Below are 72089 nucleotides of genomic sequence, written 5' to 3' on the forward strand. Positions count from 1 at the left end.
GGCACTGGGACAGCACTTCGACCGCTTCGTTGGGGTGGTCCGGGGTGGAAAAGTACAGCTGAGTATCATCAGCGTACAGATGATAACTCACCCCGAAACCACTGATGACCTCACCCAGCAGCTTCATATAGATGTTGAACAGGGTAGGGAAGAGAATCGACCCCTGAGGCACCCCACAAGTGAGGCACCTCGAGGACGACCTCTGCCCCCCTGTCAACTCCGTCTGTGACCGGTCAGAGAGATAGGAGGAGAACCACCGATAAACGGTGCCCCCCACTCCCAATCCCTCCAGGCTTAATACACTGGCTTTAATTTAACCTGCTTCAGTCTTCCTTAATTCCTCGTCCTTTAGATAAAGTAGACAACAGCTCCAGAATTCCTAGTCAGAAGAGCCAATGATCATAATGGTTTGAAATTTTGGGACTTGTAGACTAATTTAGGTTGGTTTAGGACCGTGATAAAGATTTGATTGGATGTTTCCTTTGCAGGAAAAGATGTTTCTCCATTTTAACTGTGACGGAATCCAGTCCCTAGCATTTTTATTTTTTTGCTTTGTTAAACATGAACAGTGTATTTATGTATCTGCCTTGAGTTGGCAATTTAGAAATCCAATTCTCTATATAAATGAAAGAAGTAATATTTCTGTAGCACAGAGCATTTGCAGCACTGGCGATGCTTAGTAGTAAGTCTATTCCTAGAAAGGTGATAGGTCTTATTCACAAATGACACACCAGCACTTTGATAAATACATAACAACTTGAAAAGGAATTTCTTGGGACACCGTTCTGTTATTCATCTGGTCTTAGGTTTCCATTTTCCCTAGTCTTGTGGCTGGTCTCTTAATATTTCATTAATATTCGTAGGACATTCTAAACTGATTACTGATTTTTCCCCTCTTCTCTAACATCCCAAAGGATAAACAAAGGCCACATACTACCATGCAATAAAAATAAGTTTATATATTTTTACTATATTATCTCAGTACCACTATCTGACAATTGAGGGTGAGGGAATACTGTAAAGTCATATTCCATGGCAGGCATAATGCTTATCAGTTTATTTTCCTTTGACCTTCTGCTGTAGAAAATTAATTCACTCAAGCTTTCCTTGCACTTCAAACATTAGGAGTAGGAGAAAAATAATGTTAGTGCTAGTGAATATAATCTCTGCAGGAAAGCTGTGCAATTATTCAGCGGTCTAATCTTATCTCTTGTTTCCTTTCTTTTTTTCTTTTTTTTTTATGGCAAGTCTCCATTTCAGCACATTAGATATATTGGGCTATTGCCCTGCATCTTCCAAGCACAGTAAATAAATGCAGCTAAGTGCCACAAAGAGTGAAAGAGCTTATAATGGGATGTGTGAAGAGACACCCATGCCATTCATCATTCTGCTCTGTCCAATATTGGGGCTCTTTTTATCAGTGGTATCCGTAGTCATGTCATCACTTCTGGTATAAATCTTCTGTCACCGGCTGTCGTTTCTATACCCTATTAAACCCATGCTCTCCTATAATCACCAAGTGACCTTTGGATGCCTTTCATTAACCCCTGACCTTAACCTTGCCAGTGTCTTGTTGGTGGGTAAATCTATGACATGACATTTGCCTATAACCTTACATTTATCTCCATTTATTAATTTGTGCCTTTTCAGTGATTGCTCCCAAGTTGAAACCTGGTAGGAATTTTAGATAAGAGTGTCTTTAATGTCCTTGAACGTAATAAGGTTTGGGCATACAATATATGCACTTCATTCTTACAGAATATCCTAGGTGATGCTAGTAATATTTCTTACCAACACACACATATAACCCTCTGACCCTGGAAGGCTGCTTCATGATGACAAGTGATGTCAATTATTTCTGACCGTAAAAGTAGAACTCTGCTTTCGAAAACAAAAAAAGGCACCGTCTATTAGGAAGCTGTGGTACAATGATCCCTCAGTGAAAAGGACTTGTGCAAGAAGTTTTCTGTTGTGTTTCATTTTAGCTACTTCTCCTTTCTGGGGTTTGATTAATCAATGCTTTTGTTGTAAAATTTTACTTGTATGCCTGTGACACATTTAAATTTTGGAAGTGGAAATCTAATTCTGTACGAAGTGTGAGGCTGCATCCTTTGATAGACATTTTTAAAAATGATATTTGCAGAGGGAATGCTGCTTCATTCCTAAAAGCATATAATTAGATAGGAGCCTCAGAGTTCAGCTCAGCACCTGGTGACTGCATAAAAAAATGTCCATTAACATCATCTTTCTTTAATAAAAAGCTGTAGTTGTTTCAAGGATATTCCTATAATCTCCTTGATTAGATCTTTGCGCCTATGTTTTCTTCTTCCTTCCTTCCTTCCTTCCTTTTCCTTCCTTCCTTCCTTCCTTTCCTCCTCCTCCTCCTCCTCTTCTTCCTCTTCTTCTTGTTCATTGCAGTTTAAGGTGATGGTTAACAGTTGTAAACTCCTTTATGGAACAGGGCCTGTTTGATTTGTGGGACTGTGTCAATCCAATTGCTTTTGCCTGTCCAGTCATCTTGGGGGACCTAGGAAGCATGCCTTACCTGTGGTACAAGCCCTGTGAAACAATGCCCCCTAGAGATCAGGATGGCTCCCACCTGGAAGACATGCAGGAAACTATAAATACCTGGCTACTTCCCAGGCAGGGCAGGGTGATGCTCAAATCCCTTTGGTAAGGGCTTTTTGTGTTTTAAATGTTGTTCTTGATTTTTCATTGATTTTTTTTACTGCTTTTTATACTTCTACTTTTTTAGCTGTAAACCACCATCGCTGTAAACTATGAGTTGCTGGCAGTCAAACAGTCTCCAAATTATAAGCAAATACTTGGAACTATGTAGGTAACGAATAAAGATATAACAGGTGTGCACAAAATATTTTTAAAAAAATATTCCATAGTTGATATAACAAAATATTTAGTTCTTGTAAAATTATTTGTTATTCTGCCTACTACACCAATAACTGTAGTCGGTCTGAGCAATTTTGCTGTATCTGCTAATTATGCAATTCATCTTTTTTTGTTTACATAGTCTGCATTTACTGTTGTTTCATAACATTCAATCTTGATTTCATCACATTTGTTTCTACTGCAGAAAATTAATCTTTCTGCTTTCTTCTTGATAGTGCCAGCTGGCAATGATTCCAAATTCCTGGTCTTCTCCACTTTATGTTCAGTTTCTTTTTTGCATTCCCACGGTGTGGTTTACTTCTCCAATTCTCTAGTTTTCCAATAGTTGACTTTTTTCATTTTTTTAAATTCTGCTGCTACTTTCAGGAATATTTTTTTTTCAAACTTCTCTTCCCTTGTCTGTATGTAATAATTTAATCTGCACTTTTTATTCTTCAGTTGTCTGCTTCACTTTCAATAAACTATTCCTTCCAATATAGGTTAAATATATAGTCAAAAATTTCATGGATGCACTGTTATCTGGTTCCAGATCCTTTAATCTAAATTGTTCAATTTAAGCTATGTCCAGGTTACCATACCAGTGGCCTATTGCCTATATATTTATGGCTTTCATTGTATCCTAACCATTTATCTTTAAATTTAGAACTTTTTGAACTTGTTTGAAATATTCTGAACTTTTCCTAGCTTCTCTCATATAATTGAACTTAACAGTAAATAAGATACTACCAGCATAACTCCTAGTATCATTAAAGCAACAAGCTCCCTCACAACAACAAGCTAACGGTCCATGAGGGGGGACTGTTCTGAGCCTCACAATAATTACTGCTATTTATGTGCCTTTTCTCCTTGAAATACAGCATCTTCTACTGTCCTCCAGCTGTACTGGACTTCCAGAATTTACTGCAAGTGTAAACTCTACTATTCTTTGGGCCAAGCTCATTAAGCTTTCTGGAAGATGGAGCTTAAAAAATCTGAAGGAAAGCAGGATGGGTAATATTACTCTAATATTTACTAAATGGAATATTGTGCAATATCACATTTAATCACTCTACCTTTTCTTTACTGATTACTGTAATTACTGTACAGAAAAAAGTATGGTATAATATAATCTATTTTACTAAGCCTCAGAGGAAAGAATTATTTAAAGATATGTTTTTATTTTTCAGATTGAATTACTGCTATAATTTGCAAGGACTCTTGGCAGTTAGCCAGGATAATGATACATAATTCAAACATCCGCAGAACACAAATCAAAACATCCATGGTATGTAATGATAATTAAAGTTAATAATAAAATCAGTTAAATAAAGTAGCATCAACTGTTATCCTTCAAAGAGCAATCATAACATGAATAGTGTCAACTCAATGAACCCTCTACAGTTCTCCACAGCAGCTCCATCTTCATCATGAAAAGCCATCAACACCGGTTTAACTTTAGCTTCTCAACAAAGGCTGTTCCATAACATCAGAGTCATTATGGAGAAGCAACGTCTCCTGGCCTTAGCCTCGCCTCACCTCACAAAAGTGGGAAACCACCAGTACTTTTTCTGGATATGAGCACTGAATATTAGACAAATCTGGAGAAAATGGAACAGGTTTAGGAATTTATAGGTTAAAATTAGCACTTTGAATTGTACTTGGAAACTTTCTGGCAACCAATGCAGGTGAAATACATTCCAATGGCATTGACTGCCAACTAATAATCAGGCCACTGCATTATATATTAATTGCACTTTCCAAGTGGTCCTCAAAGGCAGCTCCAGGTAAAGCACATTACAGTACTCTAAGTAAGTAGTGAAAAGCGTGCAAGTTACTGTTGCGAAGTAATTTAATCCTTCAAATTGCTGACACTGGCTTTAAATAGTCTAGAATCATGTTTGCTTCAAGGAATCTACTGAACCTTTGAATTATATTATCCCTGTTCTCCACATCCAACGAAGTGCAGAGATTTTGTTCTTCTGTTGGCACCAAAGCAATGAAATAATTCAAACGAAATAATTTTATCATTTAAATAATACAGAACTGCTGCTAATTTTCATTTTTGTCTGCATAAAATTCGTTAACAAGCAGAAAGCTTAATAGTCAGGTCACAATGACAACATAAAAGAATCTGAACGCATGAGAATTAGTTTATAGTGAGCCTTAGGGCACTACAGCTGGGTTCACACTAATCACTGCTTTTTCATAAGCAAAATTTTGTTTTAAATTAATATGTTAATTTCAGAAATTCCAAAGGATACAATAGGTCTCCCTTCCACATTTGTCATTGATCAGAATCTACTCAAAAAACCCCGAAAAGTTATTTTATGATTTGTATATGCTTGGATCATGTTCATTAACAAGTTCATTCTGATATCTTCTCTCATGGTGAGACTGATTTCTTCACATTCTCCAATTCCATTCAGGTACTTCCTGAATGGTCATTCCATTCAGGTACTTCCATAATTTTTTATGTACAACATACCGGTAATCAAAGGATTTATTCAGTAGTTAAATTTATGTTTACATGTATACATAAATATACATTAAACTGAAGCTGAAGCACCAAAATGTGCATAGATATAGGTGCAGAAAGCAGGATTTACAACAATAATGTCTTCCCTGCTGTCGTGTTGGTCTCTAATTTTGTGTACTTTTACCTTTATTGGAAATGTTAAGTGAACTTCTGATAACTAGTGGCTCAACTATAGAGGTAGTCTTATCTTTAGCAAACAGTCCAATAAACAGTCAGGTTCCTCTGTAAAAAGTAATGTGCATCAGTCGAAACACCTAGCAGTGCTCCAGGTGATTTAAGGAGGAATATAGGTAGACGTCAATTTACAAGAGTTCATTTAGTGACCGTTTGAAGTTACAATGGCACTGAAAAAAGTAATTTATGGCCATTTTTCACATGACCATTGCAGCATCCCCATGGTCACATAATCAAAATTCAGAAGTTTGGTATAACTGACTCATATTTATGACAGTTGCAGTGCCCTGGAGTCACGTGATCACCTTTTGCCATCTTGACAAGCAAAATCAATGGGGAAGTCAGATTGACTTAACAACTGTGCTACTAACTTAACAACTGCAATGATTCACTTAAGAACTGCGGCAAGAAAAGTCATAAAATAGGAACAAATTCACTTAACAAATGTCACACTTAGCAAGAGAAATTTTGGGCTCAGTTGTGGTCGAGGACCTTTATGGTACTTTAATACTGCAGCAGGAAAACACACCTGGAGGTCACATTAGTAATAGAAGGAAGGTGAGTTCAGAGCAACAATTGTCCATTCCTTCTGTAGAAAGACAGTTGCTCGTTTGTTATGGTGACAGAAAAACTGCTCCGTATGAATAAGTCTTTTTTTCTTAAAATGATAATAAATAATACTTACCATATAATGAAGGGTTTTTTTTAGAAAGTGAAGAGTTTCTGATTATGTGTCAATTAGCCTAATACAATTTTGCTTGCTTGGATTTTCTCCATTGTGGCACCACTCAGATATATTGGGACATTTAGGATTCCCAAACTGCTCAAGCTACAAGTTACCAAATCATAACCCATACCTGGGAGAAGCAAATCTGGAATGGGCCTTCTCCACTATGCCTTTGGATTATCTTTCCTGGAACCAAGGCATATTTTACACTTTTTTGGGGGGATAGGTAGGGATTTTAGGTGCTCAATTGTGACTTAGAAGGTGACATTTAGACCATCAAGTCCAACCCCTTGTTCTGTATCTGAATGGGGAGGCAAATAATCTTGAGGTCCCTTCCCCTAAGGAGGTACATCTGGCAGGACCCAGAAGAGCCTTCTCCGTGGTGGCTCCATTCTTTTGGAATATCATCCCTTCAGAAATTAGACTGGCCCCCACTATGACAGTCCCAAAGGTGCTTTTTCAAGAGACAAGTGGACTTTCTGTTTTTTTGTTTGAAGACGTTTTGCTTCTCATTCAAGAAGCTTCTCTGACAGGATAGTGGGAAATGGAAGGGAATCTTGTCTATCCTGTCAGAGCTGAAGAAGCCACTGGAAAAAGCACTTTTGGGACAACCATGACTTGGATGACTGAGAATCTCCATAGACATCCCACTATGACACTTTTCATAGGGCTCTGAAAACTTGTTTTGCAAGCAGGCCTGGGGAACCCAGAGTGGGATGGAATCTATCAAAAGGCTTATTTGACTGTATGTTGTCACTGGGATGGGTGGGTGTGGGGGGGTACTTTTTAAATATTATTTTTATAGTTTTTTTATTATTTGTAAGCTGCCTAGTCGTTGAGTGAGTAGGCGGCTATAAAAATTTTCTACATAAATATTCATAATGGCAAGTATATGCAACACTCTTTCTCTATGAGCTGATATGAGAAAACTTTCTATCTTGCTAAACTATCCATTGTAAAACCTGGGTGTTACAGGATCATTAAACTGAAGCTTGCAATATTGCAGGTTCAAGTCCCACCAGGCCCAAGGTTGACTCAGCCTTCCATCCTTTATAAGGTAGGTAAAATGAGGACCCAGATTGTTGGGGGGCAATAAGTTGACTTTGTATATAGTATACAAATGGATGAAGACTATTGCTTGACATAGTGTAAGCCGCCCTGAGTCTTCGGAGAAGGGCGGGATATAAATGCAAAAAAAAAAAAAAAGAAATGTGCCACTGGTGTATTTGCCTGTTTCTCTGACTACATTTTGGTACAAGAACAAGAACTAAGCAAACATTTCAGAATGATTTCCCCAGTTCATTTGGACTGATTTTCCACTCTATTCAAACATTAATTCTAAAACTATTATACAGCCTTTTAAAAAGTGTAATATTATGATTTTTAATTCACAAAAAATGTCCCAACAATCGGTTGCTTTGAAAATGAGCATGGACATGTTCCCTGCCCTATGAATTGTCACAAAGAGCATTTTCAAGAAGAGGGCCGTGAAAATATTTACAGATCCCTCACATCCTGGATATAAACTGTTTCAACTCCTACCCTCAAAATGATGCTATAGAGCACTGCATACCAGAACAACTAGACACAAGAACAGTTTTTTCCTGAACGCCATCACTCTGCTAAACAAATAATTCCCTCAACACTGTCAAACTATTTACTAAATCTGCACTATTAATCTTCTCATCATTCCCATCACCCATCTCCTTCCACTTATGACTGTATGACTGTAACTTTGTTGCTGGTAATCCTTATGATTTATATTGATATTTATTGTTTCCTGATTGCTTATTTGTAGCCTATGACTATCATTAAGTGTTGTATCATTAAGTGTTAAATTTGTACCCTATGACCATCATTAAGTGTTGTAAGTGTTGTACCTTGATGAAGAACTTTTCTTTTATGTACACTGAGAGCATATGCACCAAGACAAATTCCTTGTGTGTCCAATCACACTTGGCCAATAAAAATTCTATTCTATTCTATTCTATTCTATTCTATTCTATTCTATTCTATTCTATTCTATTCTATTCTATTCTAAAGACATTTTTGAAAACCATGAATTGCATTTGGCCTTGGGAGTTATTCAAACATAAATGAAATCAGAATGTCGTCCTTTTTATACTACCTATGATCTAAGAGTTCAAAGTGGAATCTATAGGAGTTGTCTCCCTTCATTTTATTACTGATACCAAAACCTGAAAAAGCTGGGGGCAAAAAAATGAGGCAAAGTCAAATGACTGAAACAAGTCTATTTTATTATAGCATGTTTCTTAAAGTGTGATCTTAGTGGCAGCAGCTGCAAATGCATCAATATTTTTTTAAAAAATAATGATAAACATCAACAAAGTGCAAGTTGATATAGTGGTGAAAGCACTAGGCTAGTAACCTGAAAATCACATGAATGCATTATAGTCCCCTCAGGCATAAAGCCAGCTAAATAAGCTTGAGTCAGACATCTTATTTCAGTCTGGGAAGAAGGCAAGGTTAAATGTTTTCCAGCACCACTCCTTGAGAAGTATCCTCCCCATCTTGTATCGTGATCACATCACTAATTAAGAAGTATTACAAAGATCAGATTCAGAACACCCATCAAGAACTCTGAATGCAGATCAAATGCAGCTTATTGATCATATCAAACATATGCCTAAAAACTGACATCTAAAAATTGTACTACATTAAATACCTCCTAGAAAAAAAGAGAAAACAAGGCCAGCCTTGGAAATCTTGGCACCAAATACTTAAGGAAGATCTTAAGATTATTGATGTCTCTTGGGATGATAGCAATAGCACAGCATTTAGACTTATGTACCGCTTTACAGCCATCTCTAAGCAGTTTACAGAGTCAGCATATAGCCCCCAACAATCTGGGTCCTCATTTTGCGGGCCTCAGAAACAGTTTGAAAATTTGCTACCCAATGTGCTCTGCACAGGACTTGATGATTGATTGATTGGTCAATCATATATAAGATAACAGGTAAAATTATAAACATAATTTGGATACCTGAAAGAGTAAGTAAAAAAGAATATTAGGACAGGGACGGTAGGCACGCCCCTTACAGACCTCTTAGGAATGGGGTGAGATCAACAGTAGACAGTTTAAGCTTAAAGTTTTGGGGATTTGGGGAAGAAGGTAGTGCATTCCAGGCATTGACAACTCTGTTACTGAAATCATATTTTCTGCAATCGAGTCTAGAGCGGTTTACCTTGAGTAAACCGCTCCAAACTTGATTGTCAACTGTAAAACTGCAAGGACTTGTGCCACCAATCTACAGACTAGAGGACACCAAAAAATTAAAAGCAATAACTATAACCTATGCAAATCATAATGTTTAAGCTTTAAGGAACAGTATTGTATAGGAATATTATACTATATTGTATTATATTAAATTATATTAAAATACTGTAATGCTAGATGATACGTGTTATATCGTTATATGAGGACCCAGATTGTTGGGGGCAATATGCTGACTCTGTAAACCGCTTAGAGATGGGCTGTAAAGCACCATGAAGCGGTATATACGGTGAGCCTAAGTGCCATTGCTATACAGTCCACATTTCTTGCTTCCTCTTCTTGTTTTCCTACCCGCGCATACTTCATTATTATTATTTATTTAAAGAGAGTTTATTTCCATGGCCGGGAAGAGAGAGAGGGGAGTGGGAGGAAAAAAAGCTGCTTTTCTGCTAAATGAAACCGCGAGGGAAACCCGCGCACCCATCCGCCCGCCTCCTGCACACACACCCCTCACCCCCACTCTCCGCCCGGCCTCCTTTCCCTTCCCTGCAGCCTCCGCGGCGCGGCGGAAGTGGCTTCCTTCCGAGTCAAGGCATCAAAAGAGAGCCGCTGCCGGGTTAGATAGAGGAGGCGCGGAAGGCGGAGACTGGCCGGCCGGCCCGAAAGGGCGAAGATGGCGGAGAAAGAGTGAGTCGAGCTCGGCGCCCCGGGGATGGGATGTTGGGGCGGAATGAGAAAAAGGAGAGGAGAGGCAGAGAAAAGCGCGCGGGGGGAAAAGGGCGAGGAAGCGCCCGGCAGCGTCGGTATCCCTCGGGGTGGTGGTGGGGGTGGTGTCATATCAGACAGATGCCTACGATACTTGCAATACGACCATCGCTTAGCAATTGGGATGGGGAGAAGAGTCGGGAGACGGTCGGCTCGCCCTGGTTCTCGGCAAGGGACGCCGGAGAGGTTCGTGCCGGAGGAGGAGGAGGAGGAGGTGCCCCGGGAGAGCCAAACCCGCTCGGGCAGACAAGCCGGCGTCATCCCGCAAAGCGAATTGCGTTGTCTCGCCGAAGTTGTCTGGTTAGCGCTGTTCGGAGCTTGTTTTCCAAGGAGATTTCAGGCCAGGTTTTTGCCCTCGGGTGCCTGGTCGCTTGAAGGGTTGAAGGGAGGGGAGGGCTCAAGCGGCCTGGTCTTAAATGGTATTTATTCTTACGCGTCGTTGCAGAAGAAGGCAAGGGCCAGGGGTAGTCTTTAACTGCTTTTTCCCACTTGGACCTCACCAAGGCCTGCCCTGCTTTTCTTTGTGTAAGGTCCCCTCCCCGCAAATGTCGCCTTGATTTCAGGAACGCAGCACAAGTGGTCCTCCTGTTATGGCCCAAATTTTACGGGGCTCACTTTCTTAAGTGAGGTTTGCCCCATGTTTACGACTTTTCTTGCCACCCGTTGTTAAGCGGATCATTGCATTCGTTGAATTGGCAAGGTGGTTGCTAAGGGAATCCGGCTTCCCTGTTGACTTTGCTTGTCCGAAGGGCATAAAAGCTTATGTTTGACCCCAGGTCAATGCAACCATCATAAATATGAATCACTTGCCTTGGCAGCTGAATTTTGATCATGTGGCCATGGGGATGCTGCAACAGTACTGTGAAAGACTATCATAAGTCATTTTAGTCTTTTGCTCCTTACTCCAAAATCATCAATGGACATCTTTGGGGTATATAAAATTTGTTAGGCTTCATCACCTATTCCCTTGGAGACAGTTGACTGTCCTGATTTGAAATGATGCATGGAGGAAGGAAACAGTTCAGGAATAGGAATAGCTATTTCTACCCCTGTATAATTTTCTGCCCGCTGATGGATGGATGGAGAAAAAAATTAGTAAATGCTAGGATCAGTCTCTGTTAAACCTCAGGGCTGACTTATGTTCTCTGTAATAAGACAGAATTATTTCTTCTGTTTATATTTCACTTTTACTCTGAAGAGTTCAATTTGCTTTACAAAACTTATTCCATTGCTTCAGGGTCCTGGAGTGGATTAGGAGAGTAGAGGTAGGACTGCAAGAGAAAGGAAAGTGGCAGCTATCAGGATTTCATTTATGTGATACTGAATTCCTTCTATGTTATTATTATTATTATTTATTAAATTTTTATACCGCCCTTCTCCCGAAGGACTCAGGGCGGTGTACAGCCAAGATAAAACACGAAATATATACAAATTAAAACATTTAAAACCTAGCAAATTACAAAAAGGCTGATAATTAAAATTTAGTTTTAAAATTTTAGAAATATTAATAAAACCCCGAATTAAAATTTAACACTATTATGCCAGTTATGTTGACCTACGTACTAGCTAGACTATCTGCTGAAGGCTACTCTTTGCATTTTACTTTTTGTACACAAATGCCTAAAAGGATTTGGAATTGCTGGGTATAGTGGCCATTGCTTTAATTGTTCAGAAGCTTTGTTTGTTTCTAAAATTGTATTTATGGCTTTTTGAAAAAAAAAAACCTTTCCAAAATAAGTTTTTCCCTCTACCTTACATATTTATTTTAAAGGGTTTTTTCCCCATACATATTAGGCCTGTGCCAAAAAGATGGATTGTGTTTCTCTGCCCAGGTGCTTCACTTCAGTGGAAATATCTTCTGCACATGTGCAAACAGGAATAAAACGATTGCCAATGTCTTCAAAATAACTTTACTGCAAGCTTAAGCATGGGGATGTTTCATTTTATAGAAATGTCTGATGCCTTGTCAAAAGACATAAAGCAAAATGACCCTTTCAGCTTTGTTTATTGTGCTTCAGATATCATCTTTCAACTGTAACCATCTTATGTCACCAATTATTTGACCTTTTTACTTAATGTATAAAATTGCTGAGAAGCAAAAAAACTAACTTTTTGACTAGTAGAACTTAAAACTTTCTATTGGAAAACCTTGTTTGGCTCTCTGCATTTAAAAGCATGCACTATTAAATACCTGTTGTGATAGAATTTACAGCCAGATATGTAGCTGAAACTGCCTTAGGATAAATTATCTGTATTTCCCAGAACTGAGTGGACATTGCCACTAGCATTCTATTTTGGCATATTATGAACATGGTAATTTAATGAATCAGCTGTGGGTGGTTGTATAATAGGTCTGCTCTGCTTTCTTTTACAGATAATCCTTATAAATAGTCTTCATTTATTGACTACTCATTCAGTAACCATTCAAAATTACAACAGTGCGAAAAAAATATTTTTAGGGCCATTTTATGACTATTTGTGACCTCCAAAGCACTCTCAGTCATGTGATTGCCATTGTCATTATGCATGCTCTTGTGCCTGACCTGTGATTTTCCCCCCACTCCTTCTCGTAGAAAAGAGAGGAAGGAATTGCAAGAAAGGGAGTTGTTTGCTGTTCTACACATTAAAAGCAGCATCCTGAGTTGTATAATATTAGAATGCAAAACTGAATCAGTAACTTCATGCAAGATGTCTGATAGTGAAATAAAACTTTATGGCTTAGTGTCATATATGAATTTAGTCAAGGATATCTGTCCTATGTATTGATAGATAAATGTCTCTTCCATCCACCTGGGGTTTTGTTTATGTACTAAAAAATTAGGTTTTTTTTTACCATTTGTGATATGATTGCAGCTCATGTTGCATTTGAACATTTAGTGTTCAGCATTGCAAAGTAAACCTTTATTCTAAGCCATTTAAACTTTTGTAGACCACTAGTTACATAAATATTTTCACAAGAGAGCTTAAAGTAGTTACATCAGCACAGTAGAATTTTTCCTTGTTTTTGTGCAGTCAACCAAATTTTGTGCAAGATTAGTGCACTCTATAAGAATAGCAAATTGATGCTCATATGTATTAGCTAATAATTTTTTTGCAGTGTCAGGATTGTCAAAATGGCATATGGATTATAAATATTCGGGTACTTACACTTATCAAATCTAATATATTTGAATATATTGGTCTCGGTTGTGTCCTACTAATCAGCTAGGGTAATTCTTTATATGGAAGTGAGTCATAATTGAATTTATCACATGGTGAATGCCTGAAATTTGAAGTCTGGTGTTTTATTTTGTTTTTGTGTGAATTATGTTATAAGCCCATAACTGTTGCAAGCCGATTACAACAAGAGTACCTGTTATAACAAGCAAAAAATAATGCTACACCCAAATTTGAAGATTGCATGTTTCCACATTGGATCTTAAATGAAGAATTTAACTTTTCAAGTTCAATTAATTTTACAACCCATGTTTTTTTTTTAACTAAGAATGTAATCAGATATATAAATTCAACAATTCTGAACAAGGACATTAACCTAATATTTACAACACAGAAAGCATATAAAATCAAGTACCTGCTTTTGAATGTGAAAATTAAAAGTGACAAATACCTGTTTTTAGCAAGCAGAACATTTCCAAAGATGCAACTATAAAAAGAACTAATGGAAAGTAACTAGGAGAATTTTGCAGATGAAGATGTTTTCTGTTCGAAATGCTAAAAGTGGTAGGAATGGGGTCAGTCAGCACAACTGACGAGGAAGATCTCTTCATGACAATTCATGAATTGTTTGAAGTTCAGATTCCAATCTTAGTAACATACATAAAGCATTGTCTGTTTACTCAACAATCTATTTTTAGTTGCCTCCATAGGAGTATTAACTTCCATGTCAATTGTTGATTGGCGTGGGGCCTGTTTCTTGGTCTGGTCTACTCTGTAGGAGTGACACTGGGAGATTGAGTTCTTGTACCGCCAATCATTCTCTGACAGCCTTAGGAAGAAGGCAAGGGCTAACCACTTGAAAATCCTTCCCAAGGAAGGAGTCCACATTGAATCAAAGACACACATAGAACCCTACAAAATAAACTACTCTCCACAGTCTGATGTTTTCTTTGGGTTGGATTTTATTTTACAAAAACCCAAGCCACAGCTAGGAATTGGGAGACTAATAAATAATTTTAATAATAAAATTTAAAACTAATAAATTTTAAGTCTAATAAATCTGGAGGACACCAAAAGTATTTTATTGGGCCAAAACACAGTGAAAATCCATTTAAAATAATAATTTGCTATTATAAAAGTATTGTAACCTTTTCCTCCATTGTTTAAGCCCAAAGAAGCTTTAACAATAAGTTCTAAAATCCCAGTATGCTTTGAAGTTAATAGCAAATGTTTTTCTTTTCATGGATTTGTGCTATCTATGCAAACTAAAGATAGTAAAGCTAGCAATTGCAGGAAGGTGTTGATTAAGCCCCTTTACTCCTTCAGTACACTGTAATTCTTACAGCATAGGGTTAACCTTAACAAATTAAAGCAAAACTAAAGTTTCATTGTTTTTCCTTCATTGGACTCCTTCAGTTTATGAGAACAGAAATGCTTTGCTTAATTCTGGGAAATGTCGAGAAATAACTTTTTGATTAAAAAGGCATTTTTTCAGGGTTCATTGTGGATTAAAAACATGACAACATAAACATTTCTGCACCCTGTATCTTGTGATACATTATACAGCGTAGATCTAGTATAATTCAGGTTTCATTGTGTTTTAATTTTTTTTTCTCATTGTAAAATGCTGTTAGGCTAAAATTACAGTTTTGTCTGTTCCAGAACTTTCCTTTTTTCTTTCTAACTGAAGAACAGAAATTGAAATAATATACAGCTGCAGCAGATCCTTATCTCAGTATCTCAGAGCTCACCTGCAAAGACAGTGATTTCAAAAGAAAGCTACAGCATGCTATTGCTATTTAGGATTTCAGGTTCCTTCTCTTCAATTCTATCTCTGCCTTACAGATGCATACATTTATTTCACGATACGTCCTTCAAATAAATACTATTTCCTCCAATCAGACTGTAAAACTAATTAAAGTTATACAGGTTATGTACATATGTTTCTTCCACTCCCTCCCCATCCCAAGCATTCTTAAATCAGACCAGTAGATTAGAACAGCCAAAACTTTCTTGAATTTTTTAAAAAAGATACTAAACTTCAGTTGTATATCTCTTTTATTTCTGTTTGGTAATATTCAGCCTTGAACATATAATATCTACTTTTATTTTGAACTCCCAAGACTTTTTTAATCTTCATTTTGCAATTTTTAAAAATATTTATCTGTATTTTTGCAGCCTTTTTCTCCTCCCTGCATCTCCTGTAGCCTTCCTAACTAACTGACTAAAAACTCCAAATTTTTTGCAACAATATTTTCCATCTAGCTGATGATGAGGAATAATTATTATATATGTGAAAGGTAAAAACAAAAATGCAACTTGCAGACACTTACTTCAGTGTTTGGGGTGGAGACATACTTGTTTGTTTGTTTTTTTAGTTAGCTGCCTGGTAAATAAGATACAGAACCTTGAGTTAGCAGCAATGTTCACTATCTGCAGATAGTTCAACGTATTGTAAATACCTGTGGAATGGAAAATAATACTGTATAAGGGAAATTTACAGGCTGTTTGTTGATGCAGCATCTGAACTACTTGCTCAAGAATAAGAATATTAAAATGCAAATAGTAGGCGATTCCAAGTGTATAAAGCAGTATAGATTTTCCCCCTTTTTTAACATTCTGGATGACTGAACTGCCAGACACAGTATTTGCTATATACAGTATCACTGTGCTAACAAATCTATGTAAAACAAGCATTTTGAATGACAAATTGGGAAAAGAAGTACGGTACTTTTCAGAGTATAAGGCACACTTCCCCCCCCAAAGGGTGGAAATGTTGGTGCGTCTTATACACCGAATACAGTCATTTTTGGCCTCCCGAAAGCTCACCCCGCGCATCCCGTTTTTTGTGAAGACGGGGCCTGCAGAGGATTTGGGAGGCCCAGAGAGTGCTCCTGGGGCGGGCAAAAACACGATGCATGGGGAGTTTGGGAGGCCAAAAATGGGCCTGTTTTTTGCAAAAATTGGGATTTTTTTGCAAAAACGGGGGCGTTTTTGCCCTCTCCAGCCTTCAGGAGCAATCTGTAGGCCTCCCAAACCCTCTGCAGGCCCTGTTTTTGTGAAAAATGGGCCTGTTTTTGGCCTCCCACATTTTTGCTCTCCCTGGCCCGCAGGAGCACTCTGCAGCCTCCTAAACCCTCTGCGTGTCCCTTTTTTTTTTCTTGTTTACCTCTTCGAAATCTTGGTGCGTCTTATACTCCGGTGCATCTTATAGTCTGAATAATACGGTATCTGGGAATAGAATAGAATAGAGTAGAATAGAACAGAACAGAACAGAACAGAACAGAACAGAACAGAATAGAATTTATTGTCACTTTGAATGTACATTAATCGGCATATATTATAATGAAATTTCGTTGCATATAACTCTCAAAGGGTCACCATCTCCTATATATACTACATAAACATGACTAAATAAATACAAAATTATGCATATACCCACATATATTATATGACACAGAGAAACAATACAGTCTAGTTCAGATGTATAAATGTCTATGGCAAGAAAAACGAATCTTGCGACTTTACCAGACGGATGGCATAGGGAACAAAGCTGTTAGAGAATCTGGTAGTTACAGGAAGTTCTAGGAAAACTATATCAAGGTAGAGAAATGTTGTTTATTGTTTGGTTTATGATAGGGCCACTGTAGAAGCATGTCTCATAATTTGATCTTTTGGATACCATTTCTTTTTTATATGACTATTTGTTCAGTGACCATTCAAAATTACGGGGCCAAAGTTATGGCTGTTGCACTGTCCCCATGGTCATGTGATTACAATTTGGATGTTGTCAAGTCCCTGTGATCATATGATCTCCATTTGCAATATTCCTGCCGGCTTCCGCCTCTGGTTCCTTGGGGGGAAGGCAGAATTTTGGCCCAGAGCATTTGCAGCTGGCTCCCAGAAATGAAGCAACTCCCTCTTGATTCTGGGAGAGTAGCTTGAAATGCCTCATGCTGTAAATGCTCCATGGATTTTGGAATGGACTTTTCTGTGCATGGAAGGGAGAAGAACTCCAGTGCTGGGATGGAGAAAAGAAATTTGGATCTTTATAGTCCAAGCTTTTTTTCTTCAGAGTAAGACTGATGTCCCCTCTTCCTCCCCCTGCGCAGAAGGGAACTGGTGCTCTGGTTTTAAAAGTAATTGCTCACCCTTGCTCTTTAGTAAAAGCTCTCAGTGTAATATATAACAATACATCTAAAATGAATACATAATGTAGAAAAATAGTAAACTAAAATATCAGCTAAAAGTGGTAGAGAGGCTGCTCTCATTAGAAGTGCTTTCTTAAACACTTGTTTGTTGATTGGACTCATGCAATCATAAATCTAATAGCAGTTATTGAGTTCAGAGAAATTATAGCTTGGCCTAAAATCCAGGAGTTCCCTCCCCTTACCCCAAAAAAAACCCTACCTAGATGATCCCAAAATGGAAAACGAAGAAGACCTAAGAGAATAAACAGGCTCTTTACCATTGTTGACCAAGTGATGTATGTGACAGGACATATTTGTCCTGGAGGGAATTCCATTCAGTGCTGCTGAAAAGTGCTGAAAAGTGCTTGAGTGCTGCTGAAAAGTAGCCATCTGCCAGTCATTAGGTTTTGAGCATATTTGGAGCAGGCTAACAATGACTCCCTCAAACCTTCTTCTGTGCCAGAATTAATACCATGTTTCTGATTTGGAGGAAGTCAGTAAGAGAATGAGTTAAATTATCCAAATTATTTATATTATATATTATAATATCTTATTTTTTCCTATCTTATCCCTTATCCATAATCAAATTGCAAAAGCACATTATTCAATCCTAATCAGCAAAAGTCTGTTAATACCTGCCAGAAATATGAATATATATATATTTTACGCGGGGGAAAACCCGAATAACCAAAGACCTACATACAATAACCAAAGACCAAAGACCTACATACAATATATATATATTTTACGCGGGGGGAAACCCGAATAACCAAAGACCTACATACAAATACCCGCGAAAATCTCAGAAAACAAATATAAATATAAACATAAACATGTACATATATACATATATACATATATACATATACATATACATATACATATACATATACATATACATATACATACATACATACATACATACATACATACATATATATATATATATATATATGCAGGTTTTGGTATGTTCGGGTCTTTTCCCGTATAAGATTGCTTTGCTCACATAAGAACAAAGATAACTTTGCTCACATAAGAACAAAGCCAAAAAACTCCAGCCTGAAAATGATGAGTGAGATCTCATCGAAACATTGCCTAAATACTTTCAATCTTACATGGGAAAAGACCCGAACATACCAAAACCTGCATACATATACCTGTGAAAACCTCAGAAAACAAATATATATATATATGTATGTATGTATGTATGTATGTATGTATGTATGTATGTATGTATGTTTTCTGAGGTTTTCGTGGGTGTTTGTATGTAGGTCTTCGGGTTTTCTCCCGCGTACAATTTTACGAGGGAGAAAACTCGAATAACCAAAGACACACACACACACACACACACACACACATGTTTTCTGAGGTTTTCGCGGGTGTTTGTATGTGGGTCTTTGGTTATTCGGGTTTTTTCCCGCGTAAAATTGTAGGTGTCTTGGCGACGTTTTGACGAAGTCTCATTCGTCATCTTCAGGCTGGGTGTTTACAGCTTCGTGCTTCCGGAGAAATTTTACGTGGGAGAAAACCCAAATAACCAAAGACCTACATACAAACACCCGCGAAAACATATATATATATATATATATATATATATATATTTGTTTTTGTAGGTTTTCATGGGTATATGTATGCAGGTCTTGGTATGTTCAGGTCTTTTCCCGTGTAAGATTGAAAGTATTTAGGCAACGTTTTGATGATACACACACACACACACACACACACACACACACACACACACACACACACACATAAATCTTAATTAAAAAAATCAATTCTATAGTCCAAATTTATCACTTTCTGTAAAAAGTAAAGCAAATGAAATCTCTCTCCACTTACAAATAAATCTTTAAAGTCTCGGTCAAAAGGAAATTCCATTAATAGCTACCAGAAACCACAGCATAAATATTTTAACTCTGATCAAACAGATTCACTTTATAAACCTCCTTTTTGTTTTTTAAGAAACTTGATCCCATCAAATAGTGTTCCATAAGTTGATTCCTTATCATTTTCTCTTTGTCACTTTTCCAGAACTGCTTTAGAAGTTTCTTTTTGTCTCCTGGAAAGAATTTCCTTGGTTTCACACATTCCTTTTGTAAATCCAGCATAAGAAGGCTTTACAAGTCCCTCTTCTAAATTCATTATTTATATGTCTTCTTTAATTTCCAAGATATAAACTGGTTTCATTTTAAATCCATTTTGGCATTGTTTTCCATATCACTCTTACACTCTGGCATTTTTAAATCCGTTTTTAGTTTTGCAGCATTCTTTGCCATCTCACTTTTGTAATCTGCATTTTTTAGAACTCCAGATCCACATTCAAACCAGTCTCTGTTTTATCCAATAAAATCTGTTGTTCTTCTATATCCTCTGCTATAATATCAAAACAATCTTGTAAATAACTGTTGTGTCTGTGCCCCCCCCGAGCCGGGGGCCCTTCAGAAAGTGACTCGGAAATTGAGGGGGAAGGGTTATCAGGACTTACCTCTGGAGCACCGGCTTCCCTGGCTCAGCTCCAGTAGCCAGAGGTAGGCCCGGTGGAGGAGATAACGAGGCCTCCATCCCCTGACTCTTCCCCCCCCAGGCCACGCCTCCAGACCCAGCTGATGGCAATCAGGCCTGGCTGGACTCTAGGTTTCATAGGCAGGAGAGGCGGGAACAACAGAAGCAGGGGTGGGGCAGGCCTAGGAAGTGCTGAGTCATGGAGCCACACCCCACAGGATATAAAAGCTGCAAGGGCTGCTAGTCCACTTTGTGGCAAGCAAATCAACTGCTTAACTAGAGCTAAAGTACTGTTTGTTCCTGGTTGACTCATCGGCATCAAGCGAGATAACAGAGACACTTGGCAGACGCTCGCTAGTTTGCTGCCAGAAGCTGATAGTTGCCAGCTAATTAAGTCATCGCTTGGACTGAGGCTAGGGGGACAGAACAATAAGTTCTGAGTATTTTGTTCCCAAAAGAGCCCAAATTTATTCTATAGTCAAAACAGTTCAGGATCCCATCTGGGTTGGTCCCCAGGACCAGAGGTTTAGTCTTCTGAGCTTTCGGACTCGTGCTGGAGCCCATCTTCAGGTAACTTTTCTCTAGCAGAGTGTGTGCTGTTCTCTGTGTGGTATTTGCACATACTCTGCTAGAGAGAAGTTCTCTAAAGATGGACTCCTGCATGAGTCCAAAAGCTCAGAAGACAAAACCTCTGGTCTCGGGGACCGACCTAGATTGGATCCTGCAACATTATCTCAGGCCATGTATATTCGCCTTCATTTGTCAATCAGTATTGCTCCATTGTATTAATGGGCCTATTCTCCTTTAAGTCCCCTTTTATCGTCTGTTTTGTTTTCCAATCATCAACACTATCATGGGTGGAGTTCTTACCATTAATTCCAAAGATTTCATTTATTCCTTTATAAATTTTTAAACATCTCACAGGAAATATTCTAGAGGTCTATCTCACTTCTTAATTTTCCAAGATCCACATTCTAGTCCCTTCTGTTGTTGTTTTCCAGAAAACTAAAGCTTTTCTTTTTAATCCTTAGACTTATATTGGAGCGTCTTTCATCAGGGTAGAATGTTTTCTCAGTGACATAATACAGCTTGCCCTTTTTGAAGATCCTTAACTCAAACAAATCAGTAATAAGCAGTTTCCTAAAGTAGTTAATAGAGGAAGTAGGTGAACCCAGTCACCCCTTTGCAAGGTACCTAATTTCTTTGGCTCCCAGGCCTCTCAAACCTGCTGGGGAACAGTGTTTTGCAATCTCTTTGCAGGGAGATTTCTGTATTGAGCCAAACATGGGCAATCCTTGATTCTTCCTTAATCCAAAAAGGAATTTCGAGGGGCCAATGCATTCACCAGCTGCTATTTCGACCATATTAATTGGCTTTGCAAAAACAACCATGTTCCAGTCTTTACTACCTTCTCCTTGGAAGTTCCCTATCTGGTTTCTTTTCCATTCTATTTCCAACTCACTGATGACCGTTTGGTGACCAAAGGTGACAAATCTCTTAATCGGCAAATCTCTGGGACCAGTTAATCAGTAAATAGATCTCATCATAACCCTTATCTGTCAGCAGATCTTTTAAATTTGGATCTATTTTATTTGTCCGTTAAACAGATTTATGTAGCCACCCAACTCTCACACAGTGACAGGACTGAATTATTAATATTCTTAATCAGAATTGGATATTGAGTTATATTTTATAATACTACAGAATATAATTTTAAAAGTCATATTATTTCAGAATAACATGGATGAGTAATCTTGCTGTTCAGCTTGAGTAAATAAAGCTTAATTTACATATATTTGTAAATGCTCTGGAAAACGTTGATATTTTTTTTTTTTTGTTAGGAAAATCAGAGGAAAAGTAGAATCTCAATATATTCGGGAGAATATATTTAACTTCAAAGTCATGCTGAGGAAGATTCTGTCTTGGTGTTTAGAGACAGTGGGAGTCCAGATGGGGATTCAGAGGGTTTTGATCAAGACCAGTAAGATCTAGCAGTTTGGGATTTTAGCCCCCCCTCCCCTCCGGTTCTGGGGACCATCCATTTCTGCACTGCCCCAAACAGTGGGGGTTCTTTTAGATTTGCAGTTGGTGGCAGCTGTGGCCAGGAGGGTCTTTGCACAAGTTTCCTGTTGTGAGCCAGTTGTGTCTGTTCCTGGATGGGGAGCTCTGCTCAAAATCACTTAAAATTTAGTCACCTCCAGATTAGATTATTACAACACCCTTTACATGGGGCTGCCCTTGAAGAATATACAGAAGCTCTAACTGGTGCAAAATGTAGCGGTACAAGCATTCAGGACAACTGACATCATCTCTGTTCCATGAGCTGCATGGGCTTACCAGTTTCCTGAATGGAATTCAATGTGTTGATGGTTATCTTGGTTACCTTAAGGCCAGGTTACTGATTACTGTCTTCCCAGCATTGTCTACCTGTCGGTTTAGAACTGGAAGGATAAGCATCCAGATCCCATCTATGAGACTTTCACCTGTTGAGACCTAGGAAGAAAGACTTAACTATCATGGTGCCCACCCTGAAAGTATACTTCATTCCCCCCAGAAAGTATACATGCCGTAACCATCCTGGCTATTTGTAAGGCACTAAAAAACTTGGCTATGCCATCAAACCAGGACCATTGATCATTGCTGTTATCATTATATACAGGTAGTCCTTGACTTATGACCACAGTTGACCCCCAAAGTTTTGGTCAACAACTTAAGCAAGACAGTTGATAAGTAAATTTTGCCCCATTTTATAATCTTTCTTGCCACAGTTGTTAAGTGAATCACAGCAGTTGTTCAATTAGTAATATGGTTGTTAAGTGAATCTGACTTCCCCATTGACTTTGCTTGTCAGAAGGTTGCAAAAGGCGATCACATGACCCCGAGATGCGGTAGCTGTCATAAATATGAGTCAGTTGCCACGTGTCTGAATTTTGATCGTGTGACCATGGGTTATAAATGTGAAAAATGGTCACAAGTCACTTTTTTTCCAGGGCTTTTGTAACTTGAATAGTCACTAAATATACTGTTGTCAGTTGAGGACTGCTTGCACATAAAAATATGAAATGACAGCTGCCAGTTGTTTAGCTGGTGTCAGCCTTCATTGATAACAGGTTTTCCCAAGAGCCTATGATGTCACAATGTATCAGCATTATATGTGTATAGTAAAAGGTAAAGGTTCCCCCGCACATGCATGCTAGCTGTTTTCAGCTCTAGAGACAGTGCTCATCTCTGTTTCAAAGCCGAAGAGCCAGCGCTGTCCAAAGATGTCTCTGTGGTCATGTGGTCGGCATGACTAAATGCCGAAGGCGCACGGAGTACCATTACCTTCCCACCTAAGTGGTCCCTATTTTTCTACTTGCATTTTTTATGTGCTTTCAAAGTGCTAGGTTGGCAGAAACGGACAAATAACGGGAGCTCACTCTGTTACGCAGTGCTAGGGATTTGAACCACTGACCTTCTGATTGACATGCTCAGCATCTTAGCCACTGAGCCACCACATCCCTTATATGTGTATGTATATATGCAAATCCAAGCAATGTGGCCTTTCATAATTGACAGAGGGAAGTTACATCAATGTGCAGATTTTCTAAGTACCGATTCAAATTTTTTGGGAATGGCACACAGTGTGCCAATAACCACTGTGACTACCACAGCCAGTTAATGTCATAATATTTCAATTATTATTACTATTATTATTTTGAGTTTATCAAATTTATAGAGTTGCCTATCTGATGAGAAGTTACCTGAGGTAACATACAACAGTCACAATTCTAGGACCGAATGAAGCCTGATCAAAGTACAAATAGAGCAACAATTACAAAGTAGCTAGCAGTATTGACCTGACTGAGTAGTTTTGTTGTGTAAAATAAGCAGTGTTTAAAGGCATATAAGTCGTCCTTGAATTACAAATGTAATGGAGTCTGCCCATTCCATTCATAATGTGAGAGTGAATCTCGAACATGAATGGGGTCACTCCCTCCATTTTGCCCATGCATTCGCTAATCGAATGTGCGGTTAGGATTAGTGTACATGAAGTATTTCAGGGTGGGGAAGGCCATGGGGGCCTAGTGATGGAACAGGCCACCTGCTTAAGACCATCCAAGGGCTCACCGACCCACTGAAGTACCTCATGCTCCCCACAATTGCTTCTTCCCCCCAACCTGCTGTGCCAGGTCACTTACCATGTGAAAATCTAACAAGCTGTGTCCTCTTTTTTTTTTTATTTGCATTTATATCCCGCCCTTCTCCGAAGACTCAGGGCGGCAATAGTCTTCATCCATTTGTATATTATATACAAAGTCAACTTATTGCCCTCAACAATCTGGGTCCTCATTTTACCTACCTTATAAAGGATGGAAGGCTGAGTCAACCTTGGGCCTGGTGGGACTTGAACCTGCAGTAATTGCAAGCAGCTGCTGTTAATAACAGACTGTCTTACCAGTCTGAGCCACCAGAGGCCCTTCTCTGAAACCCTCTCCAGGCTTTCAGCTGTGTGTGCCCCTCCAACGCTCCATTTAGGCCTGCGCAGGCCTCGCCTGGCACTTTGCAGACCAAAATGGAGGTTCAGATGGGTGGGCCTCCATTTTGGCCTGCAAAGTGCTGGGCAAGGCCTGCGCAGGCCTAAACAGAGCATCGGAGGGGTGGACACACCCCTCCGAAGCTCCGTTTTGGCCGGCAGAGTACATGAAGAATGTTGTAGGACCTCTGCAGTTGTTGGTAAGGGCGAACAACTGCCGTGGTGCTGCAAGATTTGTAGTTTTAGGACTTGTTCATAAACAGGGGACACTGATTGTATAACTTACAACGTTCACTAAGGGAATGGTTGTAACCTGCGGATTACCTGTATAAATATAGCAACCAATGGAATATGACCTCTGAGAAGAATTTCCAAATAGTTATATTTTTATATGTAGTCTATGATGCTTATTTATGTAAAGATATGGATAAAAATATTGTCCTGTAATTGTTTTGTCTTTTTTTTTTTTTTTTGAACAGGCTTTGGGATATATCCTGAATGAAAAGAACAGGATTATTTCAGCTTTCTTTGTCCTTCTCTAGCTTCAAGTCTCTGTTCTAAATATTGTTAGAAGCACATGAGGCCATGGCAGATGTTGATGTTCAACCATCCATACCAAAAAGGTGTGGTCCATACATTTCTTCCATCACCAGCCACAGCCTGAACCTGGTCCTTCGTGGGATAGTCCTGTTCTTAATTGGAGTCTTTCTTGCATTAATATTAAACTTGCTTCAGATACAAAGAAATGTCACCTTATTTCCACCGGATGTGATTACGAGCATCTTTTCTTCAGCTTGGTGGGTACCCCTTGGATGTGGCACAGCATCAGGTATGTCAGAATAATGATGCTAAAAGACATTAAGAAAAATGTCAGCTTAATCCTGACCATCAAGAACTTCAGGCCTATGGTCAGAATCCATATTCTCTGCCCCCTGCCCCTCCTTTCAGCATTAAATTTATGTATGCTTTCTGCCAGATTAAGGGGGATATGAGGTTTTTATAATTCTAGTACTATGAGATTGCTCATTTGGACCCCACCAATTCCATCTTATGTTTTCTTAGCAGTCAAAATTAGCTAAAGACAAAAAGATGGATTTGTACAATGCAATTTATTGGTAGCATTATATGTTCTCGTCATCCAGGAAGAAGCATTCTCATCTTATTCCTTCTCAAAAAAAGAAAAAAGAGCCATATTTGATACTTTGATGAATTTGTTACATAAGATTGTTTTAATTAGCAGAAGTGATTAATAGAAGATTCTACTGATCGCAAACCACTCAAAAATTGGAGTATTTCCCTGAGATTAATTTACCAATTATTTATTTATCAAACTTATTTTCCTTATTAAAGGTATTTTTCAAAGGAAGGTGTTTGGTGTCAAATGCTTTCTTTTTTGCTTTTCATGAAGTTAACGCACTACGGATAGAGTTCAAAGACTAACTTGAAAGAAATTGTCTGTGAAATCTGGCTGTATCATTTTTACATATATAGATTTGGAAAAAAATATAGTTGGGGATTTAGAGAATCTCTAAAATACCTAAATATCTCAGTTGTTGTTTTTTTAATTCCTTTTTCCTGGAGTGAATTCAAGATTTTTGAATATGCTATACTAAGATTAATTTTTAGTATTTCCGCTAACTTTTGTAATTCTAAAACAAAGAGACCCAATTGTGCATATATTATGATTGTCATTGGTAATTCTTCATTCAGTTTCTCAAAATAAATTGTTCTGGAAAAACACCAGAAGTTTCTTCTCTATTGCCATTCCAAGCAATAAAAGTAAAGGTAAAGGTTCCACTTGCACATATGTGCTAGTCATTCCCGACTCTAGAGGGCGGTGCTCATCTCCATTTCCAAGCCGAAGAGCCAGCGCTGTCTGAAAACATATCCATGGTCATGTGGCCAGCATGACTAAACACCAAAGGCACACGGAACGCTGTTACCTTCCCATCAAAGGTGGTCCCTATTTTTCTACTTGCATTTTTTATGTGCTTTTGAACTGCTAGGTTGGCAGAAGCTGGGACAAGTAACAGGAATTCACCCCATTACACAGCACTAGGGATTTGAACTGCTGATCTTTCGAACGACAAGCTAAGCATCTTAGCCACTGAGCCACTGCATCCCCCTATTCCAAGCATAGCATAGAAATTGTCTCAGAAGTTTATGGTATTCTAAATAGTTACTTCTCATTTAGAGGAGTAACTTCTGGAAAACCATCAGATCATTTAGAAATGGAATAATCTAAGTCAGGGGTGTCAAACTTGATTCCATTGAGGGCCACATCAGGGTTGCATTTAACCTCGGGGGGCCGGGATGGGTATGGCCAGGGTGGGCATGGCCAGTTCGATGTCACTTGTGTTGGGCGCCTTGGTGGCCTGTGTACTCTGCCAGCAAAAACAGCACTCACAAGCTCCATTTTCTCTGGCAGAGGCACTGTGGGCTGGTCCTTTGCTGTTTCCAGGATAGCCCCTCAGGCCAAATCTAAGCACCCCGTGGGCCAGATCTGGCCCATGGGCCTTGTGTTTGACATCCCTGATCTAAGTGTTTTGGAGGAAAAATGGAATGGTAGGTTTTCCATATTCCTTTTCTTCATCCCTTAAAAATCTTTAAAAGATTTCTGAATCAGGTTATCAGGTCAAGTGACTTGGCTGTGTAGTCTCACTGAACTCAGTAAAATTTACTCCAAAGGTTCACTTTAAAAGGACTTAAACACATCAACTGTCAGAAAAGCGATTATACTGTAGATACCTTGTTATCTGTGTTTGTATTTTACAGCTGTAATTGGATTATTGTACCCTTGCATGGATAGCCATCTGGGAGAACCTCATAAATTTAAGAGAGAATGGTCCAGTGTGATGAGATGCGTAGCAGTCTTTGTTGGCATAAATCATGCCAGTGCTGTATCCTTTTGTGTAGTAATGAAGTTGGCAATAACACATAAACTTCAGGCAGATCAAAAAATAAAAAAATAAGCAGCCCTCTAATTTCATTAAGGTTGAGTACATATTCCATTTCCCCATATAGCAATAAATTACTATATTTACATTAGAGGAAGATCATTTACCCCCCAGCCTGTGAATTGGGAAGGTACTGTTGACAACAAATGAGTGGGATAGAAGTAAAGATGGTTGCAGATATTGTTGCTGAAAACTCTGGTTGCCTTTCAAGATTAGTTTTAGTTAATATATACATCTATAGATGCACAGAAAATGAAGATGGATGGATGGATGGATGATAGATAGATAGATAGATAGATAGATAGACAGACAGACAGACAGACGGACGGACGGACGGATGTACCGTGTGCACACATTTAGAATAGAATAGAATAGAATAGAATAGAATAGAATAGAATAGAATAGAATAGAATAGAATAGAATTTTTTATTGGCCAAGTGTGATTGGACACACAAGGAATTTGTCTTAGTGCATATGCTCTCAGCGTACATAAAAGAAAAGATACCTTCATCAAGGTACAACATTTACAACACAAATGATGGTCAATATATCAATATAATCCATCAGCCGAGGGCCCAGGGTAGGGGTGGGGGGGTGGCGGTTGTTATTAAGGAGAGTCTAGAGCCGAGGGAGACCACTGTACCTCAGATTGCCGGCTGTGAATCCCTCTTTCTGAGGTGGGGTCATAGGTGTCAGATGGGCTTGTTTGTCACGTACCTGGCTCCTTGCTGTGTGACAGCTGCCCTGCCCGAGCTCCTGGAGGTGCTTGCTGGAGTGGCAGTTGAGACCCCCAGACTTATGGTCATGGGGGACTTTAACTTGCCGTCGACCGGCATGTCGTCGACAGCAGCTCGGGAGTTCATGGCTTCCATGACGGCCTTGGACCTGACTCAAGTAGTTGATGGCCCTACTCACATTGGGGGGGCACGCTGGACCTGATTTTTATCTCTGGTCAGTGGTTGAAGGATCTGGACTTGAGGGATTTAGTCACTGAACCTTTGTCATGGTCAGATCACTCTCTCCTTCGCCTGGACTTTCTGACCGCCACTCAACACCGCAGGGAGACGGAACCAATACGTTGGTTCCGTCCCAGGCGCCTGATGGACCCGGAGAGGTTCCGGACGGAGCTTGGGCTGTTTCCTGAGGGTCTGGCTCACGACACGGCTGAGGAACTAGTCGCGGCTTGGGAACTAGCTGGGGCTTTAGACCGTGTCGTGCCTTTGCGGCCTCTGACCTGGCGTAGGTCTCAACCAGCTCCTTGGTTCTCCGAGGAGCTGAGGGAGTTGAAACGCCGGAGAAGACGCCTAGAGAGTTCTTGGAGGTCCAGTCGTTCGGAGGCTGATCGGATACTAGTTAGATCATATAATAGGACCTACCTAGTGGCATTGAGGGAAGCCCCCCTCACTCATTGCGTCGGCAGATAACCGCCCGGCCGCCCTGTTTCGGGTGACTCGCTCTCTCCTTCAACAGGGGGAGCGGGATGACCCGTTACAGGGACGTGCCGAGGAGTTTAGTGGTTATCTATACGATAAAATCGTTCAGCTTCGGGATGGTCTGGATCAAAATTGGGTGGATCCAGGTGAGATGTCGGAGGGCTGTCTTGTTGAGACTGTTTGGGATGAGTTTGACCCTGTGGCTCCCGAGGACATGGACAGGTTACTGGGGAGGTTGAATGCCACCACATGTTTACTGGACCCGTGCCCCTCCTGGTTGGTACTGGCCACGCAGGAGGTGACACAAGGCTGGCTCCAGGGGATTACGAATGCTTCTTTGTTGGAGGGGATCTTTCCTGCCGCCTTGAAAGAGGCGGTGGTGAGACCTCTCCTCAAGAAGCCTTCCCTGGACCCAGCTGTATTAGGTAATTATCGTCCGGTCTCCAACCTTCGCTTTGCGGTAAAGGTTGTAGAGAGTGTGGTGGCATGTCAATTACCCCGGTACCTGGATGAAACTGTCTATCTAGACCCGTTCCAGTCCGGCTTTCGGCCCGCTTACAGCACTGAGACGGCTTTGGTCGCGTTGGTTGATGTTCTCTGGAGGGCCAGGGATAGGGGTTATTCCTCTGCCTTGGTCCTATTAGACCTCTCAGCGGCTTTTGATACCATTGACCATGGTATCTTGCTGCACCGGTTGGAGGGATTGGGAGTGGGAGGCACCGTTTATCGGTGGTTCTCCTACCTCTCTGATCGGTCACAGACGGTGTTGACGGGAGGGCAGAGGTCGGCCCCGAGGCGCCTCACTTGTGGGGTACTGCAGGGGTCAATTCTCTCGCCCCTCCTGTTCAACATCTATATGAAGCCGCTGGGTGAGATCATCAGTGGTTTCGGTGTGAGGTACCAACTGTACGCTGATGACACTCAGCTGTACTTTTCCACACCGGGCCACCCCAACGAAGCTATCGAAGTGCTGTCCCGGTGTCTGGAGGCCGTATGGGTCTGGATGGGGAGAAACAGGCTCAAGCTCAATCCCTCCAAGACAGAGTGGCTGTGGATGCCGGCACCCCGGTACAGTCAGCTGCAGCCGCGGCTGACTGTTGGGGGCGAGTCATTGGCCCCAATGGAGAGGGTGCGCAACTTGGGCATTCTCCTGGATGGATGGCTGTCTTTTGAAGACCATTTGACGGCCGTCTCCAGGAGAGCTTTTTACCAGGTTCGCCTGGTTCGCCAGTTGCACCGGGATGCCCTATGCATGGTCACTCATGCTTTCGTGACATCTTGTCTGGATTACTGCAATGCTCTCTACATGGGGCTCCCCTTGAAGAGCACCCGGAGGCTCCAGTTGGTCCAGAATGCGGCTGCACGGGTGATAGAGGGAGCCCCTCGTGGCTTCCATGTGACACCTCTCCTGCGCAGACTGCACTGGCTACCTGTGGCCTTTCGGTGCGCTTCAAGGTTTTGGTAAGTATCTTCAAAGCGCTCCATGGCATGGGGCCGGATTACTTACGGGACCGTCTGCTGCCACCGATTGCCTTCCACCGACCCGTGCGCTCTCACAGGGAGGGACTCCTCAGGGTGCCGTCAGCCAGGCAGTGCCGGCTGGCGACACCCAGGGGAAGGGCCTTTTCTGTGGGGGCTCCCACCCTCTGGAACGAACTTCCCCCAAGACTTCGCCAACTTCCTGACCTTCGAACCTTTCGCCGCGAGCTTAAGACACATCTATTTATTTGCGCAGGACTGGACTAGAATTTCAAATTTTAAATTTGGTTTTAACGGGGTTTTATTATCTTATTGTAATTTTTAATATTTGGCCTTATTTAATAAGTTTTTTATTTGGTGTTTTATTTTGTATTTATATGTATGTTTTTATTAGGCTGTAAACCGCCCTGAGTCCCTTGGGAGATAGGGCGGTATAAAAAATGTGATTAAATAAATAAATAAATAAATAAATAAATAAATAAATAAATAAATAAATAAATAAATAAATAAATAAATAAATAAAACATAAGGATTACCAGCAACAAAGTTACAGTCATACAGTCATAAGTGGAAAGTGGAACAATGAGAAGATTAATAGTAGGGCAGATTTAGTAAATAGTTTGACAGTGTGGAGGGAATTATTTGTTTAGCAGAGTGATAGCCTTCGGGAAAAAACTGTTCTTGTATCTAGTTGTTCTGGTGTGCAGTGCTCTATAGCGTCGTTTTGAGGGTAGGAGTTGAAACAGTTTATGTCCAGGATGTGAGGGATCTGTAAATATTTTCACAGCCCTCTTCTTGATTCGTGCAGTATACAGGTCCTCAATGGAAGGCAGGTTGGTAGAAATTATTTTTTCTGCAGTTCTAATTATCCTCTGAAGTCTGTGTCTTTCTTGTTGGGTTGCAGAACCGAACCAGACAGTTATAGAGGTGCAAATGACAGACTCAATAATTCCCTCTGTAGAACCGAATCAGCAGCTCCTTGGGCAGTTTGAGCTTACTGAGTTGACGCAGAAAGAACATTCTTTGTTGTCCTTTTTTGATGATGTTTTTGATGTTAGCTGTCCATTTTAGATCTTGCGATATGATAGAACTTAGAGATTTGAAGGTTTCTTCTGTTGATACTGTTTCGTCTAGTATTGTGAGAGGTGGAAATATGGAAGGGTTTCTCCTAAAGTCTACCACCATTTCTATGGTTTTGAGTGTGTTCAGTTCCAGATTGTTTCAGTTGCACCACAAGGCTAGTTGTTTGACCTTTCATCTATATGCGGATTCGTCATTGTCTCGAATGAGACCAATCACTGTTGTGTCATCTGCGAACTTCAGTAGTTTAACAGATGGATCGTTGGAGATGCAGTCATTGATATACAGAGAGAAGAGAAGTGGGGAGAACACACAGCCTTGGGGGGGCCCTGTGCTAATTGTACAGGTATTTGATGTGATCTTGCTTAGCTTCACCTGCTGCTTCCTGTTTATTAGGAAGGAAGGGAAATATTTGAAGGGAAGGAATCTCAAGGATTGCTTTTAACTAGAATTGGCAAACCTAGATTTTAAAAACGAGGAAAGTTTGTTTTTTAAATCAGGATTATTTTTGTTTTGGGTAATTATAGCCGTTTCCCTTCAGTTAAGTCACTATTAAATAGTGGATCACTATTTAAAATTGCTACTGTCTCTGATAATAAAAGCAATGAATATCCACCTTGCCAAATAGCCATTGATGCACTTTTTTCCTTTTAAGACCTTTCCAAGCTGGGTAACTATCATATATTATGTTAGGAAAATCCCTTTTCTTACATGTGTCACTTTCAGAGAATTTTCCTTAAAATGTTTGAATCAGCATAGTAAAAATACAGTGCAGGCTAATTACATTGATCATAAAATAGCCAGAAGCACTAAAATGTAAGATTTAGAATTGTGAAGAAGCATGAGTAAGGTATAAGGTTAGTATCCAGAGGAACTCAGTTTACAAAACAAGCACTAAACTTGGATAATTGTATGCTTATTTAAAAGGAAAAAAAAATAATTTTTGGTATCATTGGACCAGTCTTGGAAATGCTGTGAAGGTTATTCTGGCTGGGGATAATATTTAGCCTTGATTTGGGTCTCTCTCAGACTAAAGAGCTGGCTGTCTCTTTAAGGTTAAAACATACAACAGAATTGGTTTGCTGCCAGTCTTCACAAAATATTCCTTAAACTGTCCAAACAGAAAGTGGATTTTGCCAACAACTTTCAGTTGTCTCTCACACTTGCTGCGCTGTCAGTGGGACTGTGGTGGACTTTTGATAGATCTCGAAGTGGTTTTGGACTTGGAATAGGAATTGCATTTTTAGCCACTTTGGTGACTCAGCTTCTGGTCTACAATGGAGTTTATCAGTAAGTATTTTATGCATATTAAATTCTTACTAATTTCATTTGTATTTTAAAGGCAGTGTCTGACAAGGTTATAAATTTAAAAACGCATTGCCTTATTACAGGGATAACGTAACGAAACTCATTGGAACAAATGTGACCTAAGTGGCATTTTATATTTATGGCAGGAAGAAGTTGACTGTATTGTTTATTTATTGCCTTTGCAATTGCACGCCTTGATGTTTGGGAATGAAATTAATTTGTCAATTAAATGCTAATAATTATGCTTCCCAGAATCAAGGTTGACAGTAAAGCTCAGGTTTGCCTTGAAAGCCCATTCACACTGCCTCTGCTTCTCCTTCCTAATCAGCAACGTGAAGATTATTTGCAATATACTTCCAATCTTCCAGTTTCATGGTGCTGAGAATTAGGAACAAAAATAACTGTGGATCACTCCCCACCTCCCCTTGGCAAGGCTGCTATTGGTGCTGCACTAAAAAAAAATACAAAAGGTTAATTAAATGAATTGTTTACATCCATTCACCCTCATCCATATTCCTACTTCATGTTTACCTAGTGATACATTAAATAAATAAAATGCAAGCCATTTGGAGGGGGGCACTGAAAAGCAATCAAGCTGCCTCTTCCTATTAAAAAGGTTTGATGCTGACAAGCTCAGATCAAGCATGTGAGGAAGAGAATTGTCCACATGCTACATAGAGCCACACTTTGAAAGTAATTTTACTGTAGCTTCAAATACATCACAACTAAAATAGAAATAAATCCATTTAACACTCTGTGTTTATACAGACTGTCCACATTTTTCCATTGATATTCTGAATTGGCCATTTAAATTGCCGTTTTAGAATTTCCGACCAAGGTGTAGTTATGAATGAAAGAGTTCTGCTTTTTAAAATTCTTTTTAATTTAATTAGTAACAAAGATCCTGCAGCTAGCTAGCATCCATAACCCGCTTGGCCTCTGCAGTCTTCAGGCTTTTTACTGTCTTTTTCAAAATCAAAATCACACTTCAGGCAAGGTGCCATTGTGATGCTAATTTTTTAAAAAATCTTTTTCTCCAGATACACATCTCCTGACTTCCTTTATGTCCGTTCCTGGTTGCCCTGCATATTCTTTGCTGGTGGAATAACTATGGGAAACATTGGCAGGCAGCTAGCAATGGTAAGCTAGTGATTCAGTGTTCTGTGTTTTTTGCAGTATTATATATATATATATTTATTTATTTATTTTGCCCTTGATTCCCCCCTCTCCCACTTGGGATATCCAAATAATTTTGACAACATTAAGGAAACTCACTAGCAAGTTCTCTTGAATTTGGCATGGGAATGGCATTAAACATGCCAAATAATTCTTTGGAATATCGCATCCTTCATTAATTCTTCAGTTTTAGAAGTCAGAATTCCCACAAATGAAAATAAAGTAAATAGAATAACCTCTTATCTGTTTCTACCCAAGCACTATTTCAAGGCACATTCTTGATTCTCAGAAATATCCCCCGAAGTTAAAAATGTAAATACTTCACAAATACACCTGGAAGCATTCAGAGCCTTTTAAAAATGTATCCAATCTTTCATTGCTTTTAAAAAGTGACAAAAAAAGAAAAAGCCCACAAAAGTAAAAACATACAGGCAAAGACAAGGTAAAAAGACAAGGTAAAAAACCCACATACAATCTACTATAAGCCTTCAATATTTGGATATATCATCGCAGTTTTTTAAAAAAAGTGGGGAAAAAAAACAGAAAAAAGTGTAATATATCATTTTAACAATACATAATTACAATTCTATATAAAGTTGTGCAATTATAGGGAAGCATTCAGAGCCTTTAACAGATGATCGCAGTCTATTTTAAAGAGAAAGATGAAACTTAACTAATGAGGCTAATTCTTGTGGCTCATCACCTGGACACCCTATCTGATGAAAAGATGCCCACTAATGCCAAGGAAGCATGTTTTAAAGCACAGGTGTCAAACTTGCAGCGTCATGTTGCCATCACATGACGTATCGTGACTTTTTTCCCTTTGCGGAGTTGGGGTGGATGTGGTTTGCGTGTGACGCATCGGGCTCGCGGGTTGCCAGTTTTAACACCCATGTTAAAACCTGATTTCTGAGTAGAAAGGGAAGTATGTGGGAAGATTGGGCTGGCTTGCTCCTGAAGAGAGAAGATTGGTTTCTCTACAGTTGCCATGACCTTGTCCTGATCATTTCAGTCCCTTGGCTTTGTAATTAATATTACCAGTAAATCAGAGATTCCTGTTTACACTGCACCAGTTGATGTGAAAGAAAGAACCTAAATCTTCAGAGAGAGGGTGAGTGGATGGGGGGTGAGGGTAATGTAATCTGTCTTTGTTCTGGATTCCAGAGCTGCATGTTCATTAGACAGCAAACTACAAAAAGAGACTGGCCACTTTTTTCGTGCTTCCTTCCTAGTTGCATTTTGGATGTGGTATAAAAGCTGCAATGGCCTATCCAAATACTGAAGGCTTATAGTGGATTTCAATGTGATTTTGTTTTAAATAATTCTTTGTTTTTTTTAATTTATTTTTGTTTATGTATTAACTATTTATTAAAAATAAGAATTCTTGTGGGTCAAAAATATTATAAATACTTTCAAATAAATTTTAAAAAGTAGTTGCAGGGGAACAGCCTTACATGTTTAGTTTATTAAAATACTTAGCCTGTTGTTGTTTTTGTTCATATCAGCATAAACTTTTTTATTTTAAAATTTGCTAATTTACTGTTTATAAAAATAGATTTCCATCATTTGGAATGGATGGCTTAATTCTTGTAAGAAAATCTTGCAGCAGGAATTGATGTTAAATTTTGGAATGCGTGTATGTCTCTGTGCATGTATCTTTTTTTTTAATTCTTTTTTACCATCTTTACAGTTTTAGGGTAGATTAGTTTAACAAAGAGAAGGCACGCTTAACAGAGGGAAATGCTATAGATATCTGAAGCTGTAGATATCCAGAGACTGTTTCGTTTTGATTTTAAATTTCTAGGACTGATCCCAGTCCATTCATCTCTCCTCCTCTCCTCTCTTTTTCATTTAGGTTTTTCTTTGCAAAGTTTTATTTTTATCACCTGCTGCTTTCTATATTTTTAAACATTAGAAGGTCTGAAATCCTTTCTGATCTCCTTCATAGTCTAAGGGTTGATACCTCTGCCCATCCCTGTAATCCAAATTCACATGGTTTGCACACTATATTTTCAGGTTGCACTTCTGAGGATTAGTGAGGTAAAATGGGGAGACCCATTTCTACAAAGCTCCTTTGTGGAATCTGCCCATTTGCTTTGCTCTGCTCTTTCTCAGCTGTACATTTTTTTTTATTTATTTGCCCAGATCAGCTACTTACACCTAACTTCTGTTTGTCTTACAGTATGAATGTAAAGTTATTACGGAAAAGTCACATCAAGACTGACAGGAGCAAAAAATACTTTTCTCACAGGAGGAGGAAGAGCAGACTGAGAAGAGCACACAGTAGAGAGAACTCGATTATATAATTGCCAAAAAAAAAAAGCAATCTCCCTCTCTTGTTTCTTCTTCTCTTGTCCCTGGTTGTGTCTCTGGCTTGGTCCACTTGCAAAGGCACTATTTACTGCAATCTGTGATTGCTGAATCTCTTAAGTCACTTAAAAATCCTGGCATCTCAGGAACGTGATCTGTGCGAAACGGTGCTTCAGCACAACACGCTGGAGAAAGTATTGGCTTCTGAGTAGGATCCTTTGTTTACCTGAACTAGACTAGGCTTGCCATGTAGTGTCCCTTCCCCCTCCCCACCCCCCAGTAAGGTTCTTGTGCCAAACCAAGGTTACAACAAAACAAAACATCACTCTCTCCTGGCTGCATTTACTTTTTACTTACTTTGGCCAATTTTGAGAGAGGTGGTATTCTTTAGAGTGTTGCCGTTTTATTATACCTCAAGTCAGAGGGATAAAAAGGCCCCCAAAGACACGAATGGAATTAGCATCAAAAGCATAATCAGTCCTGTGACTTGACTTCTCTTGATAAAGAGGTAAATAAAACTACAGAACAGCTGCGCATGAAGTGAACATGAATTTTCTGTTTTGTATCAAGAGTTGATGGCATAGTTGGCTGCAAATGCACTATTTGCAATACAAATGGGTAGTACTGCTCTCCGTGTCTATGGCCGTAGTGTGTTGAGTGTGGGACCACTCTGTAAATAGATACACCCTGTCGTAGGACTCTTCATCGCATAGCAGCAGCCGTAGAGCTGTTTATTGAGATGTGATTCACGCTAAATGGTAATATTGAGGCTATCCATAAATAAGACATTTTTACAGTTGGTAGTTTAATTCTGGAAATAGGAAAATCCAACATTTTTTTTTAAAGTTTGGTAAGATGATCTTCAGTGTAGTAATTGCAAGTACCTCTCTCACTTTGTATAGTAAAACATGGGTATCTGCTTGCATTCTGATCATAGAAGCTGTAAACGTTCCTTTACGGAAATTCCATGAGATAACATGAATTCATGTTATTGCACTTATAGAAATGTCATATGACAAGGTGAATTCTAACAAAAGAGAGGCACAGCCAAAAGCATTATTATGCGACTGCATCAGTAGAGCTGATCCTTGAGTCTGGTAAATGGGAGAAAGGAAAAAGAAACTTTCATATAATACCATTTTAAATCATTCAGTTTAATTGCTTCTATAATCTGTGTATAAAGTGAAAAGCTGCTGCTGGTATTGTTTTTTTTTTTAAAAAAAAGTATATTCAGTGCAAGTTTTAAAAAATACAGCCACTCAAAAGAGGCTGATGTTGGTCCAAAGAAAAATGTGTGTGTGTATAAAAATATATATAATTTTATTTTTCTTTAATATATTCATAAAAATGTAGAATTGGAAAACTAAGCTTTTTAAAGACTTGCACACTAATACGTGAAGAATATGCAATGAGAGCCTGGGGAAAAATAAACCAAGCTTTGGAAAGGAAAATGTGCAATCAATAAGTCTTAGAAAAATAGCAAACAATATGCAAAATAGCAGTAGCTTTAATTTTTGACTAGCTGTTGCAAATTCACACTATTGCACTACAGGGTCTTTAACACGGTTGTAATGTTATTAGACTGAATATTAGAAAACACTAAGTGTTAGTGCACCTCCTTATATACCTTTCCCCACATGAAATCTACAGCGAAACAAATAATTCCTAAGGTTTAATTTTAAGACATCTCCAACACTGTAAATGTCTCTGAGGTGGCTTAAGATTGAGAGATCTGGTCCCTATCCAGTTTATCTGTGATTCTGCTGAATTCAGTTATTCAAATTTGTCACCAGATCTTATTAAAATGGTGATAGGAACCTTTTGAAGGTTTAAATATGACAGCCTGGCTCTCACCGTATAGTCTAATTGTTGAGTTGGAGTGTTGCTGTAAGAAAATGCAATGTGTGTGGCTTTGAATAGAGCTCCATCATAGATTTTTAGTTATCTGGCCTCCTAACACATGGGTAGTACACATGTTTTTGAAATAAGATCTGTTACTTTGCTTTTGCTTTTTGTGGGCAGTTTTTGCAGGATGAAGCTGCCTTAAAGTGAAACAGAAAAAGGGCTTTCCACAAGGTTTACTAAATCTAATTGCAGGTAACAGTGACATTTGGTTCAATCTATGGGTGTAATGACTGATTGCCAATGACGACTTTTCTGCAGAGGGTATTGGACTAAGTTGTAAAATAGCTCTTCATTATCGTGCTAAGAAGTACAGAATACTGTTTTGGTAAACCTTAAAAACATGAAGTCCTGTCTCATTGCATATTTTCCTAAAGACAGGTATCACTATTTGCATATTAGCTTATTCAGTAACCATCATAGTTGCTGAATATGCACAGTTTGAAATTACCACTTGAATTTTTTTTGACTAGCACTTCTGACATGGAGCAAATTTACTCATCTTTCCAAAGTCACTTTGATAGGCCACTATTATCATTTAAATATTTCTTTTGAACAAAATTCATACTGTTTCTCTGTATTACCAGCTGGTACTGAATTGTGAGAGGAGAGGTTTGTGATGAGAATGCCTTAATTACAATGGGGGTGGGGGGAGGGAAGCAACTGCTGTATGATGTGTAACTATAATAATACATTGTCTTCAATATGCTCTATAGAGGATGAATAAGGTATATTTTAGATACAACTTTGTAAGCACTATAAACTCTTCACTAGTTGTGAACAAGTTGTTAATGTTTACTTCTTCAGGTTGCTGTTAAAAGCAAAATATGTATTAAATAAAATTACAGTCTTGAAAACTTAAGTTTCTTTTTCATTTTCTAAGAAGCAATAATTCTTAACTGTACGGTGATGATTCTCTTTCAAATATTAAATTAGAATGTTGGCCCTTGAACCAGGATAATAATTACAGAACATCTAGAAAATTAACATATACTTTCCCCCAGCCATTAGAAAACACAAATCAGCAATTGCATGATGTCAGTACAATTGCAGATTGATTTGGGCTTTTAGAGCCAAATCTTCCAGTTCTGGTTAAAACACTGGAATGAGTGTATCATGTAAAACAAAAATTAAAAAGGGCTTCCCCACCACCCTTCTTTCTAAAAAGCAGCAAAATTATCTCTGGTAGTATTTTTTTTAAGTGCGGTTAGCTGTTCTACTGGCTTTGAGAGATCAAAGAATTGCTGAAAGTTTAAATCTGAAATAAAGACACAAGCCTTGCTGCATAAACCTTCCTACTGTACTCCTCCACACCATTTCAGGATCCTGGGGTATGATTCATCCACAATTAACATCAATTAAGCTAAAACATTAGTGAAAATTGTACAAACACCATTAAGTCAATATATGTCATGATATATTTATAGCCACATAAAAGTAACACTAACACAAATATAACATCCAGTATCTACAATATGACACGCTTCCACCTGAGTTTATTGATAAGGTTTATAAGATAGCTTATATCATCTAATTTTACTAGTTGCTATTTTCAATACCTATTCACAGTTGCTTCCACCCATCAACTTATTAAATCTTGATCACAGAAGGGGAAAAAAGCCCTATAATCATGATTACAGATTCTTGAAATACAGGTTCTGATTACCTTGGAAGTATCATACTATAAGGGGGTGGAAAGTGGTCATGGGAATAGACTCATTAAAGATCTAGAAGGATTCAATAGGTCATGAATGGCATATGGCCATATTTAAATTGTGTTCCTGTGCAGCAGTATATTCTGGTGACAAGGATACCTAATACTACTGTAAAGTCATGAATTCTCGGGAGTAAAAGCTGTTCATAGGTAAAAAGTTTTCCTCATGAAACTTCTACTGAGTTTGAGGCCGTAATAAATTATGGTCAAGGAAGAGGAATCATCTCTTGGGATCCGAGAATCTGGCCTCTATCTATTGGCAAAGAAATATTTCTTAGAATTACTCTGTTTCTGTGGTATTTTTTATGATGCTATGGGGGGGGGAATGTTTAATGATGCTGTTTTTGATAATGTTAAAGACAGCTGTCTAAAAATAGAGTAATAATTAAGATGTTTCACACCTCTGTTGTTCACACCATAGAAGGAATTATAGAATTTAGGAAAACACTTTGTCTGTTGAACTGATTTAAAATTTGTTGCAAACATTTGGAAATTTAAAGGAAGTACAAAGATGCCCAAAGTATGTACCCAAAGAAGTGTAAAGTGGAGAAATCCTTGATCCACAAACTGGGGAGTGGATCAAAGAGGGGATGGAACCAAAAACATATATTTTATTAGCTTCACTGTATTTTGTTTGATTGTTGATAGCTGCCAAGTCACTGGGAATCAGGGAGCTTACAAGTGTGGATAATAATAATAAAGCCTCTGGTGGCTCAGACTGCTAAGACAGTCTGTTATTAACACAGCTGCTTGCAATTATTGCAGGTTCAAATCCTACCAGGCCCAAGGTTGACTCAGCCTTCCATCCTTTATAAGGTAGGTAAAATGAGGACCCAGATTGTTGGGGGCAATAAGTTGACTTTGTATATAATATATAAAAGGATGAAGACTATTGCTTAACATAGTGTAAGCCACCCTGAGCTTACACTTCGGAGAAGGGCGGGATATAAATGCAAAAAAAAAAAAGTAATAAAAAACCATTATCAATCAATTGCAAAAGGCAGCTTTACTTAGAACAGCTTCCATCCTGTGACAGTACCTTTAACCATCAAATAACAAATGTCTGCTTATTCCAGGTCCTTGAAAAGGACTTGATAGATGGATAAAAAGGCCAAATTTGGTCTGAATATCTGGGTGACTGTGTGACCAGCCAAACAATGATTAATAAATACACTCTGCACTCAACTTTAATCACTTCCTTCTGATCTCATATTGAACGTTAGAATTTTTAAACTTACACATACAATTTGGTTGGCTGCCAACCCTTGGAACCAGGTTCAGGGTCCAAGATTTTGGGGTGACGCCGTGTGCCCTGGAGTGGCAGATTGTAATTCAAATCAATCGTTTTGTATTCTGACAATGCAGTGTTTCTGACACAGGTGTATGCACACTCAAGTTAGGATTATAACAATTAAAAGAATACTTGTAACTCTAGCTTTTAGCAACATCTACCTCTCTTCTGGAACTATACTGGCCCCTGGACAAAATTATAACTATTGTTTCCAATTTTCTAAAAACCAAATCAGACAAGTCATCAAATCCTGATGTATTTTTATTTTCCATAAGGTGTAGGAAAAAAAAGCTCTGTTGCTTTTTTTTCCATTAACAGAAAGTAAACCTACGAGTGGGAAGGAATTTTGAGGAACAAGTGCTGTGAACAAAAAGGGATCCAGTCAGTCATTATTGATGATCTGGCTCCTAATATAAATATCATACATCTTTTTATTGGGGGGGGAAAAGTCATGCAAATGAACTTCCACTCCAAACTTTTAGGATTTCCCCTCTAAATCTGGAATTATTTCTGGATTTTTCTGTTCTGTTTTGATGATAGTGTGGAACATTGGTTCTTTCCAGCTTGAACTCCTTTAAAAGGATTTTTTTAAAAACCCATATGAGCCGAGGCTTGGGGGGGGGGGGGAAGCAGTTTTCACGGATCTTTAGAAAATTAAAAACAGTATAAAGCGAGTTAAATTAATTTATAGGACTGTCCAAAGTTTTGAACCAAGGCTTTGATTTGACAAAACTGGGAATATATCACCATTCTGAAGGAGCATCACCAAGCAAGAGCCTTTGAAGTGCTGAATAGAATTAAATGGCTTGGAAATCTTTCATAATGCCTTACAGACTGTGACTTTTTTGTTTTGTTTTTTATACTCCTGTGGTTGCTGTACACAATATATGATATTGCAACCTCACTTCTCAGTATAGGGAACGGTGGTAAGGGTAGTGTTGGGGTGATGGGTTCTTTGCAGGGCTGAAATTCAGCAGGTTCTGACAGGTTCTGGAGAACTGGTAGCGGAAATTTTGAGTAGTTCAGAGAACCAGCAAATACCACCTCTGGCTGGTCCCAGAGTGGGGTGGGAATGGAGATTTTGCAATATCCTTCCCCCAGGAGTGGGGAGGGAATGGGGATTTTGCAGTATCCTTCCCCTGCCATGCCCACCAAGCCACGCCCACAGAACCGGTAGAGGAAAAAATTTAATTTCACCCCTGGTTCTTTGATACTGACAAGAATAAGAATGAATTTTATCATCACTTTCTGCCTATCAGAATCCTTGTGGGGAAGGTAAGGTAAGGTGAACACTACTTTGATCATTATTTACTTTTTCACTCTCCACTTCTTTAATGTGGCCAACCCAACATTATACTTCTATAGTGTTCCTGTCCACCAAGCTTAGTTCAACTCTCAATACGAGCTCAATATGAGCTCAAGGCTGACAAGTCCAGGATGCACTCTTCAATCCAACCTCAGTTGAATTACATTTCTTGAATATTAATTAACACGATCACAGACCTACGTACTGGTTTTAAGAATAAAAGGTGGTAAGTCTACAAATTCTGATGGCCCAGGACTCAGACTTTTGACTCTGAAGAAGCTGCTCCAGATGAATCTGTAGAATGTCAGCTTTAGGAGAGATGCCAAATCAGGTATCACCCAAGATTGATCAAAAAGAGGCACCATCAAAACAGCTGTAGCAGCCAGATGCCTTCAGACTTGATAAGTAAAGCGAGCAAAGACATTCAGTGAGGCTCCTTGCCAAGCAAGGGAGTAGCTTTTAATTAAATAAAGCTGGCTGCAGCCTGATTTAAGAGGTAGCTCTGATCTGTGCTTAAGATCAACTGTATGATTGATCACCTGCTATGTCATTTTCGTGAATTCTGTTCGTGTAAAACCCCTGAAACTCTGACCTTTAGATTGATACTCTGAATTTTAGACTGGATTTTGACTTCTGTATGTTCCTGTTGAAAGTGCAACTTAATCAGGCAACTTCTCCCCCCCCCCACACACACACACCCAAACTCTGGATTTACATTCCTTTCCTTGCCCAGCTTTATCTATTTGGCCTTGAGTAAATTGCTATTCTTGTCTACTAACTGTGTGTGAGACAGAGTTTGAAACTTGACACAAGACATAAATCCCTCTTGTTCTCTCCCAGACATTTTCTTTCTACTGTGATCTATCTCCCAGTGCCAATCTGCTTCGACTGCTAATTAACTAACATAGAATATTAACAAGTCATATCTCTGACACATCTGAGTTCAACTAATACAAGACGTTTCCTCGAGGGACCAAGATTACTAATCAGCTGAGTCAACCCTCTTGGCATCACAGAAAACTCAAGTAGCTACACTACCCCTCAAATACTAAAAAAGAGACATTCTTCACTATCACATCATCCCTGAAAAGCACTTGGAAAGTTACAGCTGACCTTTAAAAAGTTCTAACCATTCTTAAGTTAGACTAATGTCCTTTTTGCATTGGTTCAGCACAGATTTGGATCTTTGATGGACAATTTAGAAGCTGCTGGGTTGAACTTTGATAATCTCTGTTGCTATATGTGCTTTAAAAGAAATGCAGGGTGAATGCTTTGAAAATGTATTATGATGAAACCTAATGTTTTCCAACTGAAATTAAATGGGATAGAGTAATCTCTTCTAAATAACAGGCTCTGACATCCCTGTTATTTTCATCCCGTTCTGCCAAAAAAATGAAAGAGCTGCATGTTTTAATATTTCCTCATTATAGTTTGTGGATAAATCTGTCTTGAAATCAAATGTTAATGCCATTTACATTAAATCAGTTTGCCTCTGAATCTTTAACAGTGATTTCAGATTAAATCATAATCTTGGAATCATAATCTTGGAATCACCAAATTGAACTGAATCAGGATCCATTTTCACAGTTCCACTAATCCAGGGGTGGGTGTCTACTTAAATTGGACAATTCTAGGAACTCTTGAGGCCATAATGAGATGCTCATTAGGAGGACCAATATGCTTAGAGAAGACTTCCCAGATGAGGGTTGCCAGATCTCATGCCTAATTTTCTTGGCTTAATTCTCATGTTTGTGGGATAACATCAAACATTTTAGGCAGGGGTGTCCCACTGCCATATTACCCTTCTGACCATGTTGTTCACCATGCTCCACTGAAAGCCTAGCTAACCGATGCCACATGCTTATGGCCCATGTGGACATAGTTGGTTATCATTTGTGAACTATTAAACATTGAATCACTTCCCTCTAAATGACGGGTCACTGTTTTCCAAACACCACCTAAATTGCTGCCTTCCCAATGTTAGAACCACTGCAACAATTGGTTGTAGGATCTAAACTAAACTAGCTGTATTAACTGTTTGTACTAATCTCTATTAGAAAGGTGTTCATATTCCCAAAAATGTTTTCAATAGGGATATTTTAAATAAGGAGATACTGAAGAAGTTAGCTTGTGTATTCCTGATCCTACTAAGAATTATCTTGCAGAAAGACAAGTATTTTTTTTCATAGAACATCTATAATAATAAAAAAGGAATTTTCCAGATAAGCCAGGGATGATCATTAGCTAAAATATACATGTCTAACATAGTTGGCATAGTTGGAGTATGAATTAGAGGTTTTTAAAAGAAGTTGACATATTATGCAGGTAAGCTCTCTGTTCAGTTTATGGACAACTTTCAATACCAGGAATTGCTGATAATATTATTAGGTTAAATCTGAGAAATAAGTGTGTCAAGGGCAAGTTTTAGGCAGCTCCTAGAGTTGAGCCAGGAAGTAAATCAGAATCAAAATACACAATAGACTAAAATAGTTACTGTTACTCAGAAAAAGTCATTAGCCCATAAGGAAAACCTTAACATCTTTTTTTTAATTCAGGCTCATTGGCCTGAAGTTAAATTAAAACAATTGCTACCAACCTGCCTTTCATTGAGGACCTGTATACTGCACAAGTCAAAAACAGGACTGTGAAAATAGTTACAGACAGTTCTGCAACCCAACAAGAAAAACACAGACTTCAGAGGATAATTAGAACTGCAGAAAAAATAATTGCTACCAACCTGCCTTCCATTGAGGACCTGTATACTGCACAAATCAAGAAGAGGGCCGTGAAAATATTTACAGACCCCTCGCATCCTGGACATAAACTGTTTCAACCCCTACCCTCAAAACGATGCTATAGAGCACTGCACACCAGAACAACTAGACACAAGAACAGTTTTTCCCCCGAATGCCATCGCTCTGCTAAACAAATAATTCCTTCAACACTGTCAAACTATTTACTAAAATTGCACTACTATTAATCTCATCGTTCCCATCACCCATCTTCTTCCACTTATGACTGTATGACTGTAACTTTGTTGCTTGTATCCTTACGATTTATATTAATATTGATTGTTTCCTGATTGTTTATTTGTACCCTATGACTATAATTAAGTGTTATACCTTATGATTCTTGATGAAGGTATCTTTTCTTTTATGTACACTGAGACAAGCACCAAGACAAATTCCTTGTGTGTCCAATCACAGATGGCCAATAAAAAAAATTATAATTCTAAATTCTGATTCTTTTAATTGGATGAATAACACAATGCGGGATGGTGGTGGTAGTGATGATGATGGTGGTGATGATGATTCATGTTAGAAGCTGTTAAGAAGACCGAACAGCCTTGGGACTTTGGAGGGAGAGATGAAGTAGAAAGATAATTTTTCTGAAGCTTTTTCAGAGGAAGTGATCATTGACAGCAATAGCTATTTGCTAGGAGATTTGGAGAGCCAATAGAATTTCCCATGAAATTCAAACTACAGCTTCAGAGAGACAAAATAAAATAAAAAGAGACTGCCCCCTTAGTCCCTTCTACTTATATTGGTTTAAAATTCCAGCTCCTACAATTATCAGTCTTACCCCAGTGCCTGTCAATATTCTCCTGGAAATAGATCTGCCTATACTTTTTAAAGCAATTCAGGAGGAAGTTTCATTCTTGATATTTGTTTTTTTATTTGTCCAAATTAATTTCACCTTATGGTGCCTATATGCATCCAATATAAATAGATAAAATAGCCCGACCAGATTTGAAAATCATGACTTACAACACTGGGAATAATTTTTAAAATATTTACCATATTTTTCAGTGTATAAGACGCACTTTCCTGCCCCCAAAGTGGGTGGAAATGTCTGTGTGTCTTATAGAGTAAATATTGCCAAAGCCCCCAACCTTCAGCCTCTGCCTCCCAGCAGTTTGCCTCCTTGCAGCAAACAGCAAACAGCCTGGTTAGCTTCAGCACAGCCTGATTTAGCACAAGCAGCTGATTGGCGGTTGGCTCTCCCTTCCAGAATACCGTCTATCAGTGTTCCAGGCTGCGGGGATCGCCACTGCCCATCGCCACTGTTGCCGCCCATTGCCACCTCCCGGGATGAAATCCAGCAGGTTCTGACAGGTTCTGGAGAACCGGTAGCGGAAATTTTGAGTAGTTTGGAGAATTGACAAATACCACCTCTGGCTGGCCCCAGAGTGAGGTGGGAATGGGGATTTTGCAGTATCTTTCCCCTGGAGTGGGGTGAGAATGGAGATTTTGCAGTATCCTTCCCCTGCCATGCCCACCAAGCCACACTAACCAAGACACACCATGTGCACCAAGCCATGCCCACAGAACTGGTAGTAAAAAAATTTGGATTTCACGACTGCTGCCTCCGCGTGCCCCATTTTTGGTCCATTCCAGGCAGTGGGGACAGGCAGCAATCTCTGCTGCCTGGAATGGGTCAAAAATGGGGTGTGTGGGGGCAATGATAGGTGGCAGCGCTGATGGGCGGCAATGACGGCGATGGGCAGTGGCAATCCCTGCAGCCTGGAACAGCTGACAGACGATATTCTGGGAGGCAGATCCAACCACTAATCAGCTGCTCATGCTAAATCAGGCTGTGCTAAAGCTGACTAAGCTGTTTGCTGTAAGGAGGCAAATTGCTGGGAGGCAGAGGTATTGGCAGAATTTTTTTTTTTGTTTTCCTCCTAGGTGCATCTTATAGTCAGGAGCATCTTATAGTCTGAAAAAATACGGTAAGTGATTTAAGTGTCAGTCACTGGAGAAAGCAATTATGTTTGGAAGAGTTAGCGTTAAAAGGAAACCAGGCCATCGAAGAACACGGTGATGGCTGGAGACCATCAAAGCTGACACCACCAGAGCGCAGAAAAACTCAAAAGAAGTAATGCAAGATTGGAAGAGAAACCTGGTCCATAGAATCCCCAAGAGTCAGATAACTGAATGAATAACATCATCATCAAGTGACATATTTTCAGGATTTAGTAATTAGATACAGTGAGGCAAAAGATTCTACAGTGTTGGATTAAGAACATTTTAGGCCAGTCTCTGAAACCTGTTTCTTCTCCTCAGTGGAAGGACAGGGATATACCATAGAGCAGGGCTATCAAACTCCTGTGCCCACACCCAGCTTAGCAAAGGGGGAAAAAGTCCTGATATGTCACATGATGCCACCGGGCTGATGTGAGTTTGACACCCCTGCCATAGAGCCTAAACCCTACATTACTAACCATTTGTGCATAGCGATAGTGTCCAATTCCCTAGGTATTTGATTAATTAAAAGATTGCAAGAGGAATGGGTATCCTAATCCTGAAGAACTAAATAATGGGAATGCATCAGTTTGTCAAATACATATCATGTTGCTGTTGATGCAGAGTCTGTAAAGTAGCAGCATTGTTAAGAGGTTTGGTTTTTTAAAAAAAAAGAAAAGAAAAGAAAAATTAACGATGTTAAAAGTTAGACACCCAATTAGCGGACTCTCATTTGTAAGCAAATAAAACTTTAAAGTGGGTCCAATACAAATTGCAGAAGGTAATTGGCAGCTGCCAAGATATTGAGCAGTTTTTAGCCTTTATAAGCCTCAATTCATTTTGTAAACAAGAATCTTAATAATTCTGTTTATGATAAGCAGTTTTATTGCCACAGTATCAAAGATAATTGCATTTTATGCACCATATTAATAGTTCAGCACCATCTGTCATGGAAAATCACTTCCCTTTATGAGCAAGAGTTTCTCATGGAAATTAACCAAACATAGAAATTGCACAGATTGCATTCATTTGCAACAAGTTTCTATATTTGGCTCCAAACCATCAATCCTCGTAAATTCTGTGTAACATGTTTATGGAATGTTGGTACTTTATAAGAATTTTGCATCAGAAGAGAAACTTGGGAGCAAGTAAAGCACAATTTACCCAGATGTGGAATTGTGACAAGGTTTGTTTGCTTTCTGGAAAACTGGAAGCAAATGAGCCAGTTCCATCTAGTCCTGTTTAATGTTGAGAAACGGGGTGGGGTGGAGTGAGGTGGAAGAGGAGAAAATGAGACATCATCTGCCAATCTTGGCAAAGGGATGCAACCTATGGTTGATGAAAGGACGTGGTGCTGAATTATTGCCTTGTTTTCTGTGGATTACCCTGGATTGTGCTGTAGGAAGTTAGCACCCACCCATCTCCTAGGACAGGGGTCTGCAAACTTGGCTCTTTTAAGACTTGTGGACTCAACTCCCAGAGTTCCTCAGCCAGCAAAGCTGGCTGAGGAACTCTGGGAATTGAAGTCCGCAAGTCTTAAAAGAGCCAAGTTTGCAGATCCCTGTCCTAGGAGAATGAAATATTCTAGGAAATATTAAAAAGGCAGAATATTACATTTTCCCTAAAGGAGAAACATGTTTCTAAAAACATAAACTCAGAGCCTCAGCTCCCTGCCCCCCCAGCAGATATTTTGGTGCCAACCTATCTACATGACAAAAGGCTGGGCCAGCTTATCTTCAAAACAAAAAAACTTTCACCCTCAGGACATAATAGGGTTAGCCCTCTACACATCTCATCACATGACACCTGAGAAGATTGCATCACCCAGCAAGGTTCAACCAAGCCTGGGACTCAAGACAGCCTACAAAGTTACCCCAGCATAGCTCCCTGGGAGTCTGACAACCAATCAGAATACATGCCCTTGCCTAGGAACAGAAAGTTCAAATTCAAAGCCCAAGAGAGGATCTCTCTCTCTTTCTCTCTCTCTCTCCCCTCTCTCTCTCCCCATGTGCTCATATGCCCAGGACCCCCCCCCCCAAATGTGGTCCTATCCACCGTTAAATCATCTTTCCAAACAGCCTCCATATTTTCAGTGTCTTCCTTCTCGCTTGGAATTGAACCTAGATAGACATTTCTTCCAACGATGCTATCAAAAGGAACATCAAGTCTTGAGTAGTATAGATTAATTACTGAAGAATTCGAAACCATTAAGAATGATCTTATGAATGATCAACATTTATATGAAGCTGCTGGGAGAGATCATCCGTGGTTTAGGGGTGAGCTGTCAGCTGTATGCTGACAATACTCAACTGTAGATCTCCACCCCGAACCACCCCAACGAAGCCGTCGATGTGATGACTCGGTGTCTTGAGGCCGTTCGGGTCTGGATGGGGACGAACAGGCTCCGACTCAACCCATCCAAGACGGAGTGGCTGTGGATGCCGGCGTCCCGGCACAGTCAGCTTACCATTGCTGACTGTGGGGGGCGAATCGTTAGCCCCCAGGGAATCGGTGCGCAATTTAGGCGTTCTCCTGGATGCACGGCTGTCTTTAGAAGACCATTTGACAGCCGTCGCCAGGGGAGCTTTTCATCAGGTTCGCCTGATTCACCAATTGCGCCCTTTCCTGGACCGGGACTCGTTATGCACGGTCACTCATGCCCACGTCACTTCCTGTCTGGATTACTGCAATGCTCTTTACATGGGGCTCCCCTTGAGGAGAACCCGGAGGCTCCAACTGGTACAGAATGCGGCCGTGCGGGGGATTGAGGGAGCCCCCCGTAGCTCCCATGTAACACCTCTCCTGCACAGGCTGCATTGGTTGCCGGTGGTCTTCCGGGTGCGTTTCAAGGTGTTGGTTATCACCTTTAAAGCGCTCCATGGCATTGGACCGGGATATTTACGGGACCGCCTGCTGCCGACAGTTACCTCCCATTGTCCGGTACGTCCAGTGCGCGCTCACAGGGAAGGCCTTCTTAGGGTGCCGTCGGCTAGGCAATGTCGGCTGGCGGCCCCCAGGGGAAGAGCGTTCTCTGTGGGGGCCCTGGCTCTATGGAATGAGCTGCCGGTGGGACTCCGTCTCCTCCCTGATCTCCGGACCTTTAAACGCGAGCTCAAGACTTTCTTTTTTCACCAAGCGGGGCTGGCCTGATTGATTTTAGTATGGGGGGTTTTAGTGGGTTTTAATAGGGTTTTAGTTTTTGATAAAATTTTAGCTAATATTTTAAGTATTCAGCGGTTGAATCAGATTTTTAAATTTGTTATAGTATTTTAATTTGTTTAGGATTTCTGTCGTTTTATTGGCTGTACACCACCCTGAGTCTTTGGAGAAGGGCAGTATAAAAATATAAATAAATAAATAAATAAATATGACAGGACAGAAATAATTTTATTTTTTTTCCAGAAAAGCACCCTCTTCTGAAGCAGCAGGATTTTCTTTACCACTTTCCAAATATCTTCAAATGGTATATTGATCTATCTTTGCCACTAGAACTGAGCATATAAACTACTAGCTTGAATGTGTGAATATCAAGCAAGACAGAGTAATATCAACATTATGTTTAAAGTCTGGATATGTGTCAATAATAAAATTAAAAGTTATCCAAACATGCAGTAGTGGCCATTTTCTATATGCTTCACTTATTTGAATATTGCCTCAGACTACTGCAATACCTCAGATCATCTCTGTAAAATTTGGTTTGCAGGATTCAGTGTCAGAGGCTCAGAGGAAAAGAATGTGTTATTCTAATACATCCTTGGAAAAAATGTATTCTCAGCTACATTTTCTACTGAAATATTATTTTCCCTCAGGACTTCTACATATGAAAAATTAATAATGTTTTCATGTTATTATTTAGCACCTGAACTTTCATTATTGTATCTGACAGAGCAGCAGGTGTTAACAGCTGGAAACAATGAATATGGAAGCTGAAAGGAACCAGATGTGGCCCTCATTTGGGGTTTGATAGTTATTTAAATAATATGCTCAATATTAATGGATCTTGTATTAACTTTTCTTGCCTCCCTAAAGCAGGGTATCAAATTATATGCTTCTCAGTTAAGTTGCTTTCGTTTTATCACCTCTCACAAAAGGAAGTACTTATTAACCTACTGGAAAACACCTATTTGTTAATCTGTAAGGAAATGGCATTTCTTAGACTGCAAATGCATGGGCCATAACTCATGTGTTGTGGCCAATTCTTTACTATTTCTTGATTAAGCCACTAGCAAAAAAAAAGTCTTCCAAAAATACCACATATTTGCTGCCTAAAGATTCTCCTCTGCTGACTTGGATCCTACAGAGTGAGGCCCCAGAACTATTAACTTACTCAGTCACCTGAATATTACATCCTGTTTAACTCGGGGGAAGATTTCTGCTAGAATCTCAGTCAAAAGTTTTCATATCCCCTGGTAACCTGATTCTGTAACTGAAGACTGAACCTGGATTATTCTGTGCAGAAAGGAATACATTCTAGCTCTGAACTAAGTTCCTCTCCTAACCAGCTTGTCCTAATTAGGAAAAACTACCTTTAATGAATAATCTAAAATTATGCAGTGAACCATAACATGAGGGAATGCTTAATACACTTTAGAAACACAGAGGAAAAGACAATGAAACAGTTCAGGGAGGAAACAAGAGTTTCCTGAATCTGGGCAGTGGTGGAGAGTGTGTCAAAGAGAGTCAGAGTACAGGTAGTCCACACCTTACGAGCATAATGGAGCCTACCAGAGATGGGTTTGAGCAGGTTTTGACTAGTTCTGGAGAACCGGTAGCAGAAATTTTGAGTAGTTTGGAGAACCAGTAGTAAAAATTCTGACTGGCCCCACCCCCATCTATTCTCTGCCTCCCAAGTCCCAGCTGATTGGGAAGAAATGGGGATTTTGCAGTAACCTTCTCCTGGAATGGGGTGGGAATGAAGATTTTACAGTATCCGTCCCCTGCCACGCTCACCAAGCCATGCCCACCAAGCCATGCCACACCCACCAAGCCACACCCACAGAACCGGTAGTAAAAAATTTGAATCCCACCACTGGAGCCTACCCATCATGATTATAGGTCATGATGGTTATAAAATGAATCGATCATGTGACAGATGAAGTTTTTACAACTTGAACACAGCATTCATAAAGCAGCCATGGCACTTGTTAAGAAAATCAGTTTTTTGCCATGGGTGCAGTTTTACCAAAAACCAGAAGTGCTGGTTTTTGGCAAAACCATCATAAAACATGGTTATGGGACTATTGGGGGGAAGGAGAGGGGGGGAGTTAGACTAGATCAGCGGTTCTCAACCTGTGGGTCGCGACCCCGTTGGGGGTCGAATGACGATTTGCCAGGGGTCGCCTAAGACCATCAGAAATATGGAAAGTATACTTGCGAGTCGAAGAATCGCGTTTCAATGGTTGACTCCACAAGCCAGCTGCAGGGTCTTCAAATCGCTAGCCAAATTCGGCTTGAGGCGCGATGAATTAAAAAAGAGAGAAATCTTTGCTCTGATGTCTGCCTCTCAAGCCAGCTGCAATCACTCCCAATCGCTAGCCTAATCTGGCTTCAGGCGCGATAAACTTAATAGGGGAGGAGTCTCCGCTTTAATGCCTCCGTCCTCAAGGCAATCGCAAGTAGTTCAGATCGCTAGCCAATACAGCTTCAGGCACGATAAATTCAAAAAAACAGTTTGCCACTTTTTTCCCCCTTCTGCGGCTGCTGAGGTGCGCTGAAATCCTCAGGGGTCGCCACATTGTGGGGAATTGTATTAAAGGGGTCACAGCACTATAAAGGTTGAGAACCACTGGACTAGATGATGCTTGCAACACCTTCCAACTAACCAGTTTTAGGATTCTACAAACCGCAAACTATTTTTCTTAACTGCAGCTGTTAATTGTTGTTGCTTTTGCTTCCAACTGCACTAGGTTCTCTTTTGGAACCCTGTTTTCAGCTAGTTTTTCAAGGGTTCTAAAAATATTTGATATTGACCACTTCCTGAACTAGACCCTCACCTGAGAGATCGATGCAGATGTGGACCAAGTGAAAAATACATCCAAGATTCTTTAAAGATACCCTAAACAAAAAAAAAAAACCCTAGTCACTACTCAATAAAGAAGGCAAAACACATTCAGGGCGGCTCTCCTTACAACCAAGAGAAAGGCAGAGAGATGAGCATTAATACTGATTTCTGTTGCCATTCCCAAATAGTTTTGTTTTCAAGATCTGATCTACATAAGAACTTCTGCCTAATCAAGACATCCCAAAACAGACATTCTGTGTTGGGAAACACTTCTGATAGCTTGCTTAGGAATCTTAGGAGTCCAATAGCTTGGAGGATGTTGTAATATCTGTAAACTGAAAACAAAGCATGTCCACTTCTTCCTCAAATGGTTTTTGTATAATGCTCTAAAACACCTGCTCATGCATGAAAATAATTTGTGACGCCTTCCTTAGTTTAGCTGGCCAAAGGCCGCTTTTGATTCACTCTCATATTTCAAAACTGACTTGGAAGCAATGTGTGATTTTCAGTCATAGAAATGAGATTCTGCTGTAGGTAACTTGAGAACTCCATCTTTGATGGTTCAGCAGCTCAGGTATGAGAGGGTTGCCTCTCACACCTGAGGCCAGGAAGAAAAAGATCCCACCAAACTCAACTCTTAACTCATCATTTTATTTATATCAAAGCAGCAAATACTCCCAGTACTCCTTTCTCCTCTTATTGTCCCCACAACAATAAATTTGCAAAGTGGGTTCAGCCATAAGAATGATTGACCCAAAGTCCCACAGCCAGGTTTCATGCTATAGGAAGGACTCAAAACCTTCCTTGTAATAGAGAACATGCTGGCCTAGAAACCAGGAGATGGTTTCTAGGCCAGCATGGTTTCTCCTGATTTCTAGGCCAGCATGTTCTCTACTACATCAAACTGGCTCTCTTGCATAATAGAGGGTTAATTTTAGCAGGTAAGCAAGTGACAAAAGAAGAGTATGAGCATTCAGCAAAAGAACTTGGGATGGTACTTGGAGTGTCGGCATCCCTCTGTCATGTGATCATGATTCAGGTGCTGGCTAATGATTATGACATTACAGCATCCCATATGTCACGTGATCATCATTTGCAACCTTCTTCGCTGGCTTAGAACAATCATAGTCAATGTGGAAGCCAATAGGTGGTCACAGATGGTGACCACATGAGATCCTCGCTTAACAACCCCTCAATCATTTGCTTAACAGCAGCAAATGGGAATGTCAAAATTTCTGTCACTAAGTGGCGCAGTCATATGATGTCATGCTTTAGGAATGCATTGCATAGCAACAGCAATTCCGGTCCCAATTGTCATAGTTAACCAAGAACTACCTCTAGTTTAATAGGAAGTGAACAAAAGTAAAGATGATATATACTAATATTAAAGAAACTTTAAAGTGGCAATCTTTTCAACTGTAAAGCTTGACGCTAACGAAATCACTAATATTTTCCAACCAATTTCACATTTACTTCTTCAAATGAGAAAATGTAATCATGCAATATAAACAAATGGAATATTTATTGCAATGTATTCCTAAATTCTCAGTTCAAAGCTGTCTATGCATCCTTGCAATCTTTAGAATTGCAAATATATTCTGGGCTAACGATTTGCAAATCTTGCTCTCTAAAGGATTCCTGATGAGTGTCTAAATTGAGGAGAAATCACTAATTGGGCCTGAAGTTGCAATTGCCATAGAGACATAGCTGAGGAATTTACAATCAATGCTTCCCTGAGAAAAGTGAGATGAATGATGTGGATGAGTCTATCCGGTGAAATATCTGATCACTTACCTTTTTAGTCAACATTGATCTTTAATCACTTGTTATGTAACATTTCACCCCAATCCAGACTGTAAGGGGACAAAAGAGAGGGAAATAAATAATAAACAGGCAGCTTATGGAAGCCAGAAAAATAATTTGTCTGCAACAGGAAGGTGGCGTTTCTCTGCACACTTTATTCACCGCATCATCTATCACTGTGAACATTGTCAGTACACTCTGAGAACAAAGATTGGCTCTATATTGAAGAAGAACAAACAGTTCTGCAGAAGTCATACAGCGATATGAGCCAAATCCTCAGAAATGGCAGGGATGAAGGAACGATGCCAAGATAATGGGAGGAGTCCCATTTGGAGGTGGCTACAGCTAGTCCTTGACTTACGGCCACAATTGAGCCCAGAATTTCTGTTGCTAAGCAAGACAGTTGTTAAGTGAATTTTACCTCATTCTGTAATCATTTTTACCTCAGTTGGTAAGTGAAACACTGCAGTTGTTAAGGTAGTAACACGATTGTTAAGTGAATCTGGCTTCTCCCTTGACTTTGTCACAAAGTCATAAAAGGTGATCACATGACCCTTGGAGACTTCAACTGTCATAAATATGAGGCCAAGAACCTAAATTCTGATCCTGTGATCATGGGGATGCTGCAACGGTCGTATGTGTGAAAAACAGTTATAAGTCACTTATTTTTCAGTGCCATTGTAACTTCAAATGGTCACTAAATGAATTATTGTCAGTTGAGGACTACCTGTAGTATATTAGTAGAAGATCCGCAACTTCCTCTCCCTGTCCACACTGGTTCTTTTTATCAATTTTAATATTAATTTTAATGTTTTAATTTTCACGGCCCTGTGTTTTAATGTAATCCTGTGATTGTTTTATTTAGTTATTTATGGTATTGAAAGCTGCCATGAATCGTCTGATAGTGAGAGGAGCGGCATATAAATGAATTAAATAGACAGACAGACAGATGATATAGATGATAGATAGATAGATAGATAGATAGATAGATAGATAGATAGATAGATAGATAGATAGATAGGTGGGTGGGTGGGTGGGTAGGTAGGTAGGTAGGTAGGTAGGTAGGTAGGTAGGTAGGTAGGTAGGTAGGTAGGTAGATGGATGGTATCTATCATTCAGGAGATTTGTTAGATTTGAAAGATCTATTCTTGGCCAACAAAATTGGTAGATAGTACCTGATAGTCTTTCTGTCATCTGACTGTTGTTATTTAGGTGTCATCTCTTATCTCCTAAGTTCCACATATGGTATCTTTAGAGAATATTATTTTTCCTTATGTATGTCTTTGCCCCGTTGACTTTGTAACTGGCATTCTTTACCTGAGTTTTAGTTTGCCAATTTTTCTGAAAATCAGTGTGATCCATTTTTTTTAGCAATTTCACAGTGCAATTCTATCAATAGCTAGAGAGGAATGAAGAAGTGAGGGAAGGAGAGAAGGCAGGAGGTGCTAAACCTTTTATCTGTCTTAATAATGTAGAATTTGGAATCAACCAATAAAACAAATTGGCAAGAGCTGTGGAACAGAGGAAAGGAAGTCTTTGCACAGTGGAATTTGCTGCCATAAGAAAGGGACAGTCATAAATTTAGACAGTTTTAAAAGGAGATAAAAGATATATTCATGCCAGGGTAAAGTTATCAGTGGAATGAGTTTTAGAAGTGATTTGCTTCTCCAAGGACTGTCATAAAAAAATGCCTCCTCCAAGTCAGGATTGACTCTTGGTGATGGTGACTTATGGACAGGTTCTTCTGGAGCTTTTCTTCCATTTCCTGTTCTAATGTACGATCCTAGTACTCTCTGGAGATCTCCCATTCAAGTTTTGACTCAACCCTGCTTAGCTTCTCAGCCTTGACTACTGCCAGGTGCCTGAAGCAAGTCACTCAATACCATCCAGTTTGCCCCATCACTACTCCCTGTGTGATGGAATGGATGTTATCTCCTACCTGTTCCCAGCCCATCACAAATGTATCATGTGACTGTATTTTCCAGCTGCATTTCAGGAGTTTTGCAAACATGAGATTTTTCTTTCAACCTGAGGACACTGAAGTCTTCAAAGTGCATGCTCTCATTCATTTTGTTTTGATCATAGGGACTGCCTAAGTGCCAACTGTCTTTAGCACTTGGTCTGTCTCTAGCACACAGGTGTTTCAAACCTGTGATGTCACGTTGCCTTCATGTGATGTTTCGTGATGTTTTTCCCATTCACAGAGCTGGGGTGGGCATGGCCTGTGCGTGACACATCCGGTCTGCAGGCTGCCAGTTTGACACCCTTGCTCTAGCAGCTATTTGCTGCCCAATGGAACCATATAGTTCTGGGTTTTGGTGTTCTCAGATGGATGCAGCTGCAATTTTTAAAAAATTATCTTGTTGATCCATCGATTGCCCATAGAGTCAATGAAACTTCCTTGCTCTGAGTTCCTCTTCTCTAGGAGCTTTTTACTATACTCAACCCTTACAACTCCTGCTGGATGATTTTTTCAGTCTTTGCCCAGTCTGAAGCATGTTCTCCTTGCTCTCTTCTCCAATATGTTGAGTATTGCAATAGCTTTATTTCCGTTTTGTTTAAAAATAATAATAAAAAGAGTTGCAAAATTTGCACAATATTTACAAAGTTTCAAAGAAGCAGTTTTCAGCTTGCCTCCAGACGTTGTGGGTGCTCCATCATTGGGGATTTTTAGAGAGATTTTTAGAATATAGAATAGAATAAGAGTTGGAAGGGACCTAGGAGGTCTTCTAGTCCAACTCCCTGCATAAGCAGGAAACCCTACATCACTTCAGACAAATGGTTATCCAACGTCTTCTTAAAAACTTCCAGTGTTGGAGCATTCACAACTTCTGGAGGCAAGTTGTTTCAGATTGTTCTAACGGTCAGGAAATTTCTCCTTAGTTCTAAGTTGCTTCTCTCCTTGATTAGTTTCCACCCATTGCTTCTTGTTCTACCCTCAGGTGCTTTGGAGAATAGCTTGACTCCCTCTTCTTTGTGGCAGCCCCTGAGATATTGGAACACTGCTATCATGTCTCCCCTAGTCCTCCTTTTCATTAAAATAGATATACCCAGTTCCTGCAACTGTTCTTCATATGTTTTTGCCTCCAGTCCCCTAATCATCTTTGTTGCTCTTCTCTGCACTCTTTCTAGAGTCTCCAATCTTTTATACATCGTGGTAACCAATAGGCAGGGGATTGGATTAGAAGACCTCCAAGGTCCCTTCCAACTCTGTCATTCTGTTTTATTCTAACCCTTCTTGAATATGTGTAACTGGAGAGTGGGAGTAGAATGACATTGATAAAGGGCTTGCAGGAACTGAGATGGTCAAATTAGACTGGGTGGGTGTAAATCTGTGTATTTACTTCTTGTTTGTTCATCTCCATGAATTCTCTCCTCTGCCATCTTCCAAAGTATGTCATAACTGAATGCTTTTTTTTTTGTAAGTAGGAAGAAGCAACAGAAACATGTAGGAGGTCCATTCAGTTATGAATTAGAGTCAAATAATTTTTACAAAGATGTTGGCAGTGCTACATGGAGCGCATTGCGGTAGTCCAGCTGCAAGGTAGTTCATGAGCAATCATCTAAAGGGCCTCTTAGTTTAGGAAAGATTCAAATGGTACAAGATGAACATGTACAGTGGCCCTTCTGGCCACAGCTGCCACTTGCACATAGCTGAAACCCCTGCCTCGTACACAAGTCTCAAACAGGGAAATGCAATTCGTCAAGGAACAACAGTGAAAAAGTCTTTGATCCAGGGGGCCAAATAAACATATCCCTCCCCCCCCCACAACACACCAAATCTGTTCCTCTTCATCCAGATCTAGAAAGACTCCAGGCACTTGGGTTAATGCACGTCTACATTAGTATATGCAACCGTGCACAATTCAGCCCTGCCTCTCTACATAAACTTCCTTTGTTGGAGATTTTCGTTTCTTTCTTTCTTTTTTCTTTTTGTATTTGTGGAAGTTCTCAAGGTATTACATGACTTTAAAATGAAAAATGGCCTTCCTAATACACTCTGGATAATAAAATGAATTATGAAGGACTTTAACTCTGGCTATCAGCACTTTAGAGTTTCCAGCCAAATTTCAGCAACTCCGGAATGCAATGAATTACAAAGACATTTGACACTCGAAAGTGTCAGTAACTTTCGAGGTCTAGTGATTGGTTTTTAGTGACAAGTTTCTGCAGTTTGCAAAAGTGAAGCTCCCATGGCCTAAACATCAAGAGAAATTGACTGAATTTGTTGTCAGAATACCTAATCTACATGCGCTTTTTAGGCAAGATGGCAAATGACTTGAAAACACTAAGTGCGTTAACCTCATGTTTAAATGTATCACATTTTACATCAAGATTTTTTTGGCCAGTTTGGCTTTGAAAAAGGATTGGACATCAACCAATTCAAGATACGGATAGAGGTGGCTCACTTTTTTTTTTTTTTGGTGATTAAACAGAATGCAATTACAAATCACAAAACTTGAGCATCCTTCCTCAGACACAGATGTGAACGGAAAGCTGTTTTGTTTTGCCAATGTGTTTTTTGTGCATACACATCTATGCAGAGATCTAGGAAGATCCTTGAAGCAGTCATTCTGAGCTTTTTGGACAAGTAGTCCTCAACTTACAACCACAACTGAGCCCAAAATTTCTGTCACTTAGTGAGACAGTTGCTAAGAGAGTTTCATTCCATTGAATGAAGCTGAAGACGTATTTATTCTTCTGAGCAGGACTGGCATAAAATGGGTTTTTTTAAATTGGATTTTAAATGGGGTTTATGTATTTTATAATTTAATTTATAGGCCATATCGAATAAGTTTTTTAATAGTGATTTTATTGTATTGTATTGTACTGTATTTTATCTGGCTGAGTCCTTTGGGAGAAGGGCGGTATAAACATTAAAATATTATTATTATTATTATTATTATTATTATTATTATTATTATTATTATTATTATTATTATTATTATTATTATTATTATTATTATTATTTACAGTCTTGTCAGAATTTTTAGGCGAATCACTGCAGTTGTTAAGTTAATAATTGAATCTGGCTTCCCCATTGACTTTCCTTGTCAGGAAGTTTACAAAAGGTGTTCGCATGACCCTGGGCAGTGCAACCATCAGCATCTGAACTTTGATCATGTGACCATGGGGAAAGGGATGCAGCAAGGGTCCTAAGTGTGAAAAACAGTCATAGGTCACTTTTTTCAGTGCCGTTGAAGTTTGAACGGTCACTAAAGGAAGAGTTGCAAATTGAGGATTTACCTTTGAAAAAAACAGCTTTCCAGATGCTTTGCTGAGCCTGATTAGGACAAAGACAACTTATGCAGCAAAATTTCAGGGTTTTCACTTAGCCCAATGATTGCCGTATTTTTCGGAGTATAAGACGCATCTTAGTTTTTGGGGAGGAAAATAAGAAAAAAGCTGATTGGCAGGTGGATTGGCCTCCTTGGAATACCCCCAATCAGCTGTTCCCAGAGGTGAATTTTAACAACAGATTCCTTAGTTGTGAGCTCTGTGCTTTGCTTTGCTTTTTTTTTTTTTTTGCTTTTTTTTCTGCCTCTGAAACTTCTGAAACTCTGTTTCAGAAAAAACTTTTGGAGGCCTCTGAAAGCCTCCGAAACAGCTTCAAAAAAGTCTCTGAAGTTCTGTTTGGAGGCTTCTTTTCTAAATCTCTGTTTGGAGGCTTTTTTTCTGAAGCTCTGTTTATGGTCTTCTTTTCTGAAGCTTCATTTCTGATGCTTTTTTCAGCCACTGAAACCTCCATTGGAGAAGCTGGGCAGGGCTACATTCGGAGTCTAAGACGCACTCAGATTTTCACCTTCTTTTTTTGGGGGGGAAAGATGCATCTTATACTCTGAAAAATATGGTAGGTGTAATGTATCTTTAAATATTTTGGCGGGAAACAAGCACGTTGCTGATTGGTTGAAGCCGCCGGTTAAACAGTATATAAGGAGAGGTTTTTCCCCAGCCTGGTTGCTGGGTTCACCATATAGTAAAGAGCTGTTGTCACTACCCTGGTCTCCTGCCTCGTTATTGCCCGAATCTAACACTGGCGACGAAGGTGGGATCTCGAGGTTAAGAGCACCAGGAACGAGCTGAACACACGAAAGAACCGAACCCAGCAAAGCTCAGGGCAGAATCGCAGCGATGGCCAGCTACACTCCGCCCGCGCCGTTTGACCCATCCAGGGAGAAATGGGGAACGTACATGACCCGTTTCGAGAGCTTCCTGGAGGCAAATGAGTTGCAAGGAGTTCCAGACAACCGCAAAAGGGCATATTTCCTGAGCCACTGCGGTCCCGAGGTCATCGACATCGCGGAAGCCCTGGCAGAGCCAACGCCGGTACAATCGGTATCGTGGCAAACTCTGCAAAATCTTCTAAAGAACCATTTCGCGCCAACACCGTCCAAGTACGTACGGCGTTTTGAATTTGGAGAGCGCAGACAGCAAGAGGGCGAATCCATCAGCGAGTACATGGCCGCCCTGAGAAAAGCCTCCAAAGACTGTGGGTACCGAGATTTGGACGAGGAGCTACTAGAGCAACTCATCCGTGGGGTCAGAGACATGCGTTTGCGGAGGCGGCTGCTATCAAAAAGCAATCTAACGCTGGCAACCGCTCTGGACGAAGCCAGAGCTCATGAGATGTCCACCCAAGCGGCGGAAACCCTACAAAAGCCACTCACGCCAACGGCGAGTGCAAAAGAAACCCCGGTGCACAACGAAGAAATCCAGACCGAATCAGACGGCGAGGATGAGGAGGGAGTTTGCCTCACCGAGAGAAGGGGCAAAGAAGACCGGGATGAATGCGGAAGTTGCGGAGGGCAACACCAGCGTCAACGATGCAAGTTCAAGGACGCTACATGTCGGCGGTGTGAGAAGAAGGGGCACCTGGCTCAAGTCTGTCGAGCACCCCAACCTTCCCGCCGAAAATTCAAATCGACCAATCAGAGCGCGGGATCGGCAAGGCGACCCGCGATTGGTCAAAACAAAAAGGGCGCGAATTCAAATCGAACGACCGTTGTAATAGGCCGTGCAGCAACCCGCCGAGAAGAAAATCTTCACCAGACCGAAGATAGAAGGAGTGCCGTGCCGACTAGAAGTGGACACAGGGTCAGCGATCACAATCATGTCCTGGGACACTTTTGCAAAAGCTTTGCCGAAAACCGCAAAACGCAAACTGCAAACACAACGGCTACGAGTGCACGACTACCAAGGGAATCGCATCCCTGTTCGAGGGACCACCTCCGTCCGCGTCGAGTACGGACCACACAAGAAGACCCTGCCCATCACGATAGTCGAAGGGACCCTGCCAAGTCTGTTGGGACTAGACTGGTTCCGTGCATTGGGCATGGGAGTGACTGGCATCTACAGAAGTGACTGTAACCTAAAAGACACACTCATGAACGAGTTCAAGATGTCTTCAAGGACTGCCTGGGCAAGTACAAGGGGACCCCTATTTCCTTCAACTTAGACCCCAGGTAGCCCCATTAGGTTAAAGGCAAGGAGAGTCCCTTTTGCCCTTAAACCTAAGATTGACAAGGAGATAGACAAGCTCATAAATCAGGGGATTCTGGTGCCAGTCGATCACGCAAAGTGGGAGACGCCAATCGTCACCCCAGTAAAACCAGATGGGTCAGTTAGAATCTGCGCTGACTACAAGGCGATGTTAAACAAAGCCTTACAGAAAAGCGCCTACCCGGTTCCCGTGGTGCAACACTTGCTGCACTCGTTGGGGCAAGGGCAAGTCTTTGCAAAGTTAGACTTGGCTCAAGCCTATCAACAACTGCCCGTAGACGCCAACACAGCCGAAGCCCAAACGATTGTAACTCACAGAGGTGCTTTCAAGTGTACCCGATTACAATTTGGGGTGAGTGTGGCACCGGGGCTATTCCAAAATTTAATGGAACGACTTCTGCAAGGGCTCCCAGGGGTAGTCCCCTATTTCGATGATGTATTGATATCAGCCGAAAATTTACAGGAATTGGGGGAGCGCTTGAGAAAAGTTCTGGGCATTTTCCGGTCAGCCGGACTAAAGATTAAAGTGAACAAATGCCAGATAGGGGTAGAGTCAGTAGAGTTCTTGGGCTACAGAATAGACAAGAAGGGAATTCACCCCACTGAAAGCAAGGTCAAGGCAATAAGAAAGGCTCCAGCGCCCAAAAACAAAACAGAGCTACAGGCATTCCTGGGGCTAGTGAATTTTTACGCGGTCTTTTTAAAAAACAAAGCAACCGTTGCTGAGCCGCTGCATAAGCTTCTGGGAAAGAATACTGTTTGGTCTTGGGGAAAGTCGGAAGCTAGGGCTTTCGAAGCAGTAAAAAACCTACTCTCGAGCGATAGTTTACTGATCCAGTATCATAGCTCATTGCCATTATTATTGGTTTGCGATGCCTCCCCTTACGGGTGGGGCTGTGCTCAGCCACAGACTTCCAAACGGCACAGAAGCCCCAATAGCCTTCTACTCCAGAACGATGTCCTCGACAGAGAGGAACTATAGCCAGTTGGATAAGGAAGCGCTAGCCATTGTGTCAGGGGTAAAAAAGTTTCACGAATACGTTTTCGGGAGAGACTTTGAAATTGTTACAGACCATAGACCTCTGTTAGGGATACTGGCTGGCGACCGCCCAACGCCTGTGGCACTTTCGCCACGATTGACCCGATGGACCATCTTCTTAGCCGCTTATTCCTACAAGCTGCAGCATCGACCCGGAAAAGAGTTGGGGCATGCGGACGCTTTAAGCAGATGCCCACTACCAGGGGCGATTGAAGACCCCACTCCGGGGACGCCCATCCTGCTAATTGACTCTCTGGACTCTGGCCCAGTCACGTCTAAGGAGGTGGCTCGGCATCATACCGACATTATTTTGAGGTCTGTCCTGGGTTGGGTAGAAGGAGGGTGGCCCGCTGCGCCGGGCGAGCGTTTTAAAGAATTTGTAAAAAAACGTGGGGAACTTTCGGCTCAAGGGGGGTGCCTGCTATGGGGGGATAGAGTGGTGATCCCAGAGAAATTAAGAAAGAGGGTGTTGGATCTCCTGCACGAGGGTCACCCAGGGATCGTTAGGATGAAGGGTCTAGCGAGAAGCTATGTGTGGTGGCCGTTAATGGACTCAGAAATTGCTGAAAGGGTAGGGAAATGCCAGGCCTGCCAGAGTCCAGACCTCTACCCCAACGGCCCCGGTTCGAATGGGAAAGACCCCAAGGGCCCTGGTCAAGAATCCACATTGATTTTGCCGGCCCCTTCCACGGCCAAACCTTCCTGGTAGTAGTTGATGCCTACTCCAAATGGCTGGAAATCATTCTCATGAGATCCATGACAGCCGAAGCCGTGATCTCAGTCCTACGGCACCTATTTGCAACACACGGGTTGCCTGACACATTGGTTTCCGATAACGGCCCGCAATTCACGGCAACACAGTTTGAGGAATACTTGGCAGAAGAGGGCATCCGCCATGCCCTCTCGGCGCCTTTCCACCCTGCGACGAATGGCCTTGCAGAGCGTTTCGTCCGAAGCGCGAAAGAGGCATTATCCAGACTCAAGCCAGGCGACTGGCAATCAAAAATAGATATTTTCCTAGCCGTCCAACACCGAACCCCCTGTGCCACCACCGGCAGAAGCCCTGCCGAATTACTAATGGGCCGAAAACTCAGGTGCCCACTAGACCGCTTAAATCCCAACTATACACCGGAGGGATACAAGGGGGGACTCGAAAAGACAAGAGGAATGGATATAGGCGACCGGGTATGGGCACACAACTATGGTGAGGGCCCGACCTGGGTAACAGGAAAAATTCTAAACATAACAGGCCCCAAATCATACTTGGTAGAGTTGACGGATGGCCGAGTATGGAGGCGACATATAGATCAATTGAGGAAACGGTTAGCCGGACAACCCGAGTCAGACGAAACAGGCCCTGACTATTCTATGTTTGAACCAACAGCTGACTCAGACCCGGGAAAATCGCAGGACTTAACTGAATTCCCGGAGGTCCAGCGACGCCCACAGGTTCCTGTAGAAAACAGCAGGGACAACTCGGAAAATAATCCAGGCCGGATGGCCTAGAGGAGGAGCCGAGAGGAGCAAACAGCCCCTCCGGCCAACTCAACCCGCTCCCAGAGACTGTACTGCGCAGGTCCGAAAGAGTCAGGAGACGCCCAGTCTATTTACGTGATTACGTTGAAAAGTAATATGTAAATAAATGTAAATATATAGGTAAAGTGTTTTCTGGGAGGGAAGGAGTGTAATGTATCTTTAAATATTTTGGCGGGAAACAAGCACGTTGCTGATTGGTTGAAGCCGCCGGTTAAACAGTATATAAGGAGAGGTTTTTCCCCAGCCTGGTTGCTGGGTTCACCATATAGTAAAGAGCTGTTGTCACTACCCTGGTCTCCTGCCTCGTTATTGCCCGAATCTAACAGTAGGCTAAGCTTGGATTGTATGCATGATTTCCTCAGGGTTCCTTTCCACTGTAATCTTTTCTTTTCCTCCCCAGGTCTTCAGAAGCAGCTTGAAGGTGATGCATGATTGTATTTCCTTCTACTGATTTGAGAATAAAGAGCAAAAATCTCTGCTTTGCCATGATCTGCATCATTTCCAGCAGCAAAATCCATGTTCTGACCCAGGTCCCCAAACACAACAAACCCTCCGAAATTAATTCAAATATTCCTTTAATTAGGAGCAACCCTGGCAAAAAAATTCTCTCTCACCTCAGGCTAACAAGTTTGGCTGGCTGGAAGGTGATAGTTGTCTCTTACATCTATTCATCTCCACCCCCTGCCAGAGCTAGGGTGGGGCTTCGCTAACAGCAGCAGCTCTTCCTTCCCAAGGATCGGCCATGGATTTCCACTGCTCTTCTCTCCTCTGCCTTCTGTGCATCCATGTATCAGGCACTGGAGTCAGTTCAGTGGTGGGATTCAAAAATGTTTACTATTGGTTCTGTGGGTGTGGTGGGTGTGGCTTGGTGGGCATGGCAGGGGAAAGATACTGTAAAATCTCCATTCCCTCCCCACTCTAGGGGAAGGCTACTGCAAAATCCCCATTTCCTCCCAATCAGCTGGGACTCAGGAGGCAGGGCCAGTCAGCGGTGATATTTACCGCTTCTCTGAACTACTCAAAATTTCCACTACTGGTTTTCCAGAACTGGTCAGAACCTGCTGAATACCACCTCTGACTCAGTTGTTCTCTTCTTCCTCATCAGTCACCTCCAGACCTGGGGGCTCTTGACTCTCCATCTGAGGGCTGACGGATGACCTAGGATCCACCTCTGTATCTCTCTCTCTCTGCCAGCTCCATTCCTTCTTCCCCCTTGGAGCTCTCAGGTAGCTTTGATGCTGAATCTGACTCCCATGCCACCTCCTCCTCTGATTCAGCTGTTGGAAGGACCAGCCACAACAATCCACTTCTCACTCCCACTCCATACAGATCAACTTCTTCGCCTTGTCCACTACATGTCACCTTCACAAAAGCCTGGCCTGAATGCCTCAGATCTCCCGCTGTCACTAGGCTCAAAGCATATCTAATCTGAAACCCAGTTGGAGGACCTGCTAATAGAAAACCTGGCTAGACGTGGTTTAAATCATAATGAACTGGGTGAGGATTAGGGTGAGGATTATGATGAATCAAAGCAGGACTAGTGCTGGCTCATTGCTCCTCCTTCAGCTTCCTAGCTCCTGTGAAAACTTTTACCATTCCTTACATTTTTCAGAAGAAAACCCAGATATTGAGTATAGAAAGTGCTTGAAGGCTCGGAATGAAGGGCCAGGGCACCCATACCCTGAGAAAAATGTGTGGGGATTTTAGACAAGTGTGTCCTTAGTATTTCTATTGATTCAATGAGACTCATTCCTCAAATAATATTTGCTTAGGATGGTAACCTTCTTTGATTTGTATGGCTAATGGCATGCAAAGGATGAGGCAGAAAGAATTAGTCGATGGATTCTCATTGTTCCAATTTCATTCAATTGAAAAAAGTCATTTAGTCAGGATCTGAATCTTGACCTCAATGAATTGATCACCTAGATCAGGGGTCTCCAACCTTGGGAACTTTAAGACTTGTTGACTTCAACTCCTAGAGTTCCTCAGCCAGCTTTGCTGGCTGTCCACAAGTCTTAAAGTTCCCAAGGTTGGAGACCCCTGACCTAGATTGGTGATCACCTAGGTGTCAAACTGGTGACCCACGGGTTGGATGCGTCACGCGCAGGCCATACCCACCCAGCTCTGCGAAGGGAAAAATGGTCACGATACGTCATATGACATCAACGTGACGCAGTGAGTTTGACACCCGTGACCTACATCATCTAATTCTGTCTAAAATACAGGTGTTATAGCATTATTGCTATTATAACAGTAATAAATGCCTGGAATCAGCAGAAGAGATGAGACTTGGAGGCAGCAGAAGAGAAGAAAAAGAGGTGGAGAAAATCACAAAATATAAAGACCTGCAAATGAAAATAAAACAATTGTGGCAAAAGAAAGCAAAGAAAGTACCAATACTCATAAGTGCCTTGGGTGAAATCCCAACAACTGGAGCATCAGTTGAACAGCATTAGCATTGATAAAACCATCATCAGTCAATTGCAAAAGACAGCTTTACTTGGAACATCTTACATCCTGCTACTATATCTTTAACAACCTCAGACATCCACATCTGCCTATCCTAGGTCCTTGGAAAGGATTCAATAAGTGGGTAAAATGGCTAAATCCACTCTGCACACCTGGCTGACTCTGAGAGCAATTCATAGTATGCAGAATGTAAATGCCTAATTAATCAATTATTTAGCTGCTCATAACACCCTGATGGTCTTGGTAGTTAACATTTAAAAACACAATATAATATGAACATAAAGCATAAACAACCAAGTTAAAAATTACTATAAGCTGAAAAACTTTATAGGTTCCAACTAATATTCAACTCCCATGTGTGGGGAATTATTAGTATTACTATTTATAATAGATATTAGTGCTAATTATTAATTATTATTTAAATTAACAATATTATCAAAATATTTAATAAACCTATTAATATTTTAAAAAACCTAATGTTGTAGTTAAAATATCTCTTATTTCCCAGTTTTGACCACCAAACAATAGGGAGAAATGGACAAATATATATGAATTTGAACACAACTCCATTACAAAGCTATCTAAAAACTGACAGGTTTTTTCTCCCACAAACAGATTCTAAAGATCTCTCTCTCTCTCTCCCTCCCTCCCTCTCCCCCTCCCCTTTCCAAAATCACTTGAAATTTAACAAGTTTCATGCCTTCAGCAGAAGGGATAACAGGAAATTTAAAACACAGAGGCACTTATAGCTAACTTTGGATGACCATAATAATAAATACCCAGGAGTGGATGCTTAGTTTTCTAGCTTCTGCTGTTCAGAGTCAAGAATGAATCATGGTGGACAGTGTTTGATTTTGTTTAAGCTGAAATGAAATATTTCCTAAATTTTTCAGTCTAACCTAAACTAAATATTCTGCATGAGAGTCGTGGTGGCGCAGTGGTTAGAATGTAGAATTGCAGGCTAATTCTGCCGACTGCCAGCAGTTCAATTCTGACCGGCTCAAGGTTGATTCAACTTTCCATCCTTCCAAGGGCCAATTAATATAGGGCCCAGACTGTTGGCGGTAATATGCTGACTTTGTTGGCGGCAGTATGCTGACTTTGTAAACTGCTTAGAGAGGGCTGTAAAGCACTATGAAGTGGTATGTAAGTCTAAGTGCTGTTGCTGTGATAGCCATTATATCCATTACCATACAGCATTTTAAATATTGCAAGTAAAGAACAACCACAAAATCTCTGCTCTCTTGAAATACTCTACTAGGTATCACTGCTCTTGCAGTTTAATTAAAATATTATTTTATAAGTTCTTACTGCAGGCATTATAGGACAAAAACCAAGAGAGCACAAACAGAAGAGCCAGAGTGGTTGAAATACACAAAGCTGCTTGCAGTGATATTTCTGTCGAAACTAATCTAACCCAATTGAGATATTTTCAGCTAAATCCAGCTGAGGGTTGTTCTTCCTTGCTCACACAACCATAACTGTTTCTTCAGCAAAGTAAAGCAGCTTGCTCAATTGCTTATTTTTGCATGAATGGACATATTTGCCATCCTCTAGTAATAAAGAAATACAAATAATTGTGCTGCTGTTTTTTTTTTAATGTCTCATATGATGGAAAAGTACACAGAAATGAGGTTTAGTCAAAAGGATGACACTGGAGATGACCCATTCCAATGGACGGCACTATGACCCTGTGGCAGTCCAGTGCTCTGCCATCAGTGTTCAAGCCATTCACTAATGAATGTAATTATTCACTGCACAGCATGGCCTGCAATAGTTTAGATCACTTTTCGTAAGCAATGAAACAACTGAGGAATGGATCTATCAATGACTATTAGCTATAATAGCTATTTATTTATTTATTTATTTATTTATTTATTTATTTATTTATTTATTTATTTATTTATTTATTTATTCATTCATTCATACTTTTATACCGCCCTATCTCCCTAGGGACTCAGGGCGGTGTACAGCCATATAAAAACACATAAATATACAAAGTAAAACATTCATCTAAAAAACTTATTATATAGGCCAAAATTTAAAATAGACATATAAACAATAAAACCCAATTTAAAACCAAATCTAAAATTTAGACATTTAAAATTTTAAATTTTTTTAAAAAAATCTAGTCCAGTCCTGCGCAAATAAATAGATGTGTCTTGAGCTCGCGGCGGAAGGTCCGAAGGTCAGGAAGTTGACGGAGTCCTGGGGGAAGCTCGTTCCAGAGGGTGGGAGCCCCCACAGAAAAGGCCCTTCCCCTGGGCGTCGCCAGTCGGCACTGCCTGGCCGACGGCACCCTGAGGAGTCCCTCCCTGTGAGAGCGCACGGGCCGGTGGGAGGCATTCGGTGGCAGCAGACGGTCCCGTAAGTAACCCGGCCCTATGCCATGGAGCGCTTTGAAGATCATTACCAAAACCTTGAAGCGCACCCAGAAAACCACAGGCAGCCAGTGCAGTCTGTGCAGGAGGGGTGTTACATCCGCGCAGCTGCATTCTGAACTACCTGGAGTCTCCGGGTGCTCCTCAAGGGGAGCCCCATGTAGAGACCATTGCAGTAGTCCAGACGAGATGTCACGAGAGCATGAGTGACCGTGCATAAGGCATCCCGGTCTAGAAAGGGGCGCAACTGGCGAACCAGGCGAACCTGGTGAAAGGGTCTCCTGGAGACGGCCGTCAAGTGGTCTTCAAAAGACAACCGTCCATCCAGGAGAACGCCCAAGTTGCGTACCCTCTCCATTGGGGCCAATGACTCGCCCCGAACAGTCAGCCGAGGCTGCAGCTGACTGTACCGGGATGCCGGCATCCACAGCCACTCCATCTTGGAGGGATTGAGCTTGAGCCTGTTTCTCCCCATCCAGACCCGTACGGCCTCCAGACACCAGGACAACACCTTGATAGCTTCGTTGGGGTGGTCCGGTGTGGAAAAGTACAGCTGAGTGTCATCAGCGTACAGTTGGTACCTCACACCGAAACCACTGATGATCTCAGCGGCTTCATATAGATGTTGAACAAGAGGGGTGAGAGAATCGACCCCTGAGGCACCCCACAAGTGAGGCATCTCGGGGCCGACCTCTGCCCCTCCGTCAACACCGTCTGCGACCGATCGGAGAGATAGGAGGATAACCACCGATAGATGGTGCCTCCCACTCCCAATCCCTCCAACCGGTGCAGCAGGATACCATGGTCGATGGTATCAAAAGCCTCTGAGAGGTCTAATAGGACCAAGGCAGAGGAATAACCCCTATCCCTGGCCCTCCAGAGATCATCCACCAACGCGACCAAAGCCGTCTCAGTGCTGTAACCAGGCCGGAAACCGGACTGGAACGGGTCTAGATAGACGGTTTCATCCAGGTACCGGGGTAGCTGACATGCCACCACACTCTCTACAATCTTCGCCGCGAAGCGAAGGTTGGAGACCGGATGATAATTACCTAACACAGCTGGGTCCAGGGAAGGCTTCTTGAGGAGAGGCCTCGCCACCGCCTCTTTCAAGGCGGCCGGAAAGACCCCCTCCAACAAAGAAGCATTTGTAAGCCCCTGGAGCCAGCCTCGTGTCACATCCTGTGCGGCCAGCACCAACCAGGAGGGACACGGGTCCAGTAAACATGTGGTGGCGTTCAACCTACCCAGCAACCTGTCCATGTCCTCGGGAGCCACAGGGTCAAACTCATCCCAAACAATCTCAACAAGACGGCTCTCAGACATCCCACCCGGATCTACCCAATTTTGGTCCAGACCATCCCGAATCTGAATGATTTTGTCGTATAGATAACCACTAAACTCCTCAGCACGTCCCTGCAGCGGGTCATCCCGCTCTCCCTGTTGAAGGAGCGAGCGAGTTACCTGAAACAGGGCGGCCGGGCGGTTATCTGCCGACGCAATGAGGGAGGAGACGTAGCAACGTCTCGCTTCCCCCATTGCCACTAGGTAGGTCCTAGTATAGGACCTAACTAGTGTCCGATCAGCCTCCGAACGACTGGACCTCCAGGAACTCTCTAGGCGTCTTCTCCAGCGTTTCATCTCCCTCAGCTCCTCTGAGTACCAGGGAGCTGGTTGAGACCTATGCCGTGTCAGAGGCCGCAAAGGCACGACACGATCCAAGGCCCCCGCCGTGGCTCGTTTCCAAGCCACGACAAGTTCCTCGGCCGTGCCGTGAGCCAGACCTTCAGGAAATGGCCCAAGCTCCGTCTGGAACCTCTCCGGGTCCATCAGGCGCCTGGGACGGAACCAACCTATTGGTTCCGTCTCCCTGCGGTGTTGAGTGGCGGTCAGAAAGTCTAGGCGAAGGAGGAAGTGATCTGACCATGACAAAGGCTCAATGACTAAATCCCTCACGTCCAGATCCTTCAAC

The 72089-nt window shown here is 40.8% G+C and overlaps 1 protein-coding gene across 1 annotated transcript; it reads left to right on the plus strand.

The window, feature by feature from the left end:
• Positions 1-10116: 10116 nt before the first annotated feature.
• Positions 10117-39194, plus strand: INSIG2 (insulin induced gene 2). The gene is made up of 6 exons (XM_058194494.1): positions 10117-10245; positions 25167-25516; positions 27463-27587; positions 32760-32926; positions 33985-34084; positions 36303-39194. The coding sequence occupies exons 2-6, from the start codon at positions 25273-25275 to the stop codon at positions 36342-36344; spliced, it is 678 nt and encodes a 225-aa protein (XP_058050477.1). The 5' UTR covers positions 10117-10245; positions 25167-25272; the 3' UTR covers positions 36345-39194.
• Positions 39195-72089: the final 32895 nt, after the last annotated feature.

This window comes from Ahaetulla prasina, chromosome 1, assembly GCF_028640845.1.
Source record: "Ahaetulla prasina isolate Xishuangbanna chromosome 1, ASM2864084v1, whole genome shotgun sequence".
Taxonomy (NCBI): Eukaryota; Metazoa; Chordata; class Lepidosauria; order Squamata; family Colubridae; genus Ahaetulla; species Ahaetulla prasina.

Coding starts and splice junctions, on each gene's coding strand:
- INSIG2 (XM_058194494.1), top strand. CDS start 25,273: ATGGCAGATGTTGATGTTCAACCATCCATACCAAAAAGGTGTGGTCCA. Junction 27,588..32,759: donor GCATAAATCATGCCAGTGCT/GTATCCTTTTGT, acceptor CTGTCCAAACAG/AAAGTGGATTTTGCCAACAA. Junction 32,927..33,984: donor GTCTACAATGGAGTTTATCA/GTAAGTATTTTA, acceptor CTTTTTCTCCAG/ATACACATCTCCTGACTTCC.